This window comes from Equus asinus, chromosome 6 (genome assembly GCF_041296235.1).
Source record: "Equus asinus isolate D_3611 breed Donkey chromosome 6, EquAss-T2T_v2, whole genome shotgun sequence".
In the NCBI taxonomy this organism is placed as follows: Eukaryota; Metazoa; Chordata; class Mammalia; order Perissodactyla; family Equidae; genus Equus; species Equus asinus.
The window spans coordinates 38,269,212-38,330,159 of NC_091795.1; the positions used below are offsets into that span (position 1 = coordinate 38,269,212).

General features: G+C 40.9%; 1 long non-coding RNA gene across 1 annotated transcript; it reads left to right on the top strand.

Moving 5' to 3' along the window:
• The first annotated feature begins 20,799 nt into the window (after positions 1-20,799).
• LOC139045593 (uncharacterized) lies at positions 20,800-47,683 on the top strand. The gene is made up of 3 exons (XR_011504282.1): positions 20,800-20,928; positions 38,770-38,872; positions 46,266-47,683. It is a non-coding gene; the product is annotated as an uncharacterized lncRNA (long non-coding RNA).
• The last annotated feature ends 13,265 nt before the right edge of the window (positions 47,684-60,948 follow it).

Sequence of the window (60,948 nt, forward strand, 5' to 3'; positions counted from 1 at the left end):
TGGGCTTTCTCTCCCTTCATCTTTAACAACAATCTCATCATTTGGACAACTGATGCTTTAGAATTTGCAGTTATAATCGTGCTTTTAAAAACTGATAGAGTGAGATTCAGTAAATCAGTGCACTTTACAGGTGGAACAAATTGTGATTTTTTTTTTTGGCAATTTAATTCCTCTCCCTCTTAAACAGCAAACTTTAGTTCAACATATTCAATGGACCTGACCTAAGGACAAATATTTAACTCTAGTGGAAACTCTGTGAACTGATAATTAAACTGAAAACCCTACTAGAAATTTCTCACTTAAAATCTTGTGCTTAATGGAAATTCAAATTTAAATAAATAGATCAAAGGGGAAAAGGATGCTACCACTCTCAATAAGATGAAAATACCGTTGGAAACTTTTGCTTTCTAAAGGCTTGACCTTTAAAGACTTAGACTCCATTCACCTATAAGAGTCATATGGGAGGTCAAGATATGGCATGAAATTTTATTTCGCTCAGTCCAATGAAAAATCAGCACTTGAGATTTGCTATCTTTTTACTATTAGTAGATTATCACTAGGTCTTTCTGATTCAGCATTTAACTTTGTTGGTCAATTAAAATCACCCATGTACAAACATTCTCCTTCTCTGCAATTTCTTCTTCAATATCTTAAATATAATAATGTTCATGAAATTACATTTCTTTTTGTCCTGAGACCTCAAAGAAAAATTTCCAAACTTCTGATTGGAATAAAAAGCTACTGATCATTTCTCTTTATTTCAACTTTGAAATGAGATTTAGAAAGAAAAGTTCCAGAAGATGATATAATTAGATGTACTTTCTCTTTAATGATGAACCATTTATGTTCCTTATTCTGGACATTTTCCCTTCACACGTAGAATAAAGTAGTATGGAAAAATGTTTCGAGTGTTTTTCAAGAAGAGCCTTCTCTATGTTTCACAGAACTCCTTGATGATTTTATCTTCCAAAATCATAGAAAGAATTTTATCATTATTTTTAAAATTCAACAGAAAGTGGCCCACATACTTGCATATGCATAAGCACACTCAAGGAACAAATACACACAGAAAGTTCACCGTGTATCCTCTGCTGCTGCACGCCATGCTATCTACACACATACAGAGATATATAAAGCCAAAACCAAATGCATACGTGGGTGGAAAAACTTCTTGCAGTTTCCTACTCTTCTTGAGTCATAATTAGTTGCCTGAATAATTGCTAAAGTTCCTAAAATTTTAGTTGACTCAAACTTTATTACATACAAAAATTACCGAGTGTGAGTGTTAAAACAGATAGATTGCCAGGTCCTGCTGGGAAAATTCTAATTTCTTTTGTCTCTTCTGGGGTGCCCCAACACTGAAACTTGTGGTCCATGGACTATAATTTAATAAACATCCTCCTAGATATTTCCCCCTTATTTCTAAAGATATTTATAACTTATGAAGGAAAATTGGCTCCTGAAAATGTTTTCCTTCCTGGAAAAAGTATCTGAAAAGTCCTATTCACCCTTCAAGACCAGTCCAAGTATCACTTCTTTAGCAAAGTTTCCCCTGATTTTCCTACACAATCTCTCCATGTTCCAGCAAGAGCAGTGATTCTATCAGCAGCATGCTTCATCTATGATCAATGAGATGCTTCCTAGATGGGTCCAGAACCAGCTGCCAGTCTCCAGCAGTGCAGCAGCAGGCACAGGAGCACGGGCTTCCACCCAGAGACAAGAGCTGCTTCTGATTTCTGAGTGTTTCTCCTTCTTTTTTCCCTCTTCCTATCCTCATTCTCTTCCCTTTTGTTCTTCCAGTCTTTCCAACACCTGTGCATCCAATATCTTGTTTGAAATATCAAGAACAGTCCTAATAATTTTTTTGGACAATTGACCCAAATCTGAACTCAATGATGGCCCAGAGTCAATACTGTTGAGATGCTATATCTTCCTTGACATAATTTACAGAAAAGATTCCATACTCATATTACCCAACCGGGTCCATAGGATACTCCCTTCTCTAGGGTATTGACTAACGTATTAGTAACCTAGAGTTTTGCATTGGTCAGGGGAGCTCTGGCATCCTTGAAAAGATCTGTGACAACTCTCTTTGCTACGTCAAGAATGACAGTGGATGATGCTGCCATTGTACTGGACCTCCCTAGTTTCAGTGGAGCTAGGTGGGAGTGCTTAACTGGCATAGATAAGGTAGGTACAATTACCCTAATGGGCAGCAAGGACAGAATAGCAATAAGAATGCTTTGTCACACAGGGATTTTGGGGGATGGCTAATGATCATTATGTTTCTAGGAATTAGATAGATGAGAAGTCTACCTGAAGATTTTATATATATATATATATATATATGTATATATATATTTATATAAATGTATAACTCTAGGTCTGATGAGTAGAAACCCTGAGATGTTGTGGCCTCTTAGTCTTTCTCAGTCTTAAGCGAATTCAAAGACTCAGAGCCCCTAATTAAAGTGGAAGACAGGCACTAGTGAGAAATGGCCTTGCTACACTGTTACAAAGTATATTCTGTGACTTTTCCTCTAAATATTCCACCAAAGGGGTTTGTAGCAATTTACCATGGTGGCTATGCCCTGGAGAAGTGGAAATAACCTGATCAGCTGGAACTAGACACAGGCTCTGAGTTGAGGCTGATCTCTGGATCAGCAACCCAAAGCATTTCTATTGTCCACCCGACCTAATTGGTGCTTATGAAGGTCAAGTAATAAGGAGGTGTGGTCCTAGCCTGTCTCACAGTGGGCCCAATGGATTTGTAGATCACCCTTGTTTATTTTCATAGTTCTTGATTGTGTAACTGCAACAGTAACAATCAAAAAATGACAAAAATCTTCCACTGGCTTCCTGATCAATGGAATGATGGCTACTGTCATAAGAAGAGCCAATGGTGAGCCCTGCATCTGGCCATACCTATCAGAACAGTAAACGAAAAGCAATTCTGCATCCGTGGGTGAATCACAGGGAGAAGCGCCACCATCAAAGATTTGAAAGACTGAGTTTTGTGGTTGTTACTACCTCCTTATTTAACTCCCCTATTTGACCAGTGCAGAAGGTCGATGAACGTTGAAGAATGACATAATGTAATGAAGTGGTGATTCCAATTTTAGCTACTAAAGATATGCATCTATTTTCTGGAAAAATAAAAACTCAACACAGCAATGCTTTGTTATCTATACCAGTTAGCAAAGTCCACTGAAAGTAGTTTGGTTTACATGGCAGAAACAACAGCAGACCTTCCCTGGTTTGCCTCTTGGTTGTGTTAACTTTGCAGCTTTTTATCATAATCTAGGATTCAGGGACCTCAATCGTTTTGACATCCCACAGAACACCACACAAATGAGCAATGCTTGATTGAGTCTTTCACGTTTCACACGACCCTGATGCTGACTCTCCTCCCTCCCTCTTCTACATTTAAGAACCCTTGCAATTACATTGGATCTACCCGGATGATCCAGGATAATCCTTTATTTTAAGGTCAGCTGATTAGCAACCTTTATTCCATCTGCTATCTTAACTCCTTTTTGCGATGGATGGTAACGTATTCGCACGTTCTGGGGATGAGGATGTGAACATCTTTGGGAGGCAATTATTCTGCCTGCCACCGGACCTTATGACCCAGGAGATTCAACAACGCTTGAGATTCTGTGGCAAATTAGGAATGTTTTATGAAGACTCTGGAAGGCCCCAATGAAAGAATCAGAGCAGAGATTCCTAAGATTTTCGAGTAAAGTCATGTTCTCTTATGCATATAACTACCCTTTGAAAGAACACCTCCTGGCTTGCTAGTGAGCCGTGTTACACACTGAGTGTCTGACCAGAGGAAACTACATGATCAGGGATCTAACCCACACATAATGAATTGAGTGCTATCTTTCCCACAAAATCACGAAGTCAGACACGCACAGCAATATCCCATCATCAAATGGAAATGAGACTGAAATTGAGCAAGTCCTCAAGCACAAAAAAAATTCTCTCGGCCCCTTTTTCTTTCTTCTCTCTCAACCCACAAATACTGCCTTATAGAGTGTTCTATATTACGCGTTGGCTAAGGAAGAAAAATCTTGGGTCAGGTTTATAGGTGGAGTGACATGACATGCTGCCACATGCTGTAAGAGGACTGCTATAGCATTACAGTCCTGAAAAGCAATGGGGAAGGCACATCATCCTGATGGGTAGAACTTAAAGTCTATCTGGTTGTCCGCTACACAGGGACATGGAAGAAGTCTGATGTTTGGATCTTCATTTTACTCATAGGCAGTGAATGTCTTGGTTTAACAAGATGGTCAGAGATTTGGAAGGTTCAAGATAGCCTGATTGGTGACAAGGAGGTCTTAGGAAGAGGCATGTGGATTTACGGCTTAGAATGGAAACAGATTAGAAGGAAATTTGAGTCTCATGTTAATACTCACTAAAGGATGTCCACTAAAAAGAAGGCTCTCGATAATCAGAAGGACAAGATTTCACATTCTGTAGATGTCAACTAGCCCTTTTCCCAGCCACCACAGTGCTTGTTTAATAAAGTGACCACAGTAACAAGGAAGGAGGGCCCAACAATATGGACTTCCTGTCACTAAGGCTGTTCAAGTTGCCAATATTGCTGAATGCTCACCTAATAATAGCAGAGGACAATGTGGATCCTTCAAAATGGGCTCCGCCAGATACTAGTGGCAGATTGATGGCAATGGATCCTTTTCATCATGGCTCATTCACAGTGGTACCTGTAATGGATTGAACAGTGTCCCCCCAAAATTCACATCTACCCAGAATCTCATAATGTGACCTTATTTGGAAATAGGGTCTTTGCAGATATAATTAGTTAAGCATCTCTAGATGAAATTATCCTGGATTTAGAGCAGGGCCTAAATTAAATGACTGGTGTCCTTATAGGAGAGAGATACAGGGAGAAGATGCAAATGTAAAGATATAGCTATTGGAGCTTGAAGATTGGAATTATACTGCCACAGACCAAGGAATGCCTGGGGCCACCAAAAGCTGCAAGAAACCAGGAAAGATCCTTCTCTAGAGCCTTTGGAAGATGCATGGCCCTGATGACACCTTGATTTCAGACTTCTAGCCTCCAGAGCTGTGAGAAAATAAATTTCTGTCATTTTAGGCCACCCCATGTGTGGTTTTGTTGCAGTAGCCATAGGAAATTAATACAGTACTTTATTCACTATCATGGCATCCCATACAACATTACTTCTTACCAAAGCGCTCATTTTACATAAAAAAGTGCAACAATGGACATATATCCAGAGAATCCACTATCCTTACCATAGTGTCCCTGCACCCAGAAACAGTTGATGTGAAATAATACCAGAGTGACCTAACGATGACTCAGTCATATGACCTGCAAGGGGGAGGTGCTGTCCCACCAGGTGTGATGTGCTTTGAACTGATAACCAATATATGATGCTATTTCTGTCATGACTGGAAAAGGTGGATTATGAAGCCAAGTGGTGGAATTGGTAGTGGCTCCTCTATTACACCTAATAACCCACTCATGGAATTTTTGCCATGCCCCGGTAATATTGGGCTCCGCTATCTTACAGACTCGTTCCCAGGAAAGGCATGGTTCTGATAAGGGATACAACAATGGTTCAATTGAACTGAAAGTTGAGAGTGCCACCCAGATATTTAAGGCCTCTCATGCCACAAAATCAAATGGCAAAAAGTGTGGTTAATTATCAAAAAGAGATTATATTGCAATCACACAGTAAGAATAACGAAGACTGTTTGGAACACTTGGGAGTTCCTAATGCTTATCTTATTACTTCCATTCCAATAATAAAGGCTAAAAGAAGACAATAGCAACCCAAGAAAGAAAATTATTAGTAGTTCAGACACTTCAGGAATGGAAGTTTAGAACTTTGACCAGAAGAGAGGCTGCCTGAGAGCAAAGAAAAAAAGAGACGTTAGTGAAAACAGAAATTTATAAATATCCACACAGCCCTGTGACAAGTTACAGAAATGAGGACTATAACAACTATAAATATTTTTCTGCCTTTTTTAGGACAATATATTTGTATATATTGACCAACTTTACTTCTCCCCTGTTTTTTTATTCAAAGAGGGTGGGAGGTAACTTTATAATTTAGCTTGTAAAATACGGAATATTCAGGAGGAATTATTCAATGAATCAGGAGAGGAAATAGCATTATTGTTTATAAAAGAGAAGTGTGCATTATATCAGATAGAAGCAGAATGTTGTATGGAAATTAAACTTGGGTAAAGAATGAGAATGGATGCTGCCTAGCCAAAACGGTAGACTGTCAGTCATTTGTGTCTTTGCTCTCAGCCCCTATTCCCACCCTTCTTTGCTCTGCTAGGAAAGCTTGGAAGCTAAAAACTACATTTTCTTGTCTCCTTTGTCAACTGGCCTCCAGTTGGATTCTCCCAATGGGAGGCATCACGAGATAATGGAAGGAGAAAGAGGGGAGAAGTGGATCTGTTTCCACTTATTAGCAACATCTTTGCAGCAAGAGGAGCATCTACAGCACAGCAGTGATGACAGCATGAAGGTTCCAACCCTTGTTGAGAAAATCAGGGTTTCTATAAACCTTCAGCAAATTGGAACTAACGGCTATAGAGTGACTTAAGGCGGTACGTGCAGAGACGTGCATTCCAGCCAGCAACACGAGCTGCTTCTAATCTCTGGGTATCATCTTGATTTGTGTTTTCTGCTCCAGTTCCTTTTTTCCTTTGTTTTGCTCTTCCAGTTACTCGAACCCATATGTATAAATTCTCTCTATTAAATTCCCTCTCTTTGAAATACCTAGAGAGGCTTCTGTTTTCCTGATTAAACTCTGACTGATACGCTGCTGTGGCTGCTGGCAACTGGCCAGCCCTCTTGGGTGACTCTTTAAACATTAAAAGTTATATATGGCACTTTTCACAGGTGACCTGATCTTGGGTTTTGAGGTTCTAGACTTGTGGAAAATGCCAAAGAAGATTAGGCTATTTATCCCCCAGGTCTTTCTCTGTGAGAAAGTAATATTGTCTATTTCAACTGTGCCCAGAATTCCTCCTTCTGAGCTTTCAATTCTTTTTTATTTCAAAAACTTCTATTTTCCCATTTCCTTGAAAGTACTTCATTTTTCACTAATCTTTTATTCCTAAATTCAAAAGTGATAAGTATTAATTGTAGGAAAGACAAAAAGGGGAAAAAAACCCTCAATATTAATAGCCATAAAGATTTCTATAATGACACACCTAGGAGCCATCTATTTATCTTTGTGTCTGGAGCAGGTCACAGTGGATATAAATGAGGACGCTGGAGTCACACAGATGTCAGTTTGACCCTTGGCTATATGGCCTTGAGTAGATTAACTTCTGGAAGCCTCAGTTACACTATCTGTACAATAGGGTCAATAAACGTCCCTACCTCACAAAGTTGTTGTAACTACAAAAGATAACGAATGTAAAACAATTATCATAGTGCCTGGCAGGTATCATTAAATATTTTTCAACATTATTTACAATGCCTGTATAGTAAGTACCCCACCCCACTGTAAACCAAGACATCTATTTAGTTTGTTTACATCTTTTTTTATTAAATAAAACACTATTATGATGACCCTTACTGCTACATTTCTGCCTACAGAAAGTGATAATTTTCTTAGGGTAAGTACCTCTTTGTTAATTATTATTCCTTCCAGAAGGTTGTGACTGTTAAAGAGTTAATCAGTGTGAAGCACTTAATGGCTCAAACATACCAGGCGCTATGCATTAGACACGCATCTTCCTCCATCTTTCAGAGGGATTAAAATTTTGACTAATTTTTTTACATGTTGATGGATATTCCATTTCCTAAGCATTTTGATGTCTGGAAATCACTTTCTTATAGCTTTTCCACATGAAGGTCACCTGATTCAGCAATAATTTTTTAGTTTACAATCTTCCCCATGCCTGCCATACTCTGTGGATGTAACTCCATCATTTCCAGTATTTTGAGTAGTATTTAATATATCTAATCCACTTGATTTTTTTATGTCTCTTTTTACTAAGACACTGCTTTTTCAGTCTGCTTTTGTCTGGTGGATAAATGCAAGAAGGTCACAAACAGACCATTTTCAGGAAAAAAAAATACAAAAGAACGTTCATAAACCAAATGAGAAAATGTTCACATGTGCAGGTTAGCAAAAAAAAAGTAAATTAAAACAGCATACTATTCTTTTGCCTACCAAGTTACCAAATATGAAAATAAAATGACACAATTCTGTGGCAAATATCTGGAGGCACTGATGCTCTCATTTCTACCGGTGGGAATACAAATTGGTACAGCTCTTCTGGAGTATACTTTGGCGATTTTCTATAATCTTTAACCATGAAAAGCTACTTTTAAGTATTTATACTTAAGGAATAACTATGAATCTGTAAAAATTTTTAGGTATAATGATATTTACCACAGATTTGTTACAATATAAAATTAAGAAACCACATATACGTCTAACAAAAATAGATTTAATATGTAAACGATATAATACATCTATTTATGAGATTGCTATGGAATCATTAAAATGGAGTAAAGTGGCTATACTATTGTGGGTAGATGTCTGACATATTATGAAGGGAAAAATACAGTTTCCAAATAGAAAATTTTGTATCATCCCCCTTTTGTGAGGAAAGGAGGAAATCTTCTTCTGGTACCTTCCAAAAGGGTAAAAATAGTTATCTCAGGAGTATAGGAATGGGAGGCTTTTGTTTGTTTTGTTTTGTATGCTCTTATTTTTCTAAAGTTAGTTTACATTACTTATGTAATTAAAAAATAAAAATAGGCATCATAGTGAGCCATAACATTCATAATTAGCATGTGGTGAGATTCTTTCTCTTCCAATATAGCTTTAGTTTACCTGTAAGACTGTTTCCTAGGGAAAATCTGTGCTTTTAAAACAAAACAGACTGCCATAAATTATTTCAAACCTTGGAGCACTACATATTTAACAATTTATACGTTGAAGCACCATCTCCACAGAACTGAAATGTCTATAAATCTATATTGGGTGGCACGACTACATGAAGAAAGAGACAAAGGAGTCCCGGTCTGTTATCAAGACGAATATAATTACGGCAGCAACCATGGACAGTATCTGAGATGGATTTGCTGTGCCATACTTTCAAATCACAAATTAAAATCATTTTCTCAAGAAACAATCACAGGGTGAGCTTCATTGTATTTTCATGAAGACAATTTATCCAAATCATTTTGGGGAGAAAACAATATTAAAATAAACAAAACCATGGCAGAGGAAAGATAAAAATGAAAAATTGCACTGAGCAGTGGAGGAAAGCAGGTCTGAAGGAGACGAAAGTAAAGAAGTGTGGGTTTTCACTTTGATCTTTGCCAAAAGTCAATATTTGATAAAACTCTGTGTAGCCTCTGACAGGATCTAAATTATGTAAAGTATTCCTCTAGGTTAGAAGTCCAAATCAATTCATATTCCCACTCTTTATCAGACACTTTAAGGACCTGTATGCTAGTTTAGCCAGTTTTAATAATGCAAGAATCCAGTGATCTATGCTGGGAAAGGATTATTTTCCTTCAAAGCCAACACTATTAATTTTTCAGCAGCCATTATTGCTCTAATGAGCCATTTCTTATCACGTTTAGATGCTCTGGATATGGGATTCCTACAACTTATGATAACAGTTTAACCACTGGGCTGCATAAAACTGTCAACCAAGATGAAATATAATTTCTCACATTTTTGCTTCCCTTTTTCCTCCTGTCTGTTTTCTTCAATATGTGAAAACAGCCTAGATCAAGTAAAGTCAACAACTGAGGAAATTATACAGATAACTCAGCCCGTAAATCTATCAGATGCTGAACTGTCTAATTCGAACTCCTTCTCCTTATGGTCAAATCACTCACTAAAATGTTGAATAAAAAATATCATGAACAAGAAATTCCTCTTATGTTTGCTGTAAAGATTAAACACTTCAGCATAGCAAGAAAAAGAATTTTAAAAAGGTGTTTTGAATTGCTGGGGAAAACGGTAGTTTAAATGCAGTATCTTGACTCTAATTCCTTTTAAGAAGCCTACTGAAATGTTATATGTACACAAATATATATATATTTTTTTAATTGGAGTATCCTTAAATGAGTGCTGTTATACAAGAGAGGATTCAATCTAAGGTGAGAGCAACCTACAAGAGTCCTTCCTGATCCAGCATCCATGTTTCACAGGAAGACAGAAAAGATCCCAGCAGCACACTACCACGAACCTTTTTAATTTTAACAATCAAACTTGAGGGTAAGGACAGGCTGTGGGATAAACGAGCAGCAATCTTCTTGAAGCTCACACACACTCCTACAAAACATATGTAAATACAAAATTTTTAAAAAACCCATAAAAGGAAAGAACATAAAATAAGCCTTGAACACATCCTCCCCAACACTAAACTCCAGAATATAACGGTGCAAATTTTTTAGAAAACATTATTGTCCCAAGATTCTATGTCTAGCCTAGTCATCCTTTAAGGGATGCATCCTCTCACCAATGTTATTTCTCTCTGTTCTGAAAGTTTCAGTTGATATGAGAATCTAAGGGGTCTAGGCAGTCTTCGTTTTGCACAGTAGGGCAGAACCATAAAAATGACCAAACAAGCTGAAACCGTGCAAAGTAGTCTTTGTTTCATGACCTTTATAAATTTTTGTCAAGACATTAAAAACCCACTTACTGTTAGCTATAAACATATATTGGAATAAAAACAATAAACTACTATTTATTTTATGCACTATAATTTAAAACATCAGAAGCATTGAGAATTAAGTGTTTTACTTCTTTGTAAGAAGTTCATCAGGAATAGTTTCAACAGTGCTCGCCTTCTTCTCATGGGATAACTTACTCTATGGAGCACGCATCTTCTCTACCCTTTGGTAAATTAGGGTCCTTTCTAAATCTGGATCATCCTCCAACATTTTATCCTTTGCACTTTTCATGTCATGAGAAATACCTGAGTGTTCTTTTAAAGTGAAGTTTTTCCTTGGTGTCACTTTCTCTATGACATCTTCGTCCTTTTCATGACAACCACTTTCCTCGTTTATGTCAGCAGGTTGGCCTTCACTAACTTGCTCTGGTTGCACATCTAGAATTACTGGAAGGGCAGCAGTTTCTATATCCCCATGGTCGGTTATTTTTTCTATAATTCCACTTATGTTCCATTCAAATTTTACTTCCAGTGTTATCACTTTTTGTTTCTTTGCTTCACTTTCATCTTTGTTGGGTAATTCTCTCTTTCAATTATTCATTCTTGTCAAATGTCACGTGGGTTTATCACTGGGAGACAAGGAAACAGCACAACAATACACTTTGCTGTCTGTGCATGGAGTGAGTAACAGATGCACAGGGACAAATCACCAACAGACTTTGAAAGAAGTGACGTGATTGGTCACCGATCATGATGTGCATTTGTTATCAGGTAGTGATTTGGACTGAAGAGCTGGTGGAAAATTTGTACTTGAAGCAATTTCTCACAGTTAATATCTCATGGTAACTGCAATTTGAATGTGTTGTTTGGGGACGGGTGTTATTTAACTAAACCATGGTAACTGAAATTCCTGGATATCAAATCCATGCAAAGCAAGATCTGCCTGTATAGTGGGATTTTTTTCTTAAGTCTGACTATTTCCCAATATTATGATTCAAAATCAGAAGAGCATGCATTGAAAATGTACAAGAACTATTAGAAAGTTTAGCAAGGTGCAAGATCACAAAAGAATTTTACAAAAATTAATAGCAGTCTATATTGTAACAATCACTTTTAAAATTTAAGAGTTAATGATCATTTTCACAATAGCAGCAAAATATGAAATGCATAGAATGACAGATACTGGAAACCGGTTCATTCAGCACCCATTTCTACCCCCTTCTAGCTTGCTTTCCCATACTACAGAGGCCGTAATCCTTAAAACTATAAGTTCCAATCTCTCTTGCAAGTAAGGTTGGATATGTGGTTTGGTTTCCACTGAGCAGAAGCACTTGCATGAAACTCAGGGGAGAAAGTAAGCAACACGAGGCAGCAGCCGCAGTGGGGGAAATCAGATCTTCTGGCGAGCTTGGTGGCTGAGCTGAGGAACTTTATTCCTCAGAGCATCTGTGGCAGGGTTTTGGGCATCCAGAATGTGCCAGAGGTCCTGACGGCAGTGACACGTCAGGAGCATGTTTCTTCTAGAATGGCCCCATGGTGTGGTCAGGCACTGTCCACCTGGCTGTTTTGTTCTTGGATGTCTGTCACCTAAGCCTGGTTGTCCAACTTTCTCGGAGGTTCTATACACTACTCAGTCTTTCTTTTCAGTAAACAACCCTCTTTCTGAGGATTATATTTTCTGTAAATAAGAACCCTGACCAAAACACTCAGGAATACATTTACCAAGAAATATATAGGATCCATACTATAATACTTTTCTGAGTTTTACAAAAATGGAGACTAATAAATGAAAACTGCATTAGATTTCTTTTGCTGTGTAACAAATTACCACAAACTTAGCAGCTAAAAATGGTACCCATTTGCTAGCTCACAGTTCTATAGGTCTGAAGTCCAGACATGACATGACTGGGTTCCCAGCTCAGGATCTCACAAGGCCAGAATCAAGGTGTTAAAGGATGTATTCTCATCTGCGTCTTGGAGTCCTCTTCAAGGCTCATTTAGGATGATCCCAGAATCCAGTTCTTTGCTGGCTGTCCATCAGGGGTGCTCTCAGCTCCAAGAGGCCACTCCCTGGTCCGTGACACATGGTCCCCCTCCATCTTCAAAGCAGCAACGGAGAATGTCCCTCATCTGGAACCCCCTTTGATCTTTAAGTCTCTCTCTCAGGAAAGGTCCAGTGCCTTTTAAGGGCCCACCTGGTTAGGCCCAGCCCATCTGGATAATCTCCCCTTTGATTAACCCAAAAGTCAACTGATTAGTGACCTAATCGTGAGAGTGATAGCCCATAATATTGACAGGTCCTGCTCAGATACAAGGCCCTGCCTAACAGAGAAACCAAATAGTGGGAACCTGAATAACCCTAAATTATTTCATAAAGATGATGCAAATTTTATCAAAATCTTACCAGAAGGTTCAGGGGGAACTTTAAAACACACTAATCTTCAAATTAAAAAAAAAAAGCAAGCAAAAACAATTAACTTTGAAAAAGGAAAAACTGGGGGCTGGCCTGATGGCATAGTGGTGAAGTTCATGCGTTCTGCTTTGGTGGCCCAGGGTTCACTGGTTCAGATCCTGAGTGCGGACCTGCATACCGCCCATCAAGCCTTGCTATGGAGACATCCCACATAGAAGAACTAGAAAGACTTACAATTAGGGTATTCAACTATGTACTGGGGCTTTGGGGAGAAAAAAGGGGAAAAAAAAAGGGAAGATTGGCAACAGATGTTAGCTCAGAGGCAATCTTCCTCACCAAAAAAAATAAAAAGAAAGAAAAAGAAAAAATATAATGGATCTTGCAGAATCAGATGTAAAATTATAGTATGGTTGTATTTATATATTTTATTTAAATTTTGCATTTGAAAGTCATTATCACTGAGCATGCTGCACTGAAACAGAAATAAATAGAACAGGGGCCAGCCTGGTGGTGCAGCGGTTAAGTTTGCACGTTCCACTTTGGTAGCCCAGAGTTCGCTGGTTCAGATCCCGCTTGGCAAGCCATGCTGTGGTAGGCGTCCCACATGTAAAGCAGAGGAAGATGGGCATGGATGTTAGCTCAGGGCCAGTCTTCCTCAAAAAAAAAAGAAAGAAATAGAACAAATTATTGGAACAAAGGAAAAAAACTATGGAAAGACTAGAAAAAGTGGAAATAGATCCAAATATTTATAGATGGTTACATATGATAAAGGGTTTTTGTCTAGTTGGTTAGAGAAGAATGGATTATTCAATAAATGATGTTGGTAAAACTGCTTAAAAATTTGTGTAAAATTATGTAGCTACTTCATACTACACACTAAAATAAATTCCAGCTGGGTGATAAATATAATTCAGAAAATAAAACTATAAAAATATAAGAAGGAAAATAGGTAAATATCTCATTTCTGAGTGAAGAAGAGAAAACATACAGAAAAGTACATATGTTTGACCACAAATAAAGACATTTTTGGCCCCAAAACACCACTTAACAGGCAAAAAACAAAAGGAGAAAAAATTGCAAGTTTCATGAGAGATGCCTTAAAGGTTCTTTAAAGACAATATGGAAAAGCAAAACCCTCCAATGGAAAAAACAAATAATGGAAACAAACAATTTACTTAAGAAAAAATTTAAATGCCAACAAGTTTTGAAAATGTTCAGTCTAACTATTAATCAAACTAATGCAATTAGTCAAATAACAATGAGCTATCTTTTTTTTTTTTGCCTTGCAAAATGCAATAATTTTAAAATATGTTGGTAAAGACATCCAGAAACTAACCTTCTTATTCACCACCAGGAACATACAAGCTGATGATATTCTGGGAAAAGCAATTTGGTTTTGGCAAAGGCTTCAAAATGTGCTACTCCATGTCTTACTAATTCTACTCATGATCATTTGTAGAATTTTATATTTATTTATTTAGCAAACATTTACGTAATATGTTCTATACGCCAGGCTCTGTCCTAAGGACTTTGCAAATATTGACCCATTTAATCCTCACAACAGCCTGATGAGGTAGGTACCGGTACCATATCCCCACTTTACGAATGAGGTAAGTAAGGCACAGTGAGGTAAAGTAACTCACTCAAGGTTGTCACACAGTCGCTAAGGGGTAGAGCCAGGATTCAAACCCAGGCACCTGCTCCACAGCCCAAGCTTCTAAACTCTGTGCTCTACAGCCTCTCATGTGATCTATGGAATGCGAAATAAATATTCTCAAAAGTTGTCCCACAGAATCAGCCCGTCAGCACTCAAACTATCTTTATAATGCCTTCTTCCCAATATTCCCCTTCAGCGAATACCACATTTCTCTGCTCCCTCACAGGACAGCTTCTCGAAAAAACTGTCGACATGTATTGTGTCCTCTTCGTCACTTCCCATCTTTTCCTCAGCCCACTCCACTCTGACATCTGTCACACCCACTAATTTACTGAAAAGGTGTTCTTCAAACTCACCAGTGACCCCCACTGCAAAATCCACCAGACACTTTGACATTTTACCTTATTTGACGTCTCCGTGACATTCAGCAAAGTTGACCGCTCCATCCTCCTTGCTGTACTTTCTCTTCGGCTTTCATGACACTGTGTTCGCCTCATTTTCTTCCTACTATTCCAGCAACTTCCTTATCATGTTGCTTACTAGCACCTTCTCCTTTACCCCACCTTTGTCTCCTTTGATGATTTTAACCAGTCTCTTGCTTTAAGTGTCGTCTATGTGCTAACCACTCCCAAATTTATTCTCCATCTCAAACCTCTCGTCGGAGCTCCAGACTCACTTGTCCAACTAAATGTTTGGCATCTGTGATTAACTTTATGTAAGTTTGATTGGACTGAGAGATGCCCAGATAGCTGGTAAAACATTATTTCTGGGTATGTCTGTGAGGGTATTTCTGGAAGAGATTAGCGTTTGAATTGGTGAACTGAGTAAAATAGACGGCCTTCCCCAATGTGGTGGGCATCCCCCAGTCCTTTGAGGGCTGCAATAGCACAAAAAGGTAGAGGAGAGTGAATTCACTCTCTCTTTTTTTTTGAGGATGAACAGCCCTGAGCTAACATCTGTTGCCAATCTTCCTCTTTTTGCTGAAGAAGACTGGCCCTGAGGTAACATCCATGCCCATCTTCCTCTACTTTATACATGGGACGCCTGCCACAGCATGGCTCTCCATGCGGTGCCATGTCCGCACCCGGGATCTGAACCGGTGAACCCTGGGCCGCCGAAGCGGAACATGCAGACTTAACCACTGCGCCACCGGGTGGCCCCTCACTCTTTCTTCTTAAACTGAGACATCCATCTTCTCCTGCCCTTGGACATAGGAAATCCTAGTTCCTGGGCTTTCGGACTCTGATTGAGACTTATACCAACAGCCCCCACCTCCATTCTCAGGCCTTCAGAGCCAGACTGAATTGTACCACTGGCTTTCCTGCGTCTCCAGCTTGCAGATGGTGGATCAGGGGACTTCTCAGCCTCCATAACCACGTGAGCCAATTCCTATAATAAATCTCCTCTTACATATCTGTATACATTCTACAGGTCCTGTTTCTCTGGAGAACCCTAACTAATGCAGCATCTCTACCTGGATATCTCACAAACCTATCAAAGCTAACTTGTCAAAAACAGAACTCCTGAATCCATCCCATGCCCAAACCCTGCCACCCACTCCCCCGGTAAATCTCTTGCCTCCACTACTGACTGCATCACAATAAATGGCACCAATATCTACCTAATTGTTCAAGCCAGGAGGTTTGAGATTACTTGGGAAAGATCGACTCATTTCCTCCATTTGGCCACAATGTCCTGATTATTTACCTCCTAAATATCGTAAATTATTCACTTTGCTCCGTCTTCACTGCCAAACCACCATCATATCTCCGCTGGACTACCGCGATAACTTTCTAAATATTCTCTCTCCTGCCATGTTTGGCCCCCACAATACAGTCTTTACATGACAGCCGAAGTAGTCAGATAACATCAATCCTCTGCTTAAAATACATCAATGGCTTCCTCTTGCACTCAGAATATAATACAAACTTCTTAATACCAAGCCCTGCAGGAGCTAGCCCTTTCCTACTTCAACAGTCTCGTCTTAGTGCCCCCTCCCTCTTACTCATGACCTTCCTTGGACATAAAAATCTCTTTTGCACTTTGCATATGCTGTTCCCTCCACAGGCTCCCACCCGTCCACTCCCAGTTTTTCACCTGACTCGTTTCTTCTGACTCTTCACTTCTCAATTTATAAGTCACCCCTCAGAACAGCCCTCCCCGACCACCTCATTCTAATGACTCAATAATCCTGCTCCAAATTATTGTTTGTCTTCACGTCGTTTCCTCAATTTGCAATTACCTATTGTGAAAGAACCCGCTTTTTTACCTATTGTGAAAGACACCGTTTTTGATGTTTGACCTTGGACAACTTTTAGATCCCCGCCTCTCTCCCCTGCCTGCATGACAGAACCTCAAATCCTTCCTGTTCTGCGCCAGCAGGAAGTTCAGACCTCACCAGTCCCCATCTCCTGGCCACTAGAAAGGCCCAGTCCACTGTTTCTACTTGGCTCATGCCTTCTGGGCCAGCTTGCTGCTGCCCTGCTCTTTCTAGAATGTCCCATTATGTGAGTAATAAACCTTCTCATACCCTCTTCGTGCTTGAGGCATCATCAGTTTTGATATCCAAACCAATTTTAGGTGTGAGTTGATCTGTCCTCCGTGGGGCAACCACAAAACATTTATGCCTGTTGGTTTATTTGTTTATTATCTGTATCTCTTACTATTTGTTTATTATCTGTATCTCTTACTAGACTAACCTGCATGAGGGTAGGAACTAAGGCTGTTTTGTATATTTATATTCAGCCATGTACAAGTCTTGACATATACTAAGTACTCAGTCAACATTTGGAGATTGATCAAATGACACGCATTACAGCACTGTTAATAATAGTGAAGAATTTGGGGGAGGGGGTTAATCCCTTAACAATAGGGGATTAATTAAATCAATTACTTAGATAAATGGAGTATTAATGATATTGAAACAAATGCTTAATGGCTTTGGAAAAATTTTCTATGTATTAGTGAAAAGAGATTACAGAAAGAATAAACATAGTATAATCGTGTTTTCCTAAAATTTGTGTGTGTGTATTAATGCACAGTTAAAGATTGAAAGAATATACTCTAAATTATGAATAGTGATTATCTGTAGGCAGGTGATTTTAATTTTACCCTTTGTACCTCTCTGTATTTAAAAAAAAATCATGATGAGTATGTATCCTTTTATAACTGGATAAGAAGGCTACTGGACGTATTTTAAGATAACAGCCATACATTGTGAAATTACTGAGTCTGAATTTTCAGGATCTTAAATTTCAGTTACCATATGTCTTGCCAATAACTACCATGAAGGTACTCTTTTGACCATTAAAAACTATGACAAATTACTATACAATGTTAATTTCATCATCCCGGTCAGGAAAAGTCCTGGATTCTGAATTTATGCCTGGGAAGGAAAGGTGTTCCTGCTTCATTCTATTAACATGCGCTGTTTGCAAATAAAGTGGTTAAAACTCTCCTTTGACGACCTAAATGCCCATCAACTGAGGATTGGATAAAGAAGATATGGTATATATATGTATATATACAATGGAATAGTACTCAGCCAGAAAAAAAGACAAAATCGTCCCATCCACAACAACATGGATGGACCTTGAAGGTATTATGTTAAGTGAAATAAGCCAGACAGAGAAAGACGAACTCTGTATGACTCCACTCATAGGTGGAAGTTAAACATAGAGACAAAGAGAACTGATTGGTGGTTACCAGGGGAAAGGGGGGTGGGGGAAGGGCACAAAGGGTGAAGTGGTGCACCTACAACATGACTAACAATAATGTACAACTGAAATTTCACGAGGTTGTAAACTATCATAATCTTAATAAAAAGTTAAAAAAAAAACAAACCTCTCCTTTGAGTAATAACACAAGTCAGTGCCCAGTTCAAGTTAATGTCACACCTCTCCGTATCTCATTGCACTTCCCCTATGGCTCCTTTCTCACGAATATGCCTGTTTCTTTTGAAAAAACAAAGTGCACTTTCTTTGTTTTACCAGGTGTCCCAGATGCCTAACCTGCTGGCTTGCTGGGCCTTGCTTCGCCAGAAGTTTTTCCCTTCCTACCCCTCTCCATGAGCCGGGCCTGGTGACCTGCTGCCTCCTCATCCCTCTGTCCCTTCAAACAAGCCTTCCCTGTCATTCTCGCTATAGCACCCAACCTCTATCTGCAGAAACTTCTTACCATTCTCCAGCCCCGGACCTCACCTCCTGCCTTCCTTTCAAGTCTGTCACTTCTGTAGTAGGTAGAAACTGACAGAGCTACAGCTAGAAACCTGGAACCGAATAGCAAAACCCTACCCTTCCATAGCCACATGTGAAGAAGTTTCTGAAAAAGAGATGCACAGAGCTCAAGGCCAGGCAAATGAACACCCGTTATTACTCTGAGGTTTACTCCACACACCAAGGGGAGACCCCTGGTAAGCTGGGCAGGATTGTATGGCTAATTCCATCTGCCTGAGCTGAAGAGCAGCCTATGAGATTGCCTTTCTCTTTCCCCTAAGGCCTATACCCTTAACTCAACCTTAACTCTCAGTGCTTTGTAGTAAGAAAAAGCAAAACACAGAACAGAAGGAGAAAGGGAGCATCCATGTCAGATCCCAGGCTTTCCACGAGTGTGTGACTCTGTGCAAGTGTAAAGAGCTTCCAGTCCCTTTTACTGGACTGGACTGGTGAGAAATCAAGGCTCCCCAACACTTAGGCCAAATAAGTGTCCTTAACATTCATCTTTCCCTATTACTTTGGCATAGGGCTGACTGGGAGGAGAGGGATGCACGAGGCCTTGAGTCCCCAGTAAAGGCCAATTCTACATTACTTGGAACATGTTTGTAAATGAACGGATGGATGAATAGTTATATAAACCCCAACTAGTGCCTGATGTTAGGTGCCAATTGGTTATAGAGATGCCACCTTGAGCCATTAAAGTAATCCCTAAGGCAATATAAAGCAGTCTTCTGAATTCGTGAGGACCACTCTACACCTGAACCAATTCCCATGCTTTGTCCTTTTGTTATTGTCTTTGTTCTTGACCCTACTTTAACCGATATTTCCTGCAATGTCAATATCGAATGTGACCCTAATTTCCTTCCAGTTCCACTTTTGCTTCTCGCACTAAATAGTGACCTTTGTCTATGCTTGCCCCAGGATCCAGCCTTGTCCTGCCTCAGAATGAGGCTGAACCACACCAACCTTGACAAAGCTTTGTGACCTCACTGGCTATCTGAGAAGAATGGACAAATGGAAGGAGATGAAACTAAACAAAGGTAAGTCTAGAGTATTTGATCCTCTGCTCTTCTAGAAGGGGGTGTGGTGGGGGGAAGTCACAGGTTGAAACAGCCAAATGGCCAGTCTTGCCAGGTCCTATACTAAAAGAAAAATAATTTCTCTTACATTGTTACAGAGTCTAAAGTATAGCCTTTGTTTTGTTAACACCGGTACATTTTTTAAACCTGTCCTCAAACATCATTGCTCTCTTTTACCACAGATTGCTTGAGCAACAGCAGCAATTTGCAGCCAGTGCTAGCAATATTCATTTTGCAAACTATCTTTGCTAAATGCTCCAAATTCCTACTGTACAGGGTGGTCAAAGTCTCGGTCGACCCTACTCCCAAACTGTGCTGTATTATAAGTCCCAAATAAGCACCGTTTCTGCAGGGAATAATGCCTGCTCAATCCCATTAACAGTGATAGCGTGAATGACCATAAGCCATTAATTTTGATGAGATCAGGTTCGTATAACCTCAAAGATTCAACGGAAGCCACAGGAGACACTGAAGTATTCCCACTTTAGTTCCTTTAATGAATAAAAATGTGAAAGTAGTTACAGTCCTCCTGACAGCCGGGCGCCACAGGCCCAAGGAAAAGTTCACCCTGTCAGCAGCTGCAAGAGAAAAGTGCCAAGGAATTATTGCATTAGCTCGGTAAGAGTCTAATGGCCAAAAGATGGGGGTGAAAGGCACTGAACACACCAGGCAGAAATTACCCTGAGTCCTAAAAAGGCTTTTATTAGGGTGAGCAATTTTATTTCTTAAGAATTCAGCAATATGGAACAAATTATTTGCTCAAGAGTCTGCAGTCATCCTGGAAAAATATATCAGGATCTCAGGGCTCACTTACCACCTCCTGGACAGCTATTTTCAAAATGCAGTGGGAAGAAAAGACTCGGAAGTTGTCCTCATAACTCATGAGCACATTTCCAACAGGTAATTTTGTTTTCAACTTTCATTACTCATTAATATTCAATTTAGGTCTCCTCTTCTTTCGGTGTGCGTGACATTTGTGAGCTTCGGTCTTTCATTTGGGGTGTCTGCACAAGCTTGCTTGAATATGAGAGAGAGTTTCTGACTTGCCAGAAGATGAGATTCACTGCTTCATTCCCAAAGGAATCGGGGTGGGGGGGGGGGGGGAGAAAGCAATGATTTTGCTTTTCTGACTTGCAAATACCTTGTAAAGGGAAAATCGTAATTCATAGCCCCATATGTACAAAATGTTTCCAACGAGTTTCATTTTGGAGGTATAAGCAATGAATTTTCTGCTAAATGCAGCAGATCCAGTCACTATACTTATAAAATAAAATGCGTTTGGATTCTGAATATGAAATGTAATCTCTGGGTGCAACAAATTCCAAATCAGCATTAAAAAAATCTTCAAGAGCAGCTATCAAAAATGACCTACAATTAGTAATTATTGTACGATTTTTGGATCCCATTTCTTTTGTAGCAAGTTGTGCTCTGGCAACCGCTGTGAAAATAGGTACAGAGATGGATCAATAAACAGTATCCTTAATCTTTGTCTCCAACATTAGAGATGCAGTTTCACTCTTTTTCATATAACTGGTGTGGTAAGGTGATGAAGAGCCCCTTAAGATATCCAGGTACTAATTCTCAGTACCTGTGAATGTTACCTTATATGGCAAAAGTGACTTTACAAGTGTGATTAGGTTAAGGATTTTGAGATGTGGAGACTATCCCGATCATCCAGGTGGGCCCTAAATATAACCATAAGTGTCCTTATATGAGAGAGGCAGAGGCAGACTTGATTTAAGAGACAGAAGAGGAGAAAGTGAAATATCAAAAAAAGCAGAGAGAGACCTGAAGATGCTATACTGCTGGCTTTAAAGATGGAGAAAATGACCATGAGGCAAGGAATGCAGCTCCAGAAACTAGGAAAGGCAAAAAATGGATTCGTCCCTAGAACGTCCCAAGGGAGCCAGGCCCCTCCGACATCTTGGATGCTAATTTCCCTCTGACCTCCAGAACTGAAGGGTGTTCGTATAAGCCACCAGCTGTCAGGTGATTTGTTGCAACAGCCGCAGGAAACTAATACAACTGGTTATCAAATTTTCTGGGTTTGTACTGCTAGTGGGATACATGGTCTTGCTTGTCTCTTTTTATCTTTACCTTTGAGTGTTAATACAAAAGACCTTGAGTTCATGGACATTTGGCTATATGATAATAGGGAGAAATCTCTTGCCTCCTTGTCACAGATTTTACAATAAGAAGGTTTTTTTTAAACTATGGTGCTTTTTTAAATTATATGACAAATTAAGTTTAGGAAGATAAGTAAAGATAGATAAGGAAAAAAAGAAAAAGGAGGAAGACAAGGAGAAAGGGGGAGGGGAGAAAAAAGAGGAGGGGAGTGAGAGAGAGAGTGAGAGCTGGAATGATAGACACTTGTGCTGCTCACCAGTATTTCCAATTCACCCACTTCAGGGCACAGGAGAGCATGCCCTGCCCCTTCAATTTAGATGTGGCTATTTGGTTGTGAGCAAAAGGGACATGTGGCCCTTCTACATGGGAGCATGTAATTGCCAGTGCAATAACCCAAAGTGTGCCCTTCCAACTACTGCAGTGACCAGGCGGTTGAGGCTCCAACAACCTGAATAGATCTCTGAGTGAGAGCAACATGGAACAGAGCCCTCCCCTATGAAAGTATCCAAAGTTTATTTTGACCAGAAAATAAATTTCTGTTGCTTAAAGTCAGTGAGATATTAAGGTTATTGGTTACCACAGCATAACCTTGCCTATACTATTGTGGATGGATGGATGGATGGGGATGGATTGATAGATGGATGGATACATATATACATAGATGCATAGATAGATACATAGATAAGCTATCTTGACCGATGAAAGAATAACTGGAAAAGATGACACTGTTTCTGCAGAATGTGTGGCAGAGTTCCTTCTGCCATATAATAGGGAGAAGTAGCAAAAGCTTTGCAGACAGAGTGCTTATCTTATTCATATTTATATCTCTAGCACTTAGCACAATGTCTGGTACTCATTGGACACTAAGCAATTTAACAAAGAAAGTATTTTTTAAAGATGACAACATGATGCCAAAACTTTGTAATAGAAAACCCCCATCATGACCTCCGAAGGTTTGGTTCAGCCCAATCAAAGTAAAACTAGAGTCACAATCGAAACCAAGACAGCCCAGGCCAGAATGGAACTTAAAGACGTTCTGCCTTCATTGGAACCAGAGTTTCCAGGGTTCTTCTCAGCATCCCATAGATCTTTGAGAAAAAATGCCTGGGCGTTTACAAACCTGCAGTAGCCAAAACCCACAAACCTGAGACCTGAGTTATCCATTCGTCTTCCTCAGTGAAGGGATGCCCGATATTCTGCGGTTCTGCCTGATATTGGTCTACCAGAGGACAAATATGGTGCACTACAAACTCTTTCTAAGAAAAGTAAATAGTGAGTGTTTAAACATATGACTATTCTAACCTTCCCTGGATTTTACCTTTACTGCTCTCAAATTGTCTATGATCTAATAGGGAAGATTATCAGAGCCTTTCTAAAACAATTATTTGTTTTATATTTGTGAAAAAGAAAATCGTAAGTCCTGGGCTACCTGAGTGCAGTTTTGGATGTAGTACCTCACATACCAATTCCATGTGGAGAAAATACCCAGGTGACCGTATGGATGGCCATCTGAATAGAGAAAGAGTGGGACCATGACAGGCAAAAAATATGTGGCTATGGTTCTTTTGGTCCCATGTAACAAATCAATTCTGTCTCACTTAAGCAAGAAACAAATTAGCCAAAAATAAAATTTTGAAGGATGGGGTAGGGTAGGAGTGGTGGGGGGGGGGAGGGGTTGTTGCACAGAAAGAAAGAAAGAAACAAGAAGCCCTAAGAAAGACAGAAGTCACTGTGGCTTCAAAGACCTCAGCTAGAGAAAACAATGAACCTTCTCTCAAAAGCTGTCTCAGTTCAACCTTCCATATTTCTCTATTTCTAAGGAAAAGGACCTGACTGGCCCAGCTTATGTGAGTCCAGCCTGGGGTCATTCACATTTGACCAACAACAGGAGGTCTTATAGACCATCCATGATTAATATGGCATCCTATTCTGTTTGGAGAAAATTTTCAGTCGAGGTGGAGTCACTGTGAGGTGGAACATGAACTGGTACATGAAACATCTACTTCAGGAGAGAACGGAGAAGTGATGAATCGAAGAGTAGTGCTTTGGGCTACAAGATAACAGAAAACCTCTAAATAATTATGGTTTGGGGGTTGGGGGTAGGGGGTTATTGTTTGTTTTGGGGGACTGGGGTGGGGATTACTTCATAAGAAGTCCAATTAACCATTCAATGCCAGAATTTCCAAAATTCTGCTGGCTTTTCCCTCACAGTCATGAGCATCCCCAATCATCTCCTCTGAAATCCAGGTAGGAAGAAGGAGAAAAGGGAGGGGATGGTGCCTAGAACCAGAAAATACAACTATCAACTTGATATCCACATGCAAAAGAATGAAGTTGGTCCCTTACCTCACACCATATGCAATAACTAACTCAAAATGGATCAAAGACCTAAGTGTAAGGGCTAAAATTATAAAATTCTCAGATGAAAACATTAAGTAAAAATTTTTGTTACCTTGGATTAGCAATTGTTTACCAGCTATGACACCTAAAGCCCAAGCAAAAAAAATAGACAAATTGGACTTCATGAAAATTAAAAACTTTTGTGCTTCAAAGGAAAAAATAAAGATAGTGAAAAGACAATACACAGAAGGGAAGAAAACATTTGCAAATCATTTACCTAAGTCTCTATTATCCAGAATATATAACTATTACAACTCAACGATATAAAAACAAGTAATCCAATTAAAACAATTGGCAAAGGATCTAAATAGACATTTATGCAAAGAAGGTATAAAAATGGCCAATAAGCACATGAAACGACTCAATATCCCATTCCTAATGGGAAATGTAAATCAAAACCACAACGAGATACCCCTTCACACCCACTAGGGTGCCTACAATAAAAAAGACACACAATAACAAGGGTTGGCAAAGATGCAGAGAAATCAGAACCCTCCTACATTTCTGGGTGGAATGTAAAATGGTGCAGTTGCTTTGGAAAATTGTTTGGCAGCTCCTCAAAAATTTGTACCTAAAGTGTGCATATGCCCCAGCAATTCCACCTAGCTATATACCCAAGAGAATTAAAAACAAATGTTCACAGAAAACCTTGCACACAAGTTCATAGCATAATAGCAAAAAGTGTAAACAGGGGCCAGTCCAGTGGCATAGTGGTAGAGTTCACGTGCTCCACTTTGGTGGCCCAGGGTCCACGAGTTTGGATCCTGGGCACAGACCTACACACTACTCATCAAGCCATGCTGTGGCAGCATCCCACATACGACGTAGAGGAAGGTTGGCACAGAAGTTAGCTCAGGGACAATCTTCCTCACCAAAAAACAAAACAAAATCAAACCGTAAACAACCCAAATGTCCATCAACCAAGAAATGTATAAACAAAATATGGTATATCTTTACAATATAATATCATTCAGTCATAAAAACTATATATTCTAATACATGCTACATATGGATGAACCTTGAAAATACTATGCTAACTGAAAAAAAGCCGGACCCAAAGCTACATATTACATATCCTATTTATATGAAATATCCAGAACAAGCATAGACAGAAAATAAATAATTATTTGCAGAGTCTTAGAGAAGAGAATATGAAGTGACTGCTAATAGGTAGGAAGGTTCTTTAGGGGTGATGAACATGCTCTAAAATTAAATATTGTTGATGGCTGCACAACTGTGAATATATTAAAAGTCATTGAACTGTACACTTTAAATGGCTGAATTATACGGTATGTGAACTATATTTCAATAAAGCTGTTAAAAACAAGATTTATAAACTAAAAAAAATGAAAGGAAGAAAAAGTACAGACTTCCCCAGAAACCACAGCAGAATTTTTGCTGTCTTGTTGACATAACTGGTTTTACCCATAGGTAGAAGTAACTTCATGGGATTATGACTTCAGGGGTTCTGAAAAAGTTTCCATGTCACCTACCAATACTGCCCAGGGCAACTCAGCATTACTTGTAGCAAGAAAGACAATGACCCAGGCTTTGAAGTGAATTTAGACCCTGGTTTTAACTGTAGCTCTGCCACTTTGGAGAAACTCACATCCTCTCATTAGGCCTCTGGAAGATGCTGTCAGGACTCTGCCCATTTCCCCTCTGATCCATTTTCATTTTTGTGCAGACTAACTTATGATGTTTTTCCTTCTTAAAGGCCTGCACCACCTTTCTTTGTCAGAGACATCCTCAGGCTGACAGAGAGCCCCAAGTACTGAAGATGGCAACCCTTGGCCAGCAACTGATGGGTACAGAGGTTTAAATATAAATACCCTAGTCACCTTGCCCCTATGAGAACATTCTTGAAGACCCACAGTGACTATAGAGCTTCCTGTGATTTAAGGTCAAAACTGAACACCTTTGCTTGGCCTCCTAACCTTCTCCATGCCAATTTCCCCACCCCAGCTAGCGAACATTTCCTAATATCCCTTCCACAGGAATCCTCATCACAGAGTCTGCTTCTGGGGAACCCAACCTTAGGGAGCCTCAGTTTCCTTATCTACCAGATGACAATTATAAGCATAACAAGGATAAAGCTCTATGATCACAATAGAGCAGGCCCTTGATAAATAGAGATTCCTCTCTGAAGTCTAGAACCATGACCTGACAGAACATGCTGTGGGGAAGATTGGCCCTGAGCCAACATCTGTTGCCAATCTTCCCCTGTTTGCTTGAGGAACATGGTCCCTGAGCTAACATCCATGCCAGTCTTCCTCTACTTTGTATATGAGACACCACCACAGCACAGCTTGATGAGCAGTGTGTAGGTCCACACCCAGGATCTGAACCTTTGAACCCTGGGCCACCAAAGCAGAGTGTGTGAATTTAATCACTACACCACTGGGCCAACCCCTGACAGAACATTCTTTTTTATTTTAAGATTGGCACCTGAGCCAACATCTGTTGTCAATCTCCTTTCTTTTTTCTTCTCCCCAAAGACCCCTAGTACATAATTGTATATTCTAGTTGCAGGTCCTTCTAGTTGTGCTATGTGGGATGCCGCCTCAGCATGGCCTGATGAACAGTGCTAGGTCCACACCCAGGATCCAAACCAGCAAAACCCTGGGCCAGCAAAGTGGAGTGCACCAACTTAACCACTCGGTCACGAGGCTGGCCCCTGACAGACTATTCTTATCCTTCAATAACTTCCTGTAGACTGTGAACACAAAGACTACAAGGAACAAGGATGTAGTGGAATGAGTGAGTGAATAAATGGAGAAAAGAAAAACGAACAGTCTTGGATGCAGTATAGCATAGCATTTGAGAAAGTGGACTCAGGGAAGCCGACCTAAGTTTAGATCTCAAGTATTCCAGCTACCTGGGCACACTATTTCTGTTTCTATTTTCCCCTCTGTAAAATGGAGATAATAACAGTACCTGTCTCATAAAGTTGTTGGGAGGATTAAATGAGATCGTGAATAGACAGCACCTGATATAAATAAAAATTAAGTATTGTTATTGTGGTCATGGTGCAGCGACAGTAATTTTTATTGTAGATGTGTGTAGCTGCAGTAGTGGAAGTAATCTGGGGGCACCAAAAGCAAACTTTCCTGACTTCACAATTTTGCCACAACTGAAGTTAGATTCAATTTGACAACTAGGCTAAATTCCAAACACCTTACAGCAGATGCAGTTTCAAATTTCATTCCAAAGGATGAAACTCTATGCCTCATGTTGAGCATTGGAAGTGTTTTGCCTGGTGGCAGAAGGCACTAGGCTTCTGTTTCAGGCAGGTGACACCAGGCAGAGATTTTAATCAGCCCCCGAGGGGGTCTTCCTAACACCACCCAGGCTTCTGGTACTGGGCGAAGCACCGGGGCTGTCAAACTGACACTTTGCTGAGCAGGAAAGCATCGTAAAATAACATAGGGTAGATGTATATATACTTGTGTTTAATTTTAAAATGATGAAAAATGCATGGCAGTAGGACTCAGTCAGCCATAAATTACAGAGAGTGGCATGTCAGTCAGCAAGCACAACAATGAGACGTAAGAAGGTGGAGGAATAGGTAAACACCTGTCGAGGGCTGCCTCGTACGCAGCTGAGACACAGCACAGCGAAGACGAAGACAAAAGGCAGCTCTGGAAGTGGCGTACACCTCGCCCGAAGCAGACTCCCCTGGGAAACCAGAGACGAGCTTCAGTTGTACCTGTGTGAAGAGAACGGCTTCATACATTCTGACTCAGGTTCAGTGCGACTAGTGTTCCTGCTTCCCGCACGGTCTGTTCTCCACCAAGGACCAGGGTGAACTTTTCACAACCAATACCAGTTCATGTGACAACCCTGTTCAAAAACCCTCCAAGGGCTTTCCTCACACCTTGTACAAAGTCCAAAGTTCTTACCATGACCAGCAAATCCCAACATCATCTAGCCCCTGGGTCCTTAGTTTACCTCCTCTCCCGCCCCTCCTCCCCTCACTCACTTTACTCCAGCTCACTACCCTCTATTGTCTTCCTCAAATTTGCCAAGCACATGCCCTCTCCAGGACCTTTGCTTCTGTTGTCCCTTCTGCCAGGAATGCTTCCCTTCCCCTCCCCATGTATCTCCGAGACTCACTCCTTATTGCATTCAAATCTAAGCTCAAGTGTCTGCTCCCCGAAGTAGCCCACACCCAACATAGGATGCATTTTTTTGTGTATGTGTTTATAGCCTTTCTTACCCTGGACTGTAAGTTCCTTGAGGATGAGGACTTTGTTTTATTCACAGCTGTATCCCCAGCGTTTAGAACTGAGCCTGGCATATGGAAGACACTCAGCATTTGTTTAATGACTAAATGGTTGATGAGTGAATTCACTGAGTGCTTGTTACACACCAGATAACTGTGTTCAACAACAGAATTCAACCGATAAAGGACCTTAGAATCTATGTCTACAAATGCCTACACTCTCACAGGTGGCTATTGAGCACCCGGAAAGGTGACTATCTTAACTCAAATGTGCAGTAAGGATAAAATATGCAAGTGATTTTGAAGACTTAGTATGAAAAATAATGTAAATTGCCTCAATAATTTGTTAAACTGACTATATTTTGGCATGATAATATTTTGGATATATTGAGTTAAATAAAATATATAATTAAAATTAATCTCTTCTGTTTCTTTTCACGTTCTTAAATGTGGCTACTACAAAACTTTTAATTATGCATTTCCTTTGTATTTTCAGCTTGAATTATATTTCTATTTGGCAGAGATGGTCCAAAGGGAGCGACAGATAATAAATGGATTATTTCCAAATAGTATGGTTAAGAAAGAATTTTTTTTTAAATTATCAACAAGGTGATATGGGGAGGTCGAATGTGGGCCAGTGTGTACAATCCAGATGTTCAAAGTCTGCGGGAAGAACTGATGTATGAGGTGCGTTTTAGAGCAATGCATCTCAATTGAGTGTGCACCAAACCACCTGGGGATATGGTTGACCTGCAGATTCTGACAACAGGTCTGATGTGGAGCCTGGGATTCTATGTTTCTTACAAGATCCCAAGTGGTGCCAATGTTGAGCCTTTGCAGACCACACTTTGAGTAGAGAAGTTTCAAAGGTCTGTTTAGAGTTGGCCAGGTAAAGAAGGACGGGAAGGATTAGGGATTGGGACCATTGGAAGCCGTACCCAAAGCTGTTCCAGCATCTCCCTGCCAATTGTGGGTAGATCTGGTTTCTTAGCTGCTAACACTTCATTTTAAAAATTCCCCACCGCCCAAGGCTGCTGCTTCTACTGTGGATGCCTGGAGGAAACAAATCAGAGAAAGTTGACTTGAGAATTCATATGATGTATGATTTGCTAAGACATCGCCAAGCAGGGAATTACTCAGGTTGAGTCTGAGACTTGGACTGCCAGAACCTCAGTCCAAAGTCTCGGTCTCCACTTGTACGCCCTGCCCCCTTTCCTCCAGACTCCAATTCTGGACTCTGGAGTTCCCTGAGGGGGAAACAAATGTGGCATTTAGGGTCTGGTTAGCCAATGCTCAATCTAAGATGATCTTGCAACTCACCTCCTGCTTTCCCATCAGTAAGGGGATTCTGAAGCTTGTAGTGAAAGAACCCCAGGCAGCGTAGGGGATTTATGTGGGCTTGCCCCCATGGAGAGTGTTCATGGTCTCAGGCAGGCACTTACATTCATATTACCACAGATAACATAGCTGGGACTCAGTGCATCACAACAAGACAGAAACACATTTGAAAGAAAGGCTACAGGAAGAAGATTGATGTGAGAGTGGGAGTACATGTGGTGGGGGGCCACTGGTGGTACAGTAAGCACGTAAAGTGAAAGCAGAGAGTAATGTGGGGAACAGTAAAGAAAAGATAATACCAAAGTGTTGAAGTCACATTAAGGAGCATGGACTTTACTAAGCAAGGCAAAGGGGAGCTGATGTAAAGTTTTGAGTCACAAAGTAACAAGGCAAGAATTGACTTGAGGGGGACCACTCTGGATGCAGAGTGAGAGGAGGATTTAACGGAAGCAGGACATGACACAGGACCAGTTAGCAGGTTCCTACATCGTTCAGGCAACAAGGGATGTAGATCTGAATTAGAAGGACTTCAAGAAACCTTGAAGAAATGAAATCAACACAACTTGGAGATTGAAAGTGGGGAGGCGTGGAGAGAGGAATGTAGGCTGATTCTCTGGTTTTTATCTCAGATTAAAAGATAGGCAATGACGCTATGAAAAGAGACTGTAAACACACACTCCTCAAAGTCAGTGTTCTTGGTCTTGGACTTGGAGAGAAAGATGAGTAGTTCACTTTGGGACATGATGATTTTCAAGTGCCCAGAGAAGAATCACCAAGTGTACAGGTGCGGCAACCTCCTGGAAGTATGAATCTGAAACTCTGGAGAGAAGTCATGGCTGGAGACAGCTGTGAGAGCCATCACAAACAAGTGGACATTAAAATCATGAGGATAGAGAATATTGCCCAAGGATAGTGTATAGGAAGAGGAAAGCTATGAGCCAAAGGCAAAGGCTGAGGAGGAGAAGGGAGGGTACCTGGGATGAAGTGAAGCACAATCAAGAGAATATATTGGCAAGGAATGAAAAAGGGTTTCAAGACCAGTGGTGGTCAATATCATCAAATACGGGGTCTGTAAAGTAAGAATAGCAAAAGTCCATTCGATTTGGCTATGAGGTCGTTGGTGACCTGTTCAGTAGCTGTTTCACTAGAGTATTGGGGTCAAAAACCAAATTACAGGAGATTGAAGAATAACACAAAATGAAGAAAGTAGAGAATGTAAATTTTTTCACTTCAAAGAAGCATGGTGAGAGAGAAGGGTGAGGTAGGACAGTGGTTCAAGGAAGACATGGTTCATGAGAGGGTTTGAAGGCTTTTTTTCTCCTTATTTTTGGTTGTTTGGTTTAAAAGGGGAGAAAACTTTCTACTTCAAAATGAAAGAAATTTGAGTTTGACAGAATTTGTAAATTCTGGGGCTAGGGTCTGGCATCTAGGAGAGCACTTTTGATTAATAGTGATAACACAAACATTCGCACACCAATCAGACCACATAGCGATAACATGCACACACACACACACACACACATAAACCAAAGTTGTCACATAGTGATATACACACGTAATGCACACCAAAGGTTATGTCACATAGCGATAACACACACACATCAAAAGTGGTTTTGGACTATCATCTTAAAGTGCTTCCATTTATCCCAGTTTTGAATTCTAATAGGATATAGCAGCAAGATGACTTGATTAGAGAATCAAATACCCCAGCTATAGTCCTGGCTCTCTTTCCAAATGGTCGTGTGACCTTTGAATCACTTTGTCCTTCTGAGATTCAGTAACCTTACCTGAAAAATTAGAGAGCTGAACTGGATTATGAACAACATCTTAAATACCAGCTCTGATGGATTGATAGAGGCTGCTCAGCACGCTGTGTTGAAAAGGTTTCTGAGGCTGTGTCTAAGCTTAGCAAGCAAGACTGTTATAACAGACAAGCAATGTCTGCCATGAGCAGGAAAATAGTAGTGTTAAGTGTTTACCATTTCTAAATTCCTGAACTAGAACATTCCATGATTCATTAAATGCATTATCATCCTGTCATACATTATGACTTTGGCTTAGTAAAATGCTCTGTAGCCATTTTTACCCCTTATTTCATCCAAATCCCATTCTTTTTTTACTAAGGACATCAATGGATCTGACATCACCACCTCCATGCTTCTATTCAGAAACTAGCCCTATTCTTTTCTGTTTATCTTTCTAATAGGCTTCTATAATAGCCATATCATTTAGGGAAATAGACCATTGATTGTAAGAACTGCCTTTACATATTTGGCACTGCATTGTTTACTAACTATATGAGGTTCCAAATAGAGTCTAGAATATTTTGGACTGTGAAAGAACTTATTTTCAGGCCAGATTTACTAGTCCTTCCTTGCCAGATTCAAAGAGCATGTTTACAGCATTTCTAATACCCAAGTGAGGAATCCGATGCCCTGTCCCTTCCATCTGGGTCCATTGCCCTACAGGTGCAATCACAGAACCGTATGACAACGAGGTCTCTGAAGCACAATAATGAAAGATTCCCCCTCTCTCAACCACCCCCAAACTCTCAAGGATATTTCTCTTCTAATTGGCTGTCATAAATATAGCTCTATTTACACCTTCAAGTGGATTCAGACCCTGCCGTTAACATGTGACACTTCTCTCTGGTGGCCTGTATCTTCTGATAGTACTATCTGCCTATAGCACTGTTGGGAGACTCAAATGAAATATAAATGAATACATTTTGTAAAGTCTCAATCACTATGTTCATAAACAGTATTATTATTATTTTTACTGTCTTCCCTAGCATAGAGCCCTAAACAGGGAAAGATGAGGATGTTTTATAACTGCCTGTGTGACTGGTCCTTGGTCAAAGAACCAGACAGGCAATTCACAGGGCTTTCAGCAAAACACTCTCAAACTCCATGAACTTTGCCATTAATATCTCTCTTTATTACGGTGAGTATTTTTATTTGTGAGAAAGGTTGATTTAATACAAAACCTGGGGGTCCCCCACTCCCTCCACCATGTGCCTATCCCCTGAGGAGGTAACGAGACAATCTTCGGCTGTCTGTGAGCATTGCTTCTGTCCCATTTGTTCCTTTATCTCCTGGAGGAACTCCACTGACCTGTGTGCTTCCTCTCCATTGCCTCGCTTTGATGTCTCTCCTCTTCTCTGCAGTCATTTCCATCTCATTGCCTTTTCCGGCATTTGGAGACTCTCAAGCTAGTTCTCCGTATGACTGATGCAATTATCCACAGGGTCTACTCCCCCACTCCTAATGCATTACAAGATTCTGCCAACTCATTTTTTATTTCAAAGCCATCATTCTTGTTTCTGTCTGGCTTCTTTTTTGATTTTTGCCTTCCTGTAAGCAAGCTTCCTTTTGATATTTATTGTCTTATCTCATCTTTAATCTCGTGTTTCATAGAATCCAGGCTTAATTGAATTTTATTGAAAGTACAAGCAGATGCTGCCTTAAATTACTTTTGTTTCCTATGGTAAATCTTTTTTCAAGTATGTCCTTGCTTTGCCTCCTGTGAGCTCTGTTCTTCTTTTATGCTTTAAAGTCTTTCCATAGGCTTCAAACTGATGTGTGTGGATTTTTCCTCCAGTTTACCCATACTCAAAAATGAGAATTCTACACAGGCCTGAAATCTCCTCCAGAAAAAGGTGTAAAAAGACGCTAAAAACTAAATGTTTTCTCAGTTTCAGAGAAAGCCCCCACTTTGATCGGGGCATCCACAACCAGCTACATAATTTGCTGGATCTGGTTCAAGGTGAAAATGTAGGACCCTTTGTTCCAAAATTATTAAGAAGTTAAAGATGTTCACAGCACCATGTTAATCCAAGCACAGAGCCCTTCTGAGTGAGGATCCCTGTGTAACTGCAAAGATCATACACCTATGAAGCCAGCCCTGGGAGGGAACGACCCTCATCATCCAAAGCAGGGTGCTGGACCACCAAGAAGGACTATAAGGAGGCATCTGTAAATTGGATTTTAAAACCACAGCCCCTCATCGGCCTAAAAGGTTTAAAGGGTTCAATTGAAGTGGCTGAGGAGTGAGTTGAAATTTGGAGGATTTCTCTAGAGTGAAGTATCAGTGTGGCGAGAACCGCCCTCCTTAAGGAGTGTAGCTTCAGGGAGATTCCTTGAAGAGCTTTACATAGGAAGGAGTTGTAAGCAGGCAGTGAGGAAGCAGCCTCACTCTCATCCAAAGAAATGCAGTAGAGTGTTCCCAGGGAGAAATCTTTGTGGACAAGGGTCCCTGTGAAAGAGAGTATCAGTTTTGAATGTCTGCCAAGCCTGGAGCACACCAGATCGTGAACGCCCTTTCCTGCCTCTGCCTCCTGGTCTGGGCATGGGGTCTAGGAGCAAGCAGAACAGAGAGAAGACAGAAGAAAAGCTTTATTTTGAGGTTTTGACTATTACCCGGTACTAAAACGAGACTGCTCTTGTGACTCTATGTCGTCAGAGCAGTTTTTATCTGAGAGTAGCTGGACCAGCCAGATGGCTCACCAAAGGCCGAGAGGAGAAACCAATATGGTGGGCTTACATAGAGTTGCTTTATAATTGGATTCCATCAAGTTCTGATTGTTTAAATGCACATGGTGTGTGGCTATCTCATGTATTTCTTCAAATTCTGCTTGTTTGTTGAGTAGAGATCTCTTGCTGGATCTTTAGATTGAGCACCAGTCGCCTTTTTCATGATCCAGCATCACGAAGAGAGCAGGAGAGACAGGGTCTCAGGTAATGCCACTCCATTTGTTGCAACTGCAGCTCCAGGTGCCATGCCTGATGAGAAACGTCTCTACTGCCTCAGGACACCCTCCCACCTCCCTGCCACTGACTTAGAAGGGCTGACACACTACCCACCAGCTCCAATCCCCCATTACCCTGAATCCAAAGAATCTGCTGATTTGAGAAGTTGTGCCTGCAAGCCTTCCACTTCAGGAACAGCTTCCTCTAATTCTGTTCCTGAAAGTTGGAGGCGAGGTGCTGCTGTCCATACCGAGTGTAAGCTGCTGAGATTGGGCACCACTGGAGAGTCCCCACTCAGGGTGACTTGAGCCCTTGGTGCACCCCTTGACCTGCAAATGCCTGCCACACTCTGTCCCTCAATCTGCCCCTCCCTCCAGGCTCAGCCCCATGTGCTCCAAGCTAGAACCCACCAACAAGCTTTGATTAGGACCCTGGATCCCTGTCCTGGCTGCACATCAGAAGCACACCAATGCCTGGGCCTCACCCCGGACCCATCGCAACCAAACACCTGGAGAGCGAGGCTCAGACATCTGGGCTTCTCATTACTCTCCAGGCAATTCTAACATGCAGGGCAACTCACAGGCTATTCCAATTTTGTCTCACTTCAGTCTCATCTTGCCGAAATCCCTCATAGCCTTTGGCATGTGGATGACAATATTTCCTATTTTTCAGTGCTGACGTGTTTTCTTCATGTTATTATATTGAGATAATTCAGATTTGTCTGCAATACAAGGAAGAATCTTTTGACCGTCACTGTTTGGAAATCACTGTTTATCATAAAGAACTATGAAATCTTCCTCTGCAGAGCTTGTGAAAACAAGCCGGAGTCATCTCATTTTCTGCAGCTGTTTAGGTGGACAGTTACTAGGCCAGGTCCTCCCTCACGCTGTGGATTTACACTGCAGTCATAACCAATCGCGGAAGCAAGAGTCCCTCCATTATCAGAAATTCTCCGTGGGCAATCTTTTCTCAGTGAAGGGGCAGAAATGAGAAGTCATCCCTATGTACCATAGGTGAACAAATCCAGACGCCTTTGTAATCCAAATTTCTCCTCTCTCCATAATTGCAATATTTTATTGCTGTTTGAATTCAAAAAATACATTGTTTGCTCTAAAGGTAAATTCAAGACTGCCAGAAAATGTAGAATTTCCTCCAGAGGGATGAAATTGATTGTAATATCTCTTCCATGCAAATTTAAATATGAAAATGTAAAGATCACAAAATGTGTTGGATTACCTTCAGCCTCTAACTTGTCCATTACCCTGAGCATCAGCAATTATTGACACTCTGTGCCTTAATAAACTCTCACAGTTGTCCACTCTTTAGATGACCGAGTATGCACTGCCTCTAGGATTTTGTTCACCTTCATTTACCTTCAGAGCTTGTGATGAAAAACGCACCCTCTCAGATATCTGGCTTCCTCATGCAGGCCTTCTCCACTCCAAATACAGCAAGCAGATTGCTTTGTTCCCTCGCCATCCCGAGCACTATCCAGGTGCTGAACACAAGAGGCTGTGAATAAATGATAAAACCAAGTTTTAGCTTCGAGCTTGCTGTGTTCCATTTGCATAGCTATAATGTCAGATTCATTATTCATGAGCATATGCTACAATGGCCCTCCCCTTACAGCTCAATCTTCCACTGCCTCTGACTCTCAGATGTGCAAGCTGAACCATCTCTCCTGCAGCTTGGAGCAATTTCTCCTTTCCAAGTGCAAAGTGGAGTGATGGACCTACTTTTTATGCAAGTGTGGAACCTTACATGCATAACATTTACAACATAACATAAAATAAAACTGAAGGTTTTGATTCTGAAAGTCGTAAGTATATTGGGTTGACAAAAATCTAAGGAATAGGGACAACCTTTAGAATTCTGGTGGAGGGAAGTGTTGGTCTATCAGTAAATAGAAGTAAATTATGAAGGTATGAGGTAGGAAGAATGCTGGGAAGTCTTTCCTAATCAAAAATCTCTCCCCTAGATAGGAGATATTCGTGCCTGGGACTCCACTATTAAAAATTGTCAGGGGGCTGGTCTGGTGGCATAGTAGTTAAGTTCCCACACTCTGCTTTGGCTGCCTGTGGTTCACAGGTTCGGATCCAAGGCAGGTACCCAGCACCACTTGTCAAGCCACACTGTGGCGGCACCCCACATAAAGTAGAGGAAGATTGGCATGGATGTTATCTCAGTGACAATCTTGCTCCAGCAAAAAGATGAAGTTTGGCAACAAATAGATGTTAGCTCAGGGCCAATCTTCCTCACACACACACAAAATTCTCAGGAAACTTTGCCTCTTAGAAGGAAAAGATCCTTGGGAAGAATGACATCATGGACACTGTGATGTACTTTAGTAGATCTTTATCCTCTCTGTTAAGAAGACTGGACCACTCTTACGTGGTGCTTCCTATGTGCCAGGTACTATTTTGACTGCCTTCCATATACCAGTTCATGTGATCCTTAAAATCAGCCTGGGATTTAGATGACACAGCCCTGGGATGTAGATGATATCATCATTGTCATCATCATCATCATCATCATCATCACTATCTCCATTTTTCAGATGACTAAAGTAAGTCTTGGACAGGTTGAGTAACTTGCCCAAAGCCACATGCAAGAGTTAAGACTTGAGCCCACATAGCCTAATTACAGAATGTAAATGTCCACATTGCACTGCAGGGTCTCCAGAGTGTGACACATGAGTAAGGAGTCTCTCTGGATGTCTGGAGATAACAAAGAGTGGACAATATTCTGAAAATAAGAAATGTGAAGGCATGCTGGATGGGGCAGGGGACAAAGCCCTTACTGTTGCATACGATCTGCCCTCCAACCCTACTACCCTCAGCCTCATCTCCTTCCTGTCTCCCTTTCACTTGCCCTAGCCTCACCACTCTGGCCTCCCTGCAGCAATATGACACACCGTAAATGCTCCCACTTCAAAGCCTTCACACTCACTGGTCCCACTTCCTGGAATGCTCAGGGATCCACGTGATTCCCTCCTTTACCTCTTTCAATTGTCACCTCATCAGAGAAGTCTTGTCTGACCAACCAATATAAAACAGCACCACACCATCCACCCCTCCAATCCTTCCAATTTTCTGTCCCCTTTCCCGGCTCCATTTTCTTCACAGCCCTTACTACCTCCTGATGTATTATACATTTACTAATTTATTTGTTTATTAGCTGTCTCCTACTACTTGCCTGCCACTGAAACATGAGTTCCATGAGAGAAAGAACTCTGTCTTTTGGTCCACTGCTGTATTTCCGGCACCCACACCTGCGCCTTCCACATTAGAAGCACAATGCACATTTTTTAAATGAATGGATGAATGACTATGAACTACCTACTTTACACTGCAATTCTTCCAAAAACAACCTCCAACTGGAAGACAAAACTTGAGGTATCTTATAGGTCTACCATGTTATATGGCTCTAGGGCTATAATTTAACAAGTCTCATTGACAAATTAAATCACTGATGTTGTTAGTAGTGATAAGGTTAGACCAGATGTACTTTTAGATGGAGACTGACGTAAATGTGCTGACTGCATGAGCAAAAGTTTTTTGGCAAAGATGCTGACATGTTCTTCCTCATACAGATCTTGGAAGGACTAGCCATGCAACCTATGCGGGATAATAGTGAAAAGATAGATTGGGGATTGCAAAAATAATCAAAGTCTTGAAGTTAGCTCTGGGTTCAGTCCTGGCCCTGATGCTTATTGTTATATGACCTTGGGGAAATTAATTAACCTCATTGAGCTTCATTTTTCTCATCTATAAAATAAGAATAGGTAGCAATATGCTAACTTTGATCTTGCAGGGCTATTGGGAAGATCAAGTCAGACAATATAGGTGAAAGTGTTTAGCATTTAACAGGTTTCTGAATTTTTCCCTGAATCTTAATTCAAAGGTGGCATGATTTAGCGAGAGGACGGACGCATAACACAATGAACAAGACTCTGTGTCTAAAGATGGAAAACAAAAACCATGAAATTCACAAGATCTCCAACCAGGTATAACTGATCCTCTTCTTTATTTCCAACAGCTCGCATGGTTCTACTTCATTAATTTATTTAATAAATCATTAACAAAATTAATTTATTTACAGGGCTCTCGCTAAATGCCAGCTATCACCACTTAGTGATTGTGTCTTATTAGCTCTCTTTTATGATTAATACTTCACTGGTAAAGCATACCTTTACCATTCTTTCTTGTCCCACAATGTAAATGCAGAATGAGAAAGCATTGTCAGAACTTCAGATGTTCTGGGCCGAATAGGGAGAACGGGATACTGTAAATTATTCCTGACATAAACCACCAAAAACACCTTGAAAATACTTTGTGTTTTCGGTATTAGAATAAACCTGTGGATGGCAAATGCGGGTGATGCATCTGCAGCACAGAGCAGAAATGAAACCATTCATTTGGGCCCAGAGTCATTTCTTCTTTTAGCTGATGCCTAACCACTGTCTACTTCTCTCATGGGACCATTAACTTCCACATGCATGGCCTGAAGTCTAGGAGAAGAAGAAACTTTGCCTGGAGTAAAGTCTTATTATTAATTAGCTTTCTCCAAGCTCAGAGGATGTTCTGCGTCTTTCTGTTTCTGTTGGGGAGCAGACCATCTCAGGGCTCTTATTCATTTGGCAGCCCTTTATTGGTAGAACAGCACAAACAAAGGACTCCATTTCAAGGGGAGAGCTGCTCCTGCCAACTCCAGGAAGGGATGTTTAAATGCCACAGCAGAGGGAATGGGGATGCGACATTTGCGTTGCACAGCACTCATTCCCCTTCTAAGTGCTGTGCATAGTGTCTCACCTGGGATAGGGCAAATCAGGGCTAATTCTTCCCTCTCCCTGACCAACACCAAGTTCAGGAGGTATTGGGGGTGGTCTATGAAGTCAAATGCTTGTCCCAGTCTTTGTAACAAAGCGGTGACAGAGTTGGAACTAAATCTCAAGCTTTTAAATCCTTGTCAATTGCTTTTTTCACAATATCCTTCCCTTTTTCACCCACACTCTTTGGTCCACGTGTTAAGCTTTTGTGCTTTCCTTTCTGTCAAAGGTAGCCCGTCATTGCATAGGCCAGGTTTCTTTGAGTGACACCTCTTTGAGGGTGGTATAATTGTGAAGAGCACATAAAAAATTTTTTTCTTAAAAAAGCCCTGAAGTGGGTCAGAATTATCCATTCTCATAACTATCATTGTTCCCACTTGTATGATGGGAACACTGAAACACAGTCTTAAGGAACTGGTGAAATGTTTTCTGTAAACTGAGTTCAGAGGCAATGGATTGCTGTAAAAGAGTTACTCATTCGTTCTAGTCAAAGAGTAATACAACTTCTTGATCCTGAACATATTTATTTAATTAAAATTTTGGAACTTGCATTGTTAATAGGAAAGAACAAGAACCCAGAGAGTCAGCCGCTTTGATGGAAATAAATACTTGATGTATTCACAAAATCTTATGAGAACCAACAGAAGAAAAAATAATAGTCCAAGATCTGTGGTGGATTTTAACTTTATTGAATGAGCTTTTTTTTTCTTTTTTGGCTCTTTTCACAAAATGCAAACAACACATTTGCATTCCCATCAAGTTTATAACCTTTTCTACTGTCCAAAAGGGATGTGTACTATCTCGGAGAGATGACTGTGATTTACAGCTACAAAATAAAAAATTTCATTTAGGGAAAATGGCTCTGAATTACCAATAAATCTAAATACAAAATAGTTTTAACTATTATATTATTTCAAACACATTACAGACAAATTGGAACTACCAACCATCTCTTTCTGCATGGTCGGTTTAGTAAATGAATGAGTGATTTATAATAAGCAGCGCTCCTGGGCATTAACAATAATTTTGTTTAAATTTTTTAAAAGTTTATTTTCCTAGTAAACAAACTCCCTGACCACTACCCCTAGTATCACCACAGAAACAGAAAACATATTGAGATTTCATATTTTTTCAGCAGTCCTTTATTTCACAAATATTTCAGTATTAATTTTATTCAAACACCTATAGAATTACCTCTGAGTCTTATTGCTGGAGCTTAAGTCAACAAGATTTAACAATATACAAATTTAATTACACAAAAGTTTCAGAAAAGTAAAATTTCTAAGAAAACATCAACAGTCTTTAGCACCTTCAGACCCCATGACTTTCATTCACGACGGTCCACACCTGCTTTAGCCTCTTGGAACACTTGCTCTTGGGACGCTCTCTCTGGGAACCTAGCTGGTGTATGACAGAAGCCCAAAGCACATAGGGAGATGCTCAAATCTATAGCCTTAGATGAGCTTTCAGCTGAACTCTCAGCAACAGCCAGCATCCACTGGCAGCCATGAAAGTGAGCCATCTCAGATGTCCAGCACAGACAAGCTTCAGAAGACTGCAGCCTCAGACAGTATCTGACAGCTCCTGCCTGAGAGACCCTAAACAAGACTGTCCAGTTGAACCTAGGCAGGCCACAGAACTGTGATAGATAACAAGAAATTGTTGTCTTAAGCCACTAAGTTTTGGAAGGGTTTGTTGTGCAGAAATAGATCGCTGGAAAAGTCCCTATGACCAGACGTTTGGTCCTGATGTATACCCTTTGTTCCCTGCTGCTGGATCTAGAGTAAGTCTCTGCATCTGCTTATTTATGGTCCAGAAAATATTCTGATTTCTAACTAGCCCCCATCTGCCTCCCTGTCCCGTGGTCCTCCTTCCCCCACAGCTGAAATCACTGGACACACACCACAGCTCCACCTACCCTATATTCTAAAACCAAAATCATCTTTCTGGACCTCTTAAATCTCAGCTCCTTGTCTTGATGACTCCCTATCAATAAATCTTCTACCAATGGTTCTCACTCTTAACTGCATATTGGAATGACTTGGGAAGTATTAAAAATATATATGGTTTCTAGTTTCCATCCCCAGAGATCACATCTAACTGGTCTAGAACATGGTTTCTCTATACTGGCATTATTGACACTTCAGACCAGATAATTCTTTGTCAGAAGGGTCAGTCCACTATATTGTAGGGCGCTTGGCAGTATCCTAGCCTCTACCCACTACATGTCAGTAGCACCCTTACAGTTTTTTGTGTGTAAGATTGGCCCTAAACTAACATCTGTTGCCAATCTTCCTCTTTTTGCTTGAGGAAGACTGTCCCTGAGCTAACATCTGTGCCAATCTTCTTCTATTTTGTATGTGGGACGCTGCCACAGCATGACTTGATGAGCAGTGTGCAGGTCTGTGCCCAGAATCCGAACTTGTTAACCCCAGGCAGCTGAAGTGGAGCCCCGAACTTAACCAATATGCCACCAGGCCGGTGCTGCACCCTTACAGTTTTGACAACCAAAAATGTCTCCAGATGTTCCAAAATGTCCACTTGGGGGCAAAGTCACCCTCAGTTGAGAACCACCAGTCTAAGATTTAGCCTGGGCATCAAGAGGTTTCCAGACTTCCAGGAGATTCCAATGTGCAGTCAAGGTTGATGACTGCTGCTCTAGGGTAATGTTGTTTTTCAAACTTACATAGATACATATATGAATCACCTGGGGATCTTGTTAAAATGCAAATTCTGATCCAGTGGGTCTTGGGTGGGCCCAAGATTCTACATTTCTAACAAGCTCCTAGGTGATGCAACGTGGTTCTCAGTCCACTCATTGAGCAGCAAGGAAGTAGCCACTGCAGCCTGCCTGAGGACTGTACTTAAATTTAGCACCTTCACCTGGGTACCCCCAAATACCTTATCTTAATTACCCCCAGAGCGAATGGTTATCAAAATCGAATGGATATTCTCCGCAGTAGGCAAAAACGCCAGAAAACATGGTAACAGAGAAATTACTTCAAGTGAATTATTCACTTCTTAGTGATCAGTGTGCTGCAGACTACATATTGCATTTCAACAGGATAGAAGGTGCCAGCAGATTAGGGGAAAACTTCCCTACAGTTTGCTGCTTGCCACTGCCAAGGAAGAAAGCCAAACAATGCATCGAGCTGCCAGCCTTTTTCAATAATACACTTCCCATTGCCAGCCCGGAGAAAGGCTGCGTGTGGGATGGAGACCTTCCCCCGCAACCCCCCGCTGCCCAAGCCCACCTTCGCATTCCTTCAGCATTTTAAAGTCTGCAGCTTTAGCATATGTCACAGGGGTTAAACAAATGAGTCAAGAGAACAGATTTTAAGTTTGAAGAGGGATTTCAGGAAATCAATTCTAGTCCCTACAGGACAGAGGTCAAGCTACAATCCAGTCCAGACAGACTAGCCTTCTGGAATTTACACAGAACTGTGGAAAGGTTACGTTTCCCTCCGCTCGCGATACAGCAACGCAGAGGGTTTGTACAACTCTGTTCTGCTTTGGCTTTTGTCCAAGAGAAATGCTCTCGTTTCATTCTGGTGATATTTATTTGCACTAAAATCACTTCAGAAGTATATCCTCTCACACCTGTAAATTTAGCCAGGAACTTGACAAAGCTAGTGGCTAAGGAGACTTCCAGGCATATTATTTAAATTCTACTGGCTCCAAAGGAGGAAACGGCATCTCGTTGTTTGGGGAGCTACAGTGAAGAGCAAACCTTTCTATAGATTCTCTGGTTGGCTCAGTGTGTATAGGCAACACCGCTCTACTTGTCTTGTCACCTAAAAAAGAAAAAGGAGCGAGTAATCTTGACTATTGACTGTCCAGAGAAACAATGCTAATTAATTTTAGAGAATGCTTTGAGTGTAGAAATTGTAAGAGAGATTTCTCCCCTTCTACTTTTCTTCATGTCCCTAAGAGACAATTCTAAACAAATTTCAAGTACATGGACACTACTTAATTCTGAATAGATCTTCTGCTCTGAAACCTGTATCTACTTCCTTACCATGGAGAAGAGGATTGACAGAGAGAAAGAAAGCTCAAGTTTCCATTCACCTCTCTTTTTCTGAAAACCTTGTACCCAATCAGACTCATTAATTGGCTTCTGGCTGCCTCTCCCCTTGGCTATATCCTAGCTCCTCTTAGATCAGTAGTTCTCAACGGGTGGCGATAAAGCCTCTAGGGACATTTAGCAATGTCTGGAGACATTATTGGTGGTCACAGCTAGGGGGTTGCTACTGGCATCTCATGGATACAGGCCAGGGATGCTGCTAGCTGTCTGTGGTACACAAAACCACAAAGAGTTATCCAACCCCAAATGTCGATTGTGCTGTTGAGGAACCCTATCTTAGATTTTCAGAAGCTCACAAAAGACCCTCCACTAAAAGCTGCTGGAGACTGCAAGCCTCATCTTACCACCTAAAATTCTCCTCTGGGATAGAAGATTGAAAAAGAGGAAGAGAAAAAAGGACTTCGACGGGTAATTCCTTTACTTATGCATGAAGACCGAGATCTTCTCATTTTTGTCCCGCTCTGTTACCTTAGAGAGTAACAGCGACTGAGGCTGTAATTGGTACTTAATAAATATTTGTTGAAGGAATGAATAAATCCCACCCCTCAGTTCGAGGATGTCCTCACATAGGAAAGGAAGACAAGGGGAAGTCATTGCTATAAAATTAGCTCTCCTGTGGTCAGCAGCCTGAGACTTTTCCAGGCAGTGGGACGGCAGGGTTCTTCCAAATTAATGTGCATACGAATCAGCTGGGGATCTTGTAAAAATGCAGATTCTGATTCACTAGGTCCAGGAGGCCTGGGAGGCTGCATTTCCCATAGGTCCAGGTCACCCTTTGGGCAGCAAGAGTAAACAATGTCTAGACTTGGAGCCAGGATGTTTACCAGCTCTCTCAGCCTCTGGGTCCTGTTGTAGAAAACAGGGAGGATTATAAAATCTCTGCTATGCCCATGTGAAAAAATTGTTTCAATGACCAAATAAAGAAAATTATGTCCTGGGGCCGGCCGGTGGGGCAATGGTTAAGTTCACATATTCTGCTTTGGCAGCCCGGGGTTCACCGGTTCAGATCCCGCATGTGGACATGGCACCGCTTGGCACTCCATGCTGTGGTAGGCATCCCACATATAAAGCAGAGGAAGATGGGCACGGATGTTAGCTCAGGGCCAGGCTTCCTCAGCAAAAAGAGGAGGATTGGCGGCCGATGTTAGCTCATGGCTAATCTTCCTCCGAAAAAAACATTGTGTCCTGACATGAACTGGAAACTTTACAAAGGACTTCAGAAAACATGGAACTAAACTCTCCAATGTTTAAGTGAAGAAACAGAGGCCCAAATACACCTTAACTTGCCCAAGGTCACACTGGTGATCGGCTCGAAAGTCGGCCTCAAATCCCTCACCCCGACTCCTGCTCCAGCCATCTTTCCCCTCTCTGCGTGCTGGCTGCGCACACTGCCTGGTGCCTCCACTGCAGGTCTGCTGTTGTTTACTTGTCTCTGCTTTCCCCTCGTGGCGTTGCATAATGCCTTGGCTACAACTGAACCCCAACTGCTACTCCAAGTCCACCTGCCACGCCATCCATATCCGACTGCCACATCCAGTGAGATGGATCGGCTGTTGCCACGTCTCTGAAATCAATTGTTACACTCCGCTGCTCCATTTTGTGCATCACAATGTCCTTCTTCTGGGTTTTGCTCCCCTGATGTATGAGAGAAGCACAAACCAAATTAAGCACAGGCAAAAAGAGCAGCTAGCCCGGTGCCAAACAGAGCAGGCACCGAGCTGGGATGAAAACCCCACATTTAGATTCCCCGTGTACTTCAAACCTCTTCAGAGAGAACACAGCCCTTCGCTATTTACACCAAACCCTCATTAGTCCAACAGCCTGTTGTCTTAATACTAAAAAGCTGCTCATCAATAGCAATCTAAGTGAAGGGAAATTATATTTAAAGAGGAACATTCTATCATTTATAGGTTCACTTTAAGAATCCTACCCTTCAATTGTCTCGAAATAGTCTTGGGGCTGCTTTTCTTTCTTTCCTGCAAAGGAGATAATACTGTTCTGAGAACTCAAGTTGTATTCCTGTGTCTTTTGCCTCCCCGTGGAAGCATCGCTCTGAGTCTCGTGGATTTTAAGTGCCATCTAGTGGTAAATCTTCCGATGTTAAAAATAATGCAATGAAGTTTCATTTAACAGTTTAATTTAATTTAGGTCTCCAGGTGATGGGATAATCTCTTTACCTGAGAATCACCACATCTGCCATCTGTGAATTACCAACATTCAAAATTTATAAATTCTTTTTTCCAAGTAATCCTGCCTACCAGTTTGAGCGTCTTTTTAAAAAACTGTCATAAGTTTTCAAACAAGAAGCATTTAAAAAATCCTTATCATTAGGTTTTCCGTTGTATATTAGAGACAAATTGGAGCATTCTGTATAAATTTTTAATTTGAAACACATATTTTTAAAGCATAAACGTAGCTTAGCCCTTCTGACTACCTTTCATTGATGTTTTCTTGCTTTGGGAACTCTACCCACTTCTTCCTCTACAGAGCAGAGCAGCAGCTCGAGACTTCATTCTACAGAGAGACGGAAAAGTCTTTGCTTGCCTCCTCTTCCTTGGAGAGGAGGAGCCTGGAAAGATGGAGCCCCCTCTCTTCCTCCACCCACATCAGCCTTCCATGTCTGCTCCTGCCTAGGCCTGGACCTTCCTGACCCACCACCTGCCCTTCGGTGGGTCTGGCTCAGTGTTACAGGACATGGGCTCCTCTGTCCATTTTCTGCACCATGGCAGACCAGCCAGGGTGGGCGGAAGTGAAGAACTGTGTCTACAGATTTATCGCCAGGTCGTAACAGAGTTGCAGTTATGACTTAGATTTCCAGCTTCTGGTCTGATGCTGCTTCTTCAAGATCAAAAGGAGTTGTGACAGAAATGCACTTGTAAAGGTAGACCCCAGTACTCAGCGAAAATATGTTCAAATGAAATACAGCCAGAGAGATGTGAGAACAGATGTCCTTCTACAGCACAAATGGAGAGTTCAAAAGGAATTTTTATTAAAAATGATTAGACGTCCTCGAACAGCAACTACTATTAAATGCTAGCTCACTACAATTTACTTCACTTTGCTTTTGGTAACATCTGTTTTTTCTCATCTATATAAATGTTATCTGTAGAAAATATAGACAAAAGCATAAAGTCAAATATAAGTTATGCCTCATACATCCTACGGACATAAGCCCTATTAAAATCCTTTGGGTTATTTCCTGTATGTATCTGGGTATAAAGATGGAGATTATATATATGCAAGGTTTTATCAGGAAGGGTTTTTTTTCTCACCTAATAATATATTATGAGCATTTTCCCGTGTTATTAAATATATTCACAACATCAAAATATCTCATCACATGAAGGTACCACGTTTAATTTAACCAATATTTCAATACTTATTGATAAATGTTAGATTGTTCCTAAATTCTTGCTGTTATATTTAAGTACTTCTGAGATGAATTTCCTTGTATACAAATAAGATAAATGTGAATAATTACTGGAAATTGACTTCTAGAACTTGCATTGCTGGGTCAAAGGATACAAATGTGTTTAAATTTGTGATACACAACAACAAGCTGATCGCTGGAAATGTAACCGTTAATTAACACTCTCACAGGAACCTTGTAAGAGTACAAAGATGACATTTTCTTTGAGGAAGGAGGCCACTGATGGCCCACTCCTCCCTCCCCTGTCAGGATGTCTCCTTGAGCATAGCAGGCCTTATTAAAAGGCCCAATCTTTTAATTTCAGAGTGCATGTTTGCTGATCTTCTGACCTTGAAACTGTAAACACCTCCAGAATTAGCTCAGGGCGTCTCACAGATACAGCACAAGTGTGTTCCCTGGTCTCGCAAAGAGACAAGAGAAGTTTTACTTGTTCCGTCTGCTACTCTTCTGTATCAATTTGTGTAAAATTCTGTCCAGACTTTGTAATCACCTTTTGCATGTAGTGCTACCTTATATGCAAGTAAGTCTGATAATGACCTAACATTAAAATTACATTTTCTCTCTCTCTCTTCCATATTCGTACAACAGGGTCTTTTGTTCATGGGACTAATTTATTTCCCTGAAAATCTCATGAGAATACCTATGTCCCATAACCCAGAGTATCCTTGACATGGCTACCTGGTAACAATAATAATGGGGGAAACAGACAATGTAATCCTGGGACAACCCATCTGAATTCACTGAATAGACTATTTTACCTTTGACAAATTTTAAAACTACAATCAGGTTTCCCTGACTTCTTATAGCATTATTATTTTCTAGATAACAGGTGGCATTCTTTTTAATAAAAAAAAAAACCAGAACTGTTTTAAATATGTACCAGACCATTACCTAAATTGATAAATTCTACTCTAAATTTAAAGGCAAAAAAAACCTCTCCTTGCTAAAATTTGCCCTTTGATCCTGTTTAAGTTCCCTTCGACAAGCATGGGAAGCCCATCAGTTTTGTCTGGTTATCAAACTAGAGCAGTAGCCAAGGACTTTGGCTGAAAATTCTCAACTTTTTTCCTCTCTAAAACTGTCAGAGGGGGTTTTCAACTCCTAACTCAAACAAAATAACAAGATTGGTTGAGAATGACTAAATCCACATTATAATTAGGTTTAGCACTATGAAATTGCCATGTTTGACCACATTTGATTGAGAAAAAAGTGTCAATTTCATATGGCGGGAGACAAAGAGGACAATTTATGATTATCAAATCATGAGTCATAAATCAGTAGAAGCAAACATCCAGAGGTGTCACTACGGTGAGTTCTGGTGTTTGCTGACAGCCCCTCATTGAAGATATTCTACTGACTGCTGAGCCAGGAGCGGCTGGGAGAGCGGTGTCTACAGGACTATAGCCCCAGCCCTATTTTTCTGGCATTAATCTTCTGATCTGGTTCTGCACACGTTCCAATTTATGGCCCATACTTATCTGAGATTATTCCACATAATTCTGGTCATTTCCTAACATAACAAGTGGTTAAGTGGGGGCAGACGAAGAGGCAGCCACATTGACTCCATCTGTGCTGCAGTTGCCACCCTCATTTCCTGTGTCTATCAGCAAATGACTAGGTTGGGATGCAAAAAAATCACCAGAGTCGGGATCAGTCAATCTAAAGAGGAGAGCTTCAGCTTTTCCTCTTCGTCCCTTAGAATGGAGAGAGGAAGATTCACCCTTCCCAAGCTGGACAAAATGGAGCGACAGGAGGAAAACTGCAGTCTCATCCTTAGTCGTGGCAACGATATGTCAGTTCCGTTGAGTCAGGTGGGCCTATATGTACTTTATGCATGGTAGCTGGGCCCAAGCTACCTTATTATAGTTCAAGTAGAATCCAGAAACAAGAGACTGTGGGGAGACAGCTGGGGAAGAGGCATAGAAAAGGAGAAGCCAGTCACATCTCCTATAGAGGCAACTATGCAGCTTGGAGCCCTTCCTTCAGGGGCTCAGAAGAACCTATCCATAGGTCCCAAGAAAGTACAGCACCTCCTTCCTGGCACAGAGAGGGAATCACCCATCCATCATTGTTGACTGGGGAAGCTGTAGTGTGCAAGAAAGGATTACAGTGGCAAGCCAGTGAGTACAAGGCCGTCTGCCCTTTTATCCCATTCCTTCCCCACTGCCCCAACCCAGAGTAGCTGGGAGAAGGGAAGGAGCCTCCACATCACCTTCCCACTGCAAATCTGTCCAGCCATAGGTCAGCCATCTGTTGGGAATTATGTAGAAGATGAGATTAGAGTTGCACTGGACTGAATTTTAATATCTGCAAGAGCCCAAGAGGTAGTTAAGAGGCAGGAATGGAAGATGCAGCGGAGCAGGATTAAAAGCAATGGATGGAGAAAAAATATTTTCACACTCATGTGTCAACAAGATCAGACTGTTCAATAAGCCAGTTATACTAATGTCTGGACTGATGAATTACTTGAAATATTTTAGTCTCTGTGGCTTTATTTGTTGTAAGTTCAGCTTTTATAGGATAATTCAGTTCAAAGACAAGGAATCACCAGGATCACCTGTAAAGGAAATGAGGATGAACTTCCATTTGGAAACAAACTGTCTGAAATTAAAGTAAATAGAATCTGTAGTTTTTTTCAACTTGCTCCTGTCACACACAATGCCTAAGGAGCAGAAATAATCCCATCCAAATAGTGTTACCAACAGGACCAAAAGAAAAAAAAAAGATGATTTTGGTTTATTTAATTGGTGAAGTGTAGAGAGAAAAATAAAGCCAGTTGGTTCTTGTATTCCAAAAATACATAGTAAGTTAAATGAATTTTTCACTTTTCAGTTCTATCAAAATTCTGATTTATGATTCACAGGTCACAGTGATACATTTATTCCAACATGGCTGCCTTTTGGAATTTTATTCCATAAAGTTTAAGAAATTGAAGCCAGATATAATGAGGCTACTTCACACAGTGCTTTTCCAAGGTTATAAAAGGTGTTAACTATTTTACAAATCTTCACCATAGCCCAGCCCGACCAGAAGGTAAAAATCAAATGGACATTATTTACTCATTATTAGAGACATGTCTTTTGTTAGAATCATTAAACCCAAATATTATTCTCTCTAGGTCATTAATTTGGAAATTTTCTTATGAATGTTAATAATCTACTTAGCTTCCTGTAAGACCTTGTAACTATATTAGTTCTTTTACTTTCTTTGCCTTGGGCATTTAGGATCTCAGAGTTTAATATCACCGGAAATTTACGAAGCTTGTCTAAAGAGATGGCCACAGTGGTTTAGCTGGTGTGTTAAATAGCAACTAGATTGTGGTTAATTCCTCATCTGTCCAGAACTTCTTGAACTTCAAATTGTCACATTCCTACCAATTTTCTTAGGACAAATCTCTGGTCTCTGGACACTTGAGACAAGTATGTTTCTTCAAAGCAATTTTAAAGTTCAAATATAGCACACTCATAACCATCTGCTTCTACAAAACTTCAATGGGTATTTCAAACATTAGCAAGTTTTCTGTATCCTATAGCTGGAAGCAATGTCTGCATGTCCTTTCCATGAGAAACAGGTAAGGCTTCCATTTATTCAGCCATATATAAGTAATGGAATAGGTGATACGAGCATGAAATTGACAAACTGTACTGTTTATGGCATGAAATTTATAATTCTTTTCTTCATTTCCTCAAGGTTGTCCTTGTATTTCATAATTTGCTAAAACTCAATTTCATTTTCAAGGAGCAGAAAATGTTTATGTAACTACCCTTTGGGTATGAATAGGCCTCTGGTGCTGTTACTAGACAGCACAAATCTGACATTTTGAGTTCTTGACAGCACTCTGCGGAGAAATGGATAGACTGTGCCCTGATTTTGCCATTCATTATGCAAGCCTTACATTAATAAGATGGTGTTTTTCTATGAATGATCTATAATTATAGTCTTTCACTAATCTAATTCAAATTGGTTTCTCCTATAGTAAGTACAAAATAGCTGCATTTTACTCTCCATGACAAACAAAGCAAAGTGCAATCTCTTCCAGAGAAGCCAAAGCTGAGGTCACAAGATTGGGCTGACATGAGCGAACTTCAGTGGCCTGAGGTTGCAGGGTGAGAAACTAAGGGCTCTATTCAGGGCAAATTTAAACGTCAACCACAGAGTCTATCTGAAGGATCAATACAAAAAGCCTGGCCAGAGAGCGGGGATCCAGGAACAAGGCAAGGAGGATACCAAACAAGAACAAGAAAGTACCCAGAGGATTGTTGGAGGTGGAGCCTAGATAAATCTCTAGGCATTGGGTACCATCCATGGCCCCTTTTTCCACAGCTCGCATGGCCTTAATAAAAAATCTGGAGGCCTCACCAAAATATGTTGACGTTCTTTTTTAAAGATGAGGCTCAAAAGTTCAAGGTAAATCTTGCCCTAGATTTTCTGGAGATAGCACTAACCTTAAAATCTTTGGAGTTAACCTTTTTCATTTGGGAGGTTTCTCTGTTGTTATGGACTGAATTAAGTACCCCCCACCCCCAAATCCGTATGTTAGAGCCCAAACCTGCAATATGACTATATTTGGATATAAGGCCTTTAAAGGGGTAATAAAGGTTAAGTGAGGGCATAAACGGAGGGCCCTAATTCAATATGACTGGTGTCCTTGTAAGAAGAGGAAGAGACAACAGGAATGTGCACACAGAGAGAAAAGGCCACATGAGGAGACAACAAGAAGGCAAGCCAAAGAGAGAGGATTGAGGAGAAACCAAATCTACCAAGACCTTGGTCTTGGACTTCCAACCTTCAGAACTGTGAGAAAATAAATTTCTGTTCTTTAAGCCCCCAATCTGTGATATTTTATTATAGCAACCCTAACAAACTAAGGTGTCTAGGCTCACCACATAGATACAGATATTACATCAGTTTTCATATATCCTAAAAAAGATACAATTAAATCTATGAGAATATTTTTATTTACCATTGTAACATCTAATTGAACAAACAGTCCATTTTCAAGGGACTAGTGTTCATGTAAGTTCTTTTTTAAACGGTAAAGAACTATACAAGCAAAGAGCATCAGGATTATTTTTAGTCGTTTCTATATCCTGTGTAACCACTTACACTGTCATAAGATTTAGTCACTCTGGCTGTTAACATAATTTGTAGTGGTATACACGCTAAGGGGTAGGTCATTAACACCTCCACAGCTTCCACTTAACTCCTCAAGCTCCCACTCTTGAGCCTGGTGAGTGATATCTGTTCTCTTTGTACCTGTTTTAGCTTTACCATCACTTCTACCTTTTCTTCTGTATGCTCATTTATTAATTCATGCTACTGATATTTGTTGAGTACCTATTAATGTTCCAAGCACTGTGTTAGACCCTGGATATAGATACTTTTCCTGACCACATGGCGTATATAGCCTAGTGGGGGGAGATAGAAGAGGAGAATTAATGTAAACAAATGTATAAGTATAACTTGTCAAATGTCCTGTGAAGAAATGCATAAGGTATAGTGATAGAGAATAATGGGGTGGAGGGAGTGGATATGCCTACTTAGTGTTTAGGGAAAGCCTCAAGTCTAGTTCAAGGCAGTGCTAGAAGCTGCTATAATATAATAGATAAACTACAAAATGTCACTGGTTTAACATGATAGATTTTTATTTCTTGCTCACATCCAATCCAATCACTTTTCAGTAGGCAGCCTTCCACATAGTGATTCAGAGACCCAGACTCCTTTCATCTCCTCTGTCTCTGTCATCTCCTAGAACCTCAGAGTCCTTTGTTTTCAGCCAATGGACAGAAACAGAGAGGATGGAAAAGCCAGGCCACTTTTTAAGCCCCTCAACACAGAATTGGTTACATCACTTCTGCACACATTCCATTGGTGAAAAACAGATCACGAGATCCTGTCCAGATGCAAGGGGATCTAGGAGATGCAGCTCCTGATTGGTCGGCCACTTCCTGGAGACAACTACACGCTACGAAAAGGGAAAACAAAAGTTGGCCATCTCTACCATCCTTTCTCTCTGAGGAAAAGACACTGAAAAAGAGAGTTGAAGGATAACAAGAAGTCAGACCTGTGAAAAGTTGTGGGAGGGCCGGTCTAGCCAGAAGTAACTGGATATGGGAAAGCCAACCTACGGACAGAAGGAGGCTTCTGTGTTTAAAGTTCGGAAAGAAGAGACTGAAAAGAAGTGGGCAAGGACAAAGAGGAATTTTCCGATGTTGAGGTAGGAAGGGGACAGATCTGTGGGCTCTTATAGGCCACACTGAGGAGTTTGGATGTTTTTATTGTTAAGATATCAAAATGTCTTTACCAGCGTAATAGTCTGATCTGAGTTATTTTTGAAAAATATTTATCTAGAAGTCATGAATAAATTGGCAAAGGGCAAGAGATGAGGTTGAGAGACCAGAAATGAGACTCTTTTATTGTCTAAGACATAGGCTGTTGTGGATTGAGTGAGGGTAGTGACCACGAAAATGGAAAGAACGGAATCTAACAACCCCAGGAAGCAATGAGTCATTTGCTTGAGTAAATAAGCACGTCTTGCTCGTCTGATGGGAGGGATATGGCACATGGGGAGCTGCCAGACGTTGCATGTTGGCAATAGTCATATACGCTTAGAAGTCTTGGGATTCAGGTAGCTAGAAAGAGAGGCCCCAAAGTGATGCAAGAAAAGACACATAAAGAGTGGAAGAGATACCAGGATCCTGGCGCTCACATTTAGGAAGAAATTCTAGATGACAGTGAGTTTAGCACATGAATATTGACAAACTAGATGAGGAAATAGACGTTCAACTCTTTTCCTGACCATTGATATGAACAGAAGCAAAAAATAATAATAATCTATGTTTCCCGAGCAGCCATGTTTATTTGGTATTTTTCAGGCATAGGCAGTAGAACGCCGTCCTTTCATCCAGACTTTCAGAATACCACTGTGAATAAGAATTTAAAATGTTAAGGGATATGTGGCTTTTATTTGATCTAAGACTTTGGTTTTGCAAAGTGAAAATGTTAGGGTTCCTTTCACACATCAAAATACCACATGAGACAAATCTGAGCATCAAAGGATACGAGAAAAGAAGGTGAACATAATTCCATATTTAAGGGATCAGTGGAAGATGCTCACTTCACAGGATTCAACGTGTTGGTCTCCCAACTCACCTGGAGGATTACCTACAAGCTTAGCTGCTTCTGATGAATTTTCTGAGCAAAGAAATCAACCCTCTAGCCTATTTCAGAAACCCATGGATAAGGAGTTTGTTAGTGCTCCGATATATTTCTGGTGTGTTGTAAATAACCCAGGGTTCTACACGCTGTGTGTGGGGTGTTTTGCAAGAACACAGAAGATTCGTTTCTGCCTTAAAGGGCTAGGATACAGATGATTTGTCGAAAAGGTTTGCTTCCTTGAGACAGGGTTAGTATAAATGGTATGAATAGGAATAAGGAGATTGTAGGGCTTTACCCAAGGCAGGCAGCCTATTGTCTGAGGGAGAAGCTATTCCATTCACAGCACTAGGTATAATGACAGAAAAAGGAGCACAACATGAAATTACAGTAATAAGGAAAGGAAAATAATCATAATTCCTGAAAAACCCAGTTCACTGAAACGTGAGGCTTGATAAGCCTTTTTGCAGAAATTCTGGATGATTCTACTAGACTTCCTCGCTTAAATTGAATTAATGATATGAATACTTGAAGGAATGCTTTGGCAATTTTTGTTAAAGCTTTTGAAGAGGATCAAAGCCACCAGCATGTGGACATGGGCAGATTCTGATTAAAAAGAATGTCTAATCAGTTTTTTACCCAGCTTCTTGGCTACAAGGACCTCAGTCGTTTTGCAAGAAACTTTGTTGAGCTGTTTTGGAAACAGACGGACTTGCCAAGTACAATTAACAACTGCAGAGGGTTGTAAAACACAGACATTCCTCTCTGCAGGTTCCAAACTCCAAGCATAAAGAAAAGATATTTTAAAAAATAAAAGGAAAAGACAACGTCTTTGCCTTCACTTGCAAAGGCACTTTTGCGTACTAGAACTTTTGCCCAGCAACTAGACCATCTAGATTGCCTGGCCAGCACTATCACTTCACAGCAAGATGACTCTGGCAGGGTGTTTAATCCCTCCAAGCCACACCTTCCATTTCTACAAAATGAGGGAATAACTGGAATAAATGACCTCTAAATTGGCTCTCTTCCGTTCTAACACTGAGCCTTTCTGACACGGTAATGGATTGAAAGCTTCACATTGAGTGGGCAAAGACAACAGAAAGCACCACTTGGGAAGGTCATTGAAGACACTGGCATATTTGGAGGCTTTGCCTGTGTCCCTCTGGATGGGAGAGCCATGTGCCAAGCCTCAGCATTGCAATGCTGAGCTTCCACCTGCAGATCTAAGCTTGTCACACACTTGGAGCCCCAACCAACGTTAATGGAACCTGTGTGCACACGTCAATGCTGGGCGCGGTGGCTATCCTTCAGAAACTCCCAGTGTGGAACCAAAAGCAAAACTATGGCTGTAATTTAAAGCTTGGCTTTTGAGCAGACTGAATTTGACTTTAGAAGGAATAAAACATCCCAATTTTATTACCTCCCTGAGAACACTTGCATTGCACCTTATGGGGGAAAATAGAATTAGAAACCTTGCTTTTAGTGAATTAACTCTTTCAAAATGATGGTCTCAAAGAACAAAAGAAATCTCCCATGGTCTCCCAGTGTTTCTATTTGCATTGTATGGCTTCTCTCATCACACTATAATGATCTGGGATGCAATGCAACAGAAGAGAATGCAGAACTATTTAAATGATCGTTTTTGTTTGTTTTCACTAAGTATCATTTACAGAATTAATAGCACTCTGGCACAGAGCTTTGCAAATCTCAGTCAAGAAACCATTTCAATTGGCTTTGCAGTTTTTGATAAAAATTAATTTGATGATCAACCAGATACCATCAGCTCACAAGATGCTCAGTATATAGAATGTGATCTGAGAAGCTAAGGCAAAACATTATTAGCATTTCAGACCTCTCTGGGGTGGAATATAATTTTTAAATAGATAGTGGGGAAAAGAGAATACACATCATGTAGAATAAAGTTCTGGCAAAAGAGGTGTCTGGTTTATCTGAACATCCAAAATAGGCCATTTTCAATCTACCACTTTTTAAATATCCCGAATTTCTTCCTCTGATTGCAGCAACAGTGGCAGCTAACATGTATTAAGTGCTTCTCTGTTTGGGGTACTGTTTTAAGTATTTCATGTATTCACTCAAGAAATAGTTTATTGAGCACTGACTACTTGCCTGGCACAGTATGAAGTACTAGGCAGAGGTGGTGAAATGCTACTCCTCCTACCCCCTTGTGGACCATACAACCTAGAAGGGAGGCAGAAATGGAATAAATACTCTCATCCACATATGATTACAAACTTTAAAGTGTGATTCAAACAAAAATTAAGATGCTCTGGGAGAGTATAGCTGGAAGAAAGAGAAGGGAAACCCTCCCTGAGAAAATGTCATTTGAGCTGAAACCTGAAAGATTTCCATTTGGCAGCTAGTGGGAGGAGGAGCATTGCAGATAAGAGCAGGGACAAAGGCTGTGGTGGGTAAATACTATCCGATCCCCATTTGACAAAGGGGTAAACTGATGCTTACATTAACCAACTTTGTCTAAGGCAATGCAGCTAGTAAGTAACAAGCTACGAGTCAAATGCAAGTGTCATACCAGAGCACCAATAATGGAGACCACGGAAAAAAGGGAAAAATTGATTCTCAATTATCACACTGGTGAGTTCCTCACGTCATGCTTCAGATCAAATGCCTCCCCTCTGAGGGTATCCGAAAAAAACTCCCCATGTCATGTACAGCATCTTACAATGCCTAGAAAATCATGATTGTCATGATTATCATTTGGCTCCCTCAGAAGCTCCAGGGGTTGGAACACTGCCAAAGACAGGAGCTACGAGGTTCACTGAACCAGCAGAATCGTACCATAAATCCTGATGCCATTTTGAGAACAGTAAAAAGCAAACAACCCATAACATTATAGAGCAAGAAGATGAACAAATATCACCTTCCCCCTGAATATCAGAATAAAGTGCATTCAATAAATAAAAGGCTGACCATCAAATGCAAAGGACGCAGAGAACTACCGATGAAAAACAGGCGAATAAGATTAATCCCTCTCTCCTGACTGGATCAACTAGTTTACACAGCAGTCATCGGTGGAGCTGTTAGAGGCATCTAACCAGGTTCCACTCCTGATCAGTGTCCATTTCTATTTTTTCCTAACTAGCACCTAAAATGTTAGTAAGTAAACACAAGAGTCTCTCCAAAGTCACACAGCCAAGTTTAGAGCAGAGAATGGAACATGGGCATGCTGATAAGGCTGGATCTGTGCCAGGTTTAAAGGTAAAATCTTGACTCTCATACAGATATAAAACAAAGGCACATGAAAGATTTTATTCAACTCATTACTCAAGGAGGGAACTAATAAGATGGGAAAACTGGTTCAAATGAGAAGCCAAAGATGAGACACATCTGTAGATCAGGAATTTTAAAATGAATGTGCCGGTGGAGGCAAAACTGGCCTCTTCCACTGCAGGTAGAGGAGGGGGTCAGGTGAACTTCTACTGAATAGGACAGACTTGCATGTCTATATACAGGAATTATTTGGCATTGCTCTCCGTTATCTGCAACCTATAGAGTGGCAACATAGCGCAGAGACAATGGAAGTCTACAATTAGATGACCCTGAAGGTGTGCTCTAGAAAGTGCGTGGCTTTCTGTTGAAGCACAAATTTTCCCCACACAGATCAAACAACCATCATGGCAGAACTGATCATTTCATTTGGATCCCTGCATAATGTAAGGATAAAGAAACCTTTAAAGTAAGAAGCTTAATTCCCCCTGTTGAAAATGAGGGAAGAGATTCCCCTCTCCTCTTTTTTCTTAGAGAATTGACTTTAGAAAACTTAGAATTGTAGGTACTTTCTGCTCTCTTTGAAATCTATGTGAATCTTTCTGAAAGCAAGACAGGCCTTTTGTCACCCTTATGACCCAGAAATGTCTTTTTCAAGGACCTGGGAGCCTTCTTTTTGAAATGCAAACATCAAGGGAGACAGCACTCCTATTTCTGCGGGAGGTTAGGAGCCTAACTTTGGTGGGTGCCTTGCTCCCAGTTGCAAAACTACCACTTATGGTAAAGATGTGAGAAGTTCACACAAGGTGTTCACACTGCAGTAACTCTCTCTCACTTCCATGCTTTGGGCTAAGAGATAACTGTAGCTTTGGATTGGGTGTGGTCATCCCTGAGGCTGTCCAGCTGTCCCTCTTGATCCAGACTCAACTTGCAGCTCTCCCTCTCTAAGTCCTTCTGTCTCCCTACAGGTCTATCCAGGAAACCCGGTACAAGGCCCTTCTATGTAGGGAAATACCCGACATGTGTCTCTGCTATCACCTCTTTCCCTCTGTCTTTACTTGAACTCCCAAGACCCAGAGAACCTTAGGAGATGGGGAAAGGCCTTGCTGCTTTCAAACTTTCTGTCTGTGCCTCTCTACTCTTCTATTCTAGGGTTTCTCAACCTTGGCACCATTAACATTCTGGACCAGATAATTCTTTGAAGTGGAAAGCTTGTCCTGGAGATTGAGGGAGCCTGTCCAGCATCCTACACACACCCACTAGATATCCCCTAGTTGTGGCAACCAGAAATGTAAAATGGTTCCTGAGGGGAGAAAAATAGCCCCAGCTTAGGAACTACTGCCCTAAAAGCTTAGATTTTTGTGAAACTAAAACCAGGAAGAAAGTCCCTGAGTATTTCCTTCCTGCTTGCCTCATTTCTCCCCTGAGATGCTGAACTCAGGACAGCCTCCCTGTGTGAACAGGGCAAGGCAAAGAGAAAGGCAATTTGGGGGGAGGAGAACATAGATTAATATTTTGTAATAGTATCCCTTCATCCGACCACTCATCTCAGTGCTACTCAAAGTTATCTGGTGGCTTATTAAAAACGCAGAATCTCAGTCCCCACCCCATACTTTCTGAAATAGAATCTTGGCAGTGGGACTCAGCAATCTATATTTTGACAAGATCTCTGGGTGATTCTTATGCCATGTAAAAATAAATGAAGACCATCCAAACGTGAACAAGCAGAGGCTATTCATTCAGAGCTTGCTATGGCAAGGGAATCGGCCACCATCACCTACATTTGACAGAGACTCAAAGGCAGGCAGGGGAACGGGAAAGGGGAAGGCTCAGATGTGCCCTGATTGGAGGTTATTGACAGGGGGTGGGAAGCTGGAGGAGAGTAACTAGAAGTGGGGTGTCCTATGTGATTGGTTTGGGAACATATTTCATTCCTCTGGTTGGCCCTGAGTTGGAAGTGAGAGCAAAAATTAGTGAAGCTCATGTAACCGCGGGCCCTCCAGGATGAGTTCAACTGACCCCATCTCTTATCAACAGAGTCATTAAGAATTGCCTTTCAGAAAACCTGCACAGTCACATAGCCAGAGCATGTGCAAAAGAAGAAATCTTGACCTGAAATGACCAAAGAACCAAAGATCCTCCTTCCCACAGAACCCAAGAACCAGGACCCGACAGGAAATTGAAAGTGGGACTCTTATCAGAAGTCAGGGGTCCCTCATTCAGGAAGGTCCAGTATTAAAATTCTTTCCCTTCCTCATCAAAAATATTTAGAACCCTATTATAAATGTTTAGAATCCTGTTATAAATGTTAAAACCTTACCATAAATACTTGAAGCCCACCAATCAAACCTTGTCCCACCAGCATTTCCACAGGCCAGCCTATTCTCCCTAACCTCTTAAATTTTGCACCAAATCCTGAATCGAGGAGACAGATCTGAGAGCACACGACCCCTGTTCTCTGCAGATTGATCTTGCAGAATAAAGCTGATCTCTTTCCCCAAAGGCTGATGCCATAATTAATTGACTTGTTTATGCGCATCAGGGAAGTGAACCCCAATTTTGTGCAGTAACACAGGCAGTTATTGACCCAGTCCTAGCTATTCTGGGCTGTGGTCCGGCTTCCCCGGTTGGTTGCTGGAGAGGTTGAGGGTCAGGTTCTATTGTCACATACGGTCTGGCCATTATCAGTTTGTATATTTTGTCTCTCAGCCACTAAAGCTTGAACATCATTGCTCTTTCCAAAATATCTGGCTGAGCCAGATGCTGCAGATTCGAAGAAGGTACCCTTAAGGAGCTGACAGCTTAGCAGAGGAGAATGGCATGACAGCGACCTGCCATGCAAACTGTACTGAGGCAGAGAGGCATTAGGGACTTCAAAACAAGGTGCCCTGAGAACAGAGAGGAGGGGTAATTCCCTCTGACAGGGAGATCTTGGAAAGCTCCCAGGTGGTGCAGCATCTGTATTGAACATTGAAGTGATGCGGGCTCAGTGAGTCAAGGAGTCGAAAGAAAGATTTCTTGGACTCTCAAGGTCTGGCAGTAGTGCTCTTTTATTCAGAGAATAGCATGGAGTAGCATGGGGACAGGACCTATGGGCAGTAGGAGCTGCAGGCATGGGGACAGGACCCATGGGCAATAGGAGCTGCAGGCATGGGGACAGGACCCATGGGCAGTAGGACTGCAGGCATGGGGACAGGACCCATGGGCAGTGAAGAGCTGCAATGTGTTGAGGGTTAGAGCTAAATTTATAAGGCATAGGTATGTGAGTTATTTCTTTACAAGACAAAGGAAAGATCATGAAAAAATCATTAAAATGGTATCAGTGCAGGTGGGGTCTGGTTA